Here is a 71287-nt window from a genome sequence, read left to right on the forward strand (position 1 = left end):
TCCAAACAATCTTGTTAATGTAATATCCTAGCCTTCCTGACTCTAAGGTTTCAGTTTTCATTTCACATCCACTGTGTAGCTTTGTGTTTAATTCCAAGCAATCCTATTTATGTAATATCCTAGCCTTCCTGACTCTAAGGTTTCAGTTTTTATTTCACATCCACTGTGTAGCTTTGTGTTTAATTCCAAACAATCCTATTAATGTAATATCCTAGCCTTCCTGACTCTAAGGTTTCAGTTTTATTTCACATCCACTGTGTAGCTTTGTGTTTAATTCCAAACAATCCTATTAATGTAATATCCTAGCCTTCCTGACTCTAAGGTTTCAGTTTTCATTTCACATCCACTGTGTAGCTTTGTGTTTAATTCCAAACAATCCTATTTATGTAATATCCTAGCCTTCCTGACTCTAAGGTTTCAGTTTTATTTCACATCCACTGTGTAGCTTTGTGTTTAATTCCAAACAATCCTATTAATGTAATATCCTAGCCTTCCTGACTCTAAGGTTTCAGTTTTCATTTCACATCCACTGTGTAGCTTTGTGTTTAATTCCAAACAATCCTGTTAATGTAATATCCTAGCCTTCCTGACTCTAAGGTTTCAGTTTTATTTCACATCCACTGTGTAGCTTTGTGTTTAATTCCAAACAATCCTGTTAATGTAATATCCTAGCCTTCCTGACTCTAAGGTTTCAGTTTTCATTTCACATCCACTGTGTAGCTTTGTGTTTAATTCCAAACAATCCTATTTATGTAATATCCTAGCCTTCCTGACTCTAAGGTTTCAGTTTTTATTTCACATCCACTGTGTAGCTTTGTGTTTAATTCCAAACAATCCTATTAATGTAATATCCTAGCCTTCCTGACTCTAAGGTTTCAGTTTTTATTTCACATCCACTGTGTAGCTTTGTGTTTAATTCCAAACAATCCTATTAATGTAATATCCTAGCCTTCCTGACTCTAAGGTTTCAGTTTTATTTCACATCCACTGTGTAGCTTTGTGTTTAATTCCAAACAATCCTGTTAATGTAATATCCTAGCCTTCCTGACTCTAAGGTTTCAGTTTTTATTTCACATCCACTGTGTAGCTTTGTGTTTAATTCCAAACAATCCTATTAATGTAATATCCTAGCCTTCCTGACTCTAAGGTTTCAGTTTTCATTTCACATCCACTGTGTAGCTTTGTGTTTAATTCCAAGCAATCCTATTTATGTAATATCCTAGCCTTCCTGACTCTAAGGTTTCAGTTTTCATTTCACATCCACTGTGTAGCTTTGTGTTTAATTCCAAACAATCCTATTAATGTAATATCCTAGCCTTCCTGACTCTAAGGTTTCAGTTTTTATTTCACATCCACTGTGTAGCTTTGTGTTTAATTCCAAACAATCCTGTTAATGTAATATCCTAGCCTTCCTGACTCTAAGGTTTCAGTTTTATTTCACATCCACTGTGTAGCTTTGTGTTTAATTCCAAACAATCCTATTAATGTAATATCCTAGCCTTCCTGACTCTAAGGTTTCAGTTTTCATTTCACATCCACTGTGTAGCTTTGTGTTTAATTCCAAGCAATCCTATTTATGTAATATCCTAGCCTTCCTGACTCTAAGGTTTCAGTTTTCATTTCACATCCACTGTGTAGCTTTGTGTTTAATTCCAAACAATCCTATTAATGTAATATCCTAGCCTTCCTGACTCTAAGGTTTCAGTTTTTATTTCACATCCACTGTGTAGCTTTGTGTTTAATTCCAAACAATCCTGTTAATGTAATATCCTAGCCTTCCTGACTCTAAGGTTTCAGTTTTTATTTCACATCCACTGTGTAGCTTTGTGTTTAATTCCAAACAATCCTGTTAATGTAATATCCTAGCCTTCCTGACTCTAAGGTTTCAGTTTTCATTTCACATCCACTGTGTAGCTTTGTGTTTAATTCCAAGCAATCCTATTTATGTAATATCCTAGCCTTCCTGACTCTAAGGTTTCAGTTTTTATTTCACATCCACTGTGTAGCTTTGTGTTTAATTCCAAACAATCCTATTAATGTAATATCCTAGCCTTCCTGACTCTAAGGTTTCAGTTTTATTTCACATCCACTGTGTAGCTTTGTGTTTAATTCCAAACAATCCTGTTAATGTAATATCCTAGCCTTCCTGACTCTAAGGTTTCAGTTTTATTTCACATCCACTGTGTAGCTTTGTGTTTAATTCCAAACAATCCTATTAATGTAATATCCTAGCCTTCCTGACTCTAAGGTTTCAGTTTTCATTTCACATCCACTGTGTAGCTTTGTGTTTAATTCCAAACAATCCTATTTATGTAATATCCTAGCCTTCCTGACTCTAAGGTTTCAGTTTTTATTTCACATCCACTGTGTAGCTTTGTGTTTAATTCCAAACAATCCTATTAATGTAATATCCTAGCCTTCCTGACTCTAAGGTTTCAGTTTTCATTTCACATCCACTGTGTAGCTTTGTGTTTAATTCCAAACAATCCTGTTAATGTAATATCCTAGCCTTCCTGACTCTAAGGTTTCAGTTTTTATTTCACATCCACTGTGTAGCTTTGTGTTTAATTCCAAACAATCCTATTAATGTAATATCCTAGCCTTCCTGACTCTAAGGTTTCAGTTTTTATTTCACATCCACTGTGTAGCTTTGTGTTTAATTCCAAACAATCCTATTAATGTAATATCCTAGCCTTCCTGACTCTAAGGTTTCAGTTTTCATTTCACATCCACTGTGTAGCTTTGTGTTTAATTCCAAACAATCCTATTTATGTAATATCCTAGCCTTCCTGACTCTAAGGTTTCAGTTTTTATTTCACATCCACTGTGTAGCTTTGTGTTTAATTCCAAACAATCCTATTAATGTAATATCCTAGCCTTCCTGACTCTAAGGTTTCAGTTTTATTTCACATCCACTGTGTAGCTTTGTGTTTAATTCCAAACAATCCTGTTAATGTAATATCCTAGCCTTCCTGACTCTAAGGTTTCAGTTTTTATTTCACATCCACTGTGTAGCTTTGTGTTTAATTCCAAACAATCCTGTTAATGTAATATCCTAGCCTTCCTGACTCTAAGGTTTCAGTTTTCATTTCACATCCACTGTGTAGCTTTGTGTTTAATTCCAAGCAATCCTATTTATGTAATATCCTAGCCTTCCTGACTCTAAGGTTTCAGTTTTCATTTCACATCCACTGTGTAGCTTTGTGTTTAATTCCAAACAATCCTATTAATGTAATATCCTAGCCTTCCTGACTCTAAGGTTTCAGTTTTTATTTCACATCCACTGTGTAGCTTTGTGTTTAATTCCAAACAATCCTGTTAATGTAATATCCTAGCCTTCCTGACTCTAAGGTTTCAGCTTTTATTTCACATCCACTGTGTAGCTTTGTGTTTAATTCCAAACAATCCTGTTAATGTAATATCCTAGCCTTCCTGACTCTAAGGTTTCAGTTTTCATTTCACATCCACTGTGTAGCTTTGTGTTTAATTCCAAGCAATCCTATTTATGTAATATCCTAGCCTTCCTGACTCTAAGGTTTCAGTTTTCATTTCACATCCACTGTGTAGCTTTGTGTTTAATTCCAAGCAATCCTATTTATGTAATATCCTAGCCTTCCTGACTCTAAGGTTTCAGTTTTTATTTCACATCCACTGTGTAGCTTTGTGTTTAATTCCAAACAATCCTGTTAATGTAATATCCTAGCCTTCCTGACTCTAAGGTTTCAGCTTTTATTTCACATCCACTGTGTAGCTTTGTGTTTAATTCCAAACAATCCTGTTAATGTAATATCCTAGCCTTCCTGACTCTAAGGTTTCAGTTTTCATTTCACATCCACTGTGTAGCTTTGTGTTTAATTCCAAACAATCCTATTTATGTAATATCCTAGCCTTCCTGACTCTAAGGTTTCAGTTTTATTTCACATCCACTGTGTAGCTTTGTGTTTAATTCCAAACAATCCTATTAATGTAATATCCTAGCCTTCCTGACTCTAAGGTTTCAGTTTTTATTTCACATCCACTGTGTAGCTTTGTGTTTAATTCCAAACAATCCTGTTAATGTAATATCCTAGCCTTCCTGACTCTAAGGTTTCAGTTTTTATTTCACATCCATTGTGTAGCTTTGTGTTTAATTCCAAACAATCCTATTAATGTAATATCCTAGCCTTCCTGACTCTAAGGTTTCAGTTTTCATTTCACATCCACTGTGTAGCTTTGTGTTTAATTCCAAACAATCCTATTTATGTAATATCCTAGCCTTCCTGACTCTAAGGTTTCAGTTTTATTTCACATCCACTGTGTAGCTTTGTGTTTAATTCCAAACAATCCTATTAATGTAATATCCTAGCCTTCCTGACTCTAAGGTTTCAGTTTTCATTTCACATCCACTGTGTAGCTTTGTGTTTAATTCCAAACAATCCTGTTAATGTAATATCCTAGCCTTCCTGACTCTAAGGTTTCAGTTTTATTTCACATCCACTGTGTAGCTTTGTGTTTAATTCCAAACAATCCTATTAATGTAATATCCTAGCCTTCCTGACTCTAAGGTTTCAGTTTTCATTTCACATCCACTGTGTAGCTTTGTGTTTAATTCCAAACAATCCTATTTATGTAATATCCTAGCCTTCCTGACTCTAGGTTTCAGTTTTTATTTCACATCCACTGTGTAGCTTTGTGTTTCTATTTCACATCCACTGTGTATGTTTAATTCCAAACAATCCTATTTATGTAATATCCTAGCCTTCCTGACTCTAAGGTTTCAGTTTTATTTCACATCCACTGTGTAGCTTTGTGTTTAATTCCAAACAATCCTATTAATGTAATATCCTAGCCTTCCTGACTCTAAGGTTTCAGTTTTTATTTCACATCCACTGTGTAGCTTTGTGTTTAATTCCAAACAATCCTATTAATGTAATATCCTAGCCTTCCTGACTCTAAGGTTTCAGTTTTCATTTCACATCCACTGTGTAGCTTTGTGTTTAATTCCAAACAATCCTATTTATGTAATATCCTAGCCTTCCTGACTCTAAGGTTTCAGTTTTATTTCACATCCACTGTGTAGCTTTGTGTTTAATTCCAAACAATCCTATTAATGTAATATCCTAGCCTTCCTGACTCTAAGGTTTCAGTTTTCATTTCACATCCACTGTGTAGCTTTGTGTTTAATTCCAAACAATCCTGTTAATGTAATACCCTAGCCTTCCTGACTCTAAGGTTTCAGTTTTTATTTCACATCCACTGTGTAGCTTTGTGTTTAATTCCAAACAATCCTTTTAATGTAATATCCTAGCCTTCCTGACTCTAAGGTTTCAGTTTTCATTTCACATCCACTGTGTAGCTTTGTGTTTAATTCCAAACAATCCTATTTATGTAATATCCTAGCCTTCCTGACTCTATGGTTTCAGTTTTATTTCACATCCACTGTGTAGCTTTGTGTTTAATTCCAAACAATCCTATTAATGTAATATCCTAGCCTTCCTGACTCTAAGGTTTCAGTTTTATTTCACATCCACTGTGTAGCTTTGTGTTTAATTCCAAACAATCCTGTTAATGTAATATCCTAGCCTTCGTGACTCTAAGGTTTCAGTTTTTATTTCACATCCATTGTGTAGCTTTGTGTTTAATTCCAAACAATCCTATTAATGTAATATCCTAGCCTTCCTGATTCTAAGGTTTCAGTTTTCATTTCACATCCACTGTGTAACTTTGTGTTTAATTCCAAGCAATCCTATTTATGTAATATCCTAACCTTCCTGACTCTAAGGTTTCAGTTTTTATTTCACATCCATTGTGTAGCTTTGTGTTTAATTCCAAACAATCCTATTAATGTAATATCCTAACCTTCCTGACTCTAAGGTTTCAGTTTTTATTTCACATCCATTGTGTAGCTTTGTGTTTAATTCCAAACAATCCTATTAATGTAATATCCTAGCCTTCCTGACTCTAAGGTTTCAGTTTTCATTTCTTCCCAGGTACTGATATTATATTTAAATTACTTTTGTTCTTGCTCTTCTTATTGGTCAGATTCCGGAGCCACGCGCTTGAGACGTTATCTCATCATTCAATAAGACTGTTACCTACGGTGCTCTTAGTCTTATAGGGAACTTCAAACAAGTCATCAGTACCATGAGGTTCACCTTAGCAAAATGAGTATTGGAATAAGTGGGATGCGGCCCCTGTATTGTTGGATCATAGTAGTGTTACTAGGGGTTGGGGAAGGATGCTTACACTTACTGATGATATAGTCACAATACGCTTTCTATCATAAAGGAGTCGAGTTTTCAGTGGAATTGTCTAGAAACTTCTCTCTTGTTTTCAAAGTTGGTTTTATTAGGAGTGCATCTGTGTGTGTTTTCTTAGAGCAAAGCTACATTGAGCTATCTGCTAAACCCACCGAGGGGAATCGAACCCCTGATTTTAGCGTTGTAAATCCGTAGACTTACTGCTGTACTAACCCCCTGGTTTTTTCTTAAGAACTAACATCAATATAATTATTTCGATTCCATAACATTTTGCGATTGGACAGAAACATATTTACTGGCATAGAACACGAAATTCTTATGTTCGACTCCTCGCGGTGGACATAGTAGATAGCCTAATATGATTTTGTTCTAATACAAACGTTTTGTTAAAATAAGGTAATAAACCAATTCCTAAGCAGGAATAACTTTTAAAACGCACAGGTTATTGTTTGTGCATGTGTGTGTTTGTCTTTCACTGCGTGTTTGTGATCGTATGTGAGTCCTTGTGTCACGAATTTATGATATAAATTTTCAAGAATTGCGAAAAACAATCTAAAGGCGGTTTCAATTAAAGTTTCATGATAACATTTCCGACATAAAATAAAACACGAAATAAGAAAAAAGTACCTTAGAAAAAATCTCGCAATTTCTGTTCCTTTCCTTTGTATTCTAGTTGACAGATAAGATTTAGGTATCCACCTATATTTGCCTAGGCATTCGATCCAGCACGAATGCTGCGCTTTGATCAGTATTCACTATTACACCACTATTACCTTTTCCTTTTTGGTAGTGTTTTAGCCCCTCAAGGGGTTAATTGTACCTTTATGGACTCAAAACGTTACAATCCGCGGTTTGATACCCCCATGATGAGCAAAGCGTATAGAGTTTATTGTGAAGCTGTGGGCTAAAATAAACATATTTTGATCATGTTATTTGATTTAGCAATAACGGAAAAATGGTAAACGGTTTAATTATAACGCCCCCATGGATGATAAAGCAAGCATGTTTAGTATGACGGGGATTCGAACCCGCGAGACAACCGCCCTAACCACTTGGCCCTATCTGGCCTGTTTGCATCATATATCATTTTGTTTATTTGGTTGAAATAAACTTGTAGAATAAAACTCGAGTTTATTTCATACTCTGCCCCCAATTAGGTCTTAAAGAATGTGTCCTTTCTCTGTATCTTAAAGAAACATTGTCTCGTGATTTACATTTCTAGTTATATACTGTAGAAGTTTTACCTATGAACAAAAAAAATATATTTTTCCAAAAAAACATACCAGTCCCAAGAGGGCGTTATTTTCTACCCACGTCTTTGATAACTTGAACGGTTGGTGTGTTGGATGTTGTCTTTGACTTCGTTTTTTCTTTTTTTTTGTTTAATGAGGTGGAAATAAAGTTGTAGTGTCATAAAAGAACAGTTAAAAAATCTCCAGGGAAATAGTAGCTACGAACATATTTATACCACGAGTCTTAATACTGTACATACAGACAGTTGTCGTAAACTAAAGACATCTCCTTGAACATCTCGCCTTACACTGATTATCTCTCCTTCTGCACCCTTAAATACAACTTGTTAAAGTGCACTGCTATTGCTTTATTTCTTACAGGTGCCCCAAGCAGGACTCTTTGATGTAATACTACTCACAAAGACATAAGTAGAATGTACACCCAAATCTCCCGAACACCTGGTCGCCATTTAGTTGTTCACTTAGTATTTAAGTGGTTTCACTTTGCGATTTATTACATGAGAAAGTGACCCTAGTTTTAAGGGTTACAGCTACCGTTGCACTACCAAAAGTCGAAAACAGTTCTGACATAGCTTTTAACTGAAAACAGCAAAGCTTAAAAAATTCAGTTAAAATCTCCCTATTTTGTATTAGACATAATTTGGTTTATTCACGAGGCAATTTGTATAATCTTTGAAAGCAAAGCTGTAATACAATACAAATTTTTGGATATGCTGTCTTAAAGTTTCGAATAATTCATCGCACGTGCTTCTGTTTCATAGATGAATAATCGATTTAATTTTGCAATAAATCACATACTCTTAATCAGTAGAGTGAAACTCATTGAAGTTTTGTGTTGAGAAAGATATATTGAACTTCGATATTAACAACCTCAGTTTTTCACTTTAGTTGTGTACAGTCCACAATGATAAACAAATATAAAAATATTGTTCTCGGTTAGTTTTATATTATTCATACTATCAACAGTCAGCCAAAGATGAAAACTTGGTCGCAGATCAGTTTTAAATTAATCCGAGGGTCGCGGGTTCAAATCCCCTTCACATTAAACATGCTCATCATTCCAGTCGTGAGGGCGTTATAATGTGATGCTCAATCCAACTATTCGTTGGTAAAAGAGTAGCCCAAGAGTTGGCGGTGGGTGGTGATGACTATCTACCTTCCCTCTAGTCTTACACTGCTAAATTAGGGATGGCTAGCACAGATAGCCCTAGAGTAGCTTTGTGCGAAATTCAAAACAAAAAAACAAAACAAATAGTTTTAAATTGTCCAATAAGCGACGTACAGGCAGGAAAAAGACTTGGTTCTAGATTATGTTTATATTTTCTAATAAGTGGCGGACAGACAGGATAAAACATGGTTTCAGATTATTTTTATATTGTCCAATAAGCGGCAGACAGACAAGAAAAAGGCGTAGTTCCAAAATTAATTTTAAATTGTCCAATAAGCAACGGATAGACAGGAAATAAGAACCAGATTAGTTTAATAACGCACACATAGACAACAAGCAAATAAATAGAAAAATTTTGTCTCAGTTTCATGTGACGGGTCATTTTTTTATTGAAAAGTATCATAAAGAAGCATTTCGGATTTGTTGATTTGAAGTACGAGAGTTCATATTAAAAAACTCAGAAGAATCTACTATCCGAGCAAACTAAGGACATTGGTGACCCCTAGCGGAAGTGACTTCTCCTTGGGAAACTGGTTGGTGAGCTCATTGTGGAAGAATGTATGAACTAAAGAAAAAAACTAGAAAACAGCTCAACAAAGAGATCTTAACTGACCTTGACTCGCTGTGTCCATCAACACTATTTTCTGGACAATGGTTCTTCTAGGTTCTATTCTGGAGATGTATGTAACTTGGTGACAATATCCAACAATGCCACCTATTTATTATATATTTTTTAAATACAGCCACTATGTTTGTTTTGAATTTCGCGCAAAGCTAGCTACACGGGGGCTATCTGCGCTAGTCGTCCCTAATTTAGCGCTGATAGACTTGAGGGAAGGCAGCTAGTCATCACCTCTAACTCTTGGGATACTCTACGAGTAAAGAATAGTGGGATTGACCGTCACATTATAATGCCCACCCGGCCGAAAGGGTAAACATGTTAGGTGGGACGGGGATTTGAACCCGCGACTCTCAGATTATAAGTCGACCACCCTAACCACCTGGCTACAGCAACCGGGAATTTCTGAGCTCCTTCTTTGCATATAATGAGTGAAGAGGTACAAAATGGTTTGTTATAAGGTATGGCAGTTACTTTCATATCATTGGTAAGTGTAATACCATCGTGTAAAGCGTACGTTGGTCAGCGCAGATAGCGACAGGTGAAAAACAACTACTACTCTTACATTATCTAATAAGTAGCGAAAAGACAAAAAAAGCAAAACATAGTTCCAGATTACTTTTATACTACCCAATAAACGACTGAAAGACAGAAAAAAGACATGTTATCTAATATTAAACTATAAAATAAAGAAATTAGGTTTGTTTCATTTGCCAACTTAATGTTTTCTCGGGGGTTGCATCGTATAATATACAAAGGTTGCCGGATGTTGCCTGTTGTCCGGCGCCGCTTATTTGCTTGCTTGCTGTCCATAACCACAATTTGTTTGTTAATGCATGTGTCAGTAATGTGCGTTGGTATTTATATATGTAAATACACGCGCGTTTCTTCTTAGTTTTTGGTTTTCACGTGGCTTAAACTAATATCCAATCACGAGTGTTTTGAAGAGAAAGTAAATGTCTGGGCGCCCGCGGTTGATTCTGACCCAGAGCTCCGGCTTGGTACAGTTAAATCTTAAACCGAAATATCTGCCACGTTTTCTCTCTCTCATATACGAAAGGTCAAGTGATGGTTCACGTCGATGCCTACTTCTTCTCACTTCACATAGAGATGGCTATATGAATATTTCTTAATAGCATCTCGTTTTCCTGGATCAATTATGACACCTAAGTGTTGTTAAGGTGATACTAAGAATATTTTGTAAAGGTAACATGAGAAAACATTAACTTGATTTTCTTACTTTTAGAATTTCGTTTGTTTGTTTTTGAATTTCGCGCAAAGCTACACGAGGGCTATCTGCATTAGCCGTCCCTAATTTAGCAGTGTAAGACTAAAGGGAAGGCAGCTAGTCATCACCACCCACCGCCAACTCTTGGCTTGGGCTACTCTTTTACCAACGAATAGTGGGATTGACCGTCACATTATAACGTCTCGACGGCTGATAAAACGAGCATGTTTGATGCGACGGGGATTCAAACCCGCGACCCTCAGATTACGAGTCGATTGCCCTAACCCACCTGGCCATGCCGGGCTCTTACGTTTTCTAAAACGTAAGAATGTAAACTGATTGTAAAAACTTGTTATACATGTCCTAAGAGTTTTTACATAAACGACAAAGAAATTGAATAAATTCACTAAGTACGGATATTTAATCGTGACAATGATACGGCCGCGTTTACAGTTTATCAATGTACACCATGAATAGTTAGAAACTGGATATCATTGCACATCCTGTAAACGTAGGGTAAACAAACTCATGTATTCTGATTCTGTCTTTTGAAAAGGATATCATTAGAGCATCCTGTAAACGTAGGGTAAATAAACTCATGCATTCTGATTCTATCTTTGGAAAAGATATCATTAGAGCATCCTGTAAACGTAGGGTAAATAAACACTTATGCATTCTGATTCTGTCTTTGGAAAAGGATATCATAAGAGCATCCTGTAAACGTAGGGTAAACAAACTCATGTATTCTGATTCTGTCTTTGGAAAAGGATATCATTAGAGCATCCTGTAAACGTAGGGTAAACAAACTCATGCATTCTGATTCTGTCTGTTAGGGGAAATCTTTGGAAAAGATATCATTAGAGCATACTGTAAACGTAGGGTAAATAAACACTTATGCATTCTGATTCTGTCTTTGGAAAAGGATATCATTAGAGCATCCTGTAAACGTAGGGTAAACAAACTCATGTATTCTGATTCTGTCTTTGGAAAAGGATATCATTAGAGCATCCTGTAAACGTAGGGTAAACAAACTCATGTATTCTGATTCTGTCTGTTGAAAAGGATATCATTAGAGCATCCTGTAAACGTAGGGTAAATAAACTCATGCATTCTGATTCTATCTTTGGAAAAGATATCATTAGAGCATCCTGTAAACGTAGGGTAAATAAACACTTAGATATCATTCTATTCTGTCTTTGGAGATATCATTAGAGCATCCTGTAAACGTAGGGTAAATAAACTCATGTATTCTGATTCTGTCTTTGGAAAAGGATATCATTAGAGTATCCTGTAAACGTAGGGTAAATAAACTCATGCATTCTGATTCTGTCTTTGGAAAAGGATATCATTAGAGCATCCTGTAAACGTAGTGTAAATAAACTCATACGTTTTGTTCCTTAGAAAGGTATCATGGCGGTACACACAAACGTGGTACAAGTAAAGATAGTTTTCTGCTTCTATTACTTGGAATTAAAACAGACTTTCATACTTTGAACGTGGTGTTATGTGTGCTTGTTAAATATCTGAGCCAAGTATCACATCGTAGGTGTCGCTACTTCTGTTCTTTGAACGTGGTGTTATGTGTGCTGTTAAACATCTGAGCCAAATATCACATCGTAGGTGTCGTTACTTCTGTTTTTTTTTATATTGGCAAGTGGTAAAGAACATCAAAAGAAGATGGAGAGATAGAGCGATTGAATTGAAGAATTTTTTTCTTTGTTATCTTTTATTTTCTACTGACGTTGACGAATCTTATCTTAACTTTACGATAGGGTCCTCTGTAGGCTGGCAAATCTTTTGACAGTTTTTCGTAGCAGCTTCTGCTACCCCCAATCTTCCACACCCACACCCCCAGGCTAAATTCACGAAAGCTACAGTACTTCCAGGATCGTGTACTTTCGTATCTAGTGAACACTTATAACTTGTGCCAAGGTTTTTCGCTTACGAATAATAAATAGGCTGCGACATCTGTACTAACATAACAAAACAACATTTGCACAGATTTGCCGTGATATGACGATGTTCTAACTATCCTTAGATCAAAATTTTTTGTGTAAAAAAACAAAACAACAGTTCCGTAAGACTTTTTAGACTTTCAGAAACAAGTACATGTACAGTTAGTAAGTAATACAGTTTTAACCAAAGTAGCTACAGCATCGTTATTGTATACATTTAAACGTGTTTATTTTCCAGTGGCCGCTTTACCGTTTACAATGCTTACTGCGTATTATCCGTCTTCTGAGGATAAAACTTATGAGTTTGGAAAGAATATAATATTTAGACTATAGAACATTTTGGGCTTTTGAAATTAATACGTTTATAGTTTCCAAACTCACAAACGTTTAGTCTATTAAAATTGCTAAATTGTTTGATTAGTTAAAGAGTTTTATCTGAATTTTCTGTCGTGTGTATTTTGTTTAGTTTCATTATTTCTCGATTCGGAGTCCGTCGGTACAAAACCTGGTTTTTATCAACACCGTTCAGTGCTAGTTGGACTTTCAAGTTATCAAATCAGACATTTTCCCTCATTTCTGATTTTACTGTTATCTGTGTTTAACCATCTCTGCAGTTGTTGAAAACTCACGTATCTTCACTTTTTTTTAATATGTTGCGTGACTTAGTATTTTAAAAGTAATTGTGACAAATAGACCGAAACAAACCAGCTGTTTTATACGAGTTTGACCAGCACTAACACGGATGGATATATATATATATTATATCATGTTTCTTTGTTCTTTCTGGTGAAATCTTATTACCTTTAGCTTTGGATTACGTTCTACCATGCGAATAAGCTTACAAATATTTTTATTGGGTATGTCTGCATTATCCTTCAGACCAATTACTGAAATCATTGAACCTGTCAAGTTAGAAACAAAAACGAATTAAAACAGAAACAAAGAAAAGCATTCGTTTGCTTTATCTTAAATATCAGTTTTTTTTTTTGTACTTGAAGGGAAAATAAGTCTTCAACATAAAACGTTGAGTGTCGTAATAAAAAGAATCATAACTGGTATTAACCTTCTGAGTGAGATTAAACAAACCAGTATATTTAATTATAGAGATAGCTTTAAGATAATACGTATATATATTTATGAGCTTAAAAAAATGTTTGTTTTTCAGTGTAACTCGCTTGGTTAAACATGCATTAAAAATGGATGGAAAACGTTTGTTGTTGTTTTCTAAGCTAATGATTCTAATAATATAGGGATTACAGAGTAAACAGTTCTGATATTAATTTATTGAAAAACAGTAAAAATGTTAATTTCCTGACAAAGATAAACTGATCAGTGTTGAAGCCATACGTTAGGTTCGTTTATCATATTCATTACGCAAATGAGTTATTCGCTTCATTTCTGCAGTGTTGTCTTACATTAATGTAACAGGTGTGGCACAAACTCATGTTTAAGCCTAAAAAGAACTCGATATTGCTATTATTAGATGTACTTCCACAGGGTCTACGAAAATGTTTTGTTTCATAAATAAATGAAACCAAAATTAAGAGTAAAAAATATTTTTATTTCTTGGTTTACCAGTTCGTAAGTCGTGCTGTGTTATAGCCTGCACAGTTCATTATTCTCCTCGTGATCTACAACATGCACACGTTCCACTGACGTCATAACAGTACAAGTTGCAACAAATTTGTGATGACGAGAAACCCACTTGAAGTAAAAATGTATCTCATGATGGCCAGTGTGGGTATTAAGAAGTTTATTAAAATACAGTAGAGAACTACGTTTCAACCTTCTTAGGTCATCTTTGTTGACTGGAAGATGATCTAAGAAAGGTCGAAACGTTGTTCTATACTTTATGTTAATAAAAGATTTAATACTCGTACCAGCCGTCTTGAGATACAAATTGTAACTAAAGCGTTCCTTATGTGATGTTACTTTAGTGTCTACTTTATAAATGACAGACAACTTACTACTGCATAGTGGTGCGAGTGATTAAAACAGGTGGCTCCTTCAAGCGGCGTTTGGCCTCCTTTCGAGGAAACTATTAAGTATTATAAATATAATCAATATGAGAAAAGTATTTATTTGCTTGTTCTTCGACACAAAGATACACAGTAGGTTATCTGTACTGTGCCCATGCCCACCACAAATATCTAAACTCTGTTTAGACAATGCTAAGCTTTTCGATCATGAGAAAATGACCTGTACAGTACATGACAATTGGGATAATACTCGTGTAGGTTTTTACAGAGATGTATTGCATAAGGACCGAACATGGCCAGGTGGTTAAGGCGCTCGACTTGTAATCTGAGGTCGCGGGTTCGAACCCCCGTTACACCAGACGTACTCGCAATTTCAGCAGCGTGGGCATCATAACGTGATAGTCAATTCCATTATTCATGAGTAAAAGAGTAGCTCAAAAGTTGGAGGTGGGTAGTGATGACTAGCTGCCTTCCCTCTAGTCTTGGTCCGACATGGCCAAGCATGTTAAGGCGTACGACTCGTCATCTGAGAGTCGCGGGTTCGCATCCCCGTCGCGCCAAACATGCTCGAACTTTCAGCTGTTGGGGGTTATAATGTGACGGTCAATTCCACTATTCGTTGGTACAAGAGTAGCCCAAGAGTTGGCGGTGGGTGGTGATGACTAGCTGCCTTCCCTCTAGTTTTACGCTGCTAAGTTAGGGACGGCTAGCGCAGATAGCCCTCGAGTAGCTTTGCGCGAAATTCAACAAACCAAGCCAAACCCTCTAGTCTTACACTGTTAAATTAGTGACCGCTAGCGCAGATAGCCCTCGTGTAGCTTCGCGCGAAATTCAAAACAAACCAAACACTCTAGTATTATTCTGCTAAATTAGAGCCTATTAGCGCAGATAACTCTAGTGCAACTTTTCGCGAAGTTCAAGAAACAAACATACGTTTCCAGCTCATGACAGTATTGGAAGACTTGTAGTTATCAAAAAAACATATTTCAATTTTTAAACTGTTTACTTTTAGACCAACAAAAACGGTTAAAACGTTTTATTGTAAAATGAAATACTTATATCAAATACCCCATTGCAGCGTGCTTTTATTGAAGACGGTGTTTTCATATCTTTCTTGTTTGTTTGTTTGTTTTTTTGAATTTCGCGCAAAGCTACTCGAGGGCTATCTGTGCTAGCCTTTCCTATTTTAGCAGTGTAAGACTAGAGGGAAGACAGCTAGTCATCACCACCCACCACCAACTTTTGAGCTACTCTTTTACCAAGGGGGATTGACCGTCACATTATAACACCCCCACGGCTGAAAGGGCGAACATGTTTGGTGCGACGGAGATTCGAACCCGCGACCCTGAGATTACGAGTCGCACTCCTTAACCCACTTGGCCATGCCGGTACACAGATCTTTCTTTTTTTCCAGAAAATTCTTATAAAACGTGCAAGTAGAAAATGGAGCTTACAGTATCAAGCCCCAAACCAGCACCAGAATAAAACCAACTGGCTCTCCGTACAAGAAGACATAAGGACGGGGAGGGGGGGGTTGCTTATTTTGAATTTTGCGCAAATGTTACACGAGGATTATCGCGTTAGCGTCCCAGATTTTATCAGTTGGTTCTCATCACCAACCGCCAACTCTTAGGCTACTCTATTATCAACGGATAGTGAGACTGACTGTCTGCTATAAGTCTCTAAGGGCTAGAAAGGGCGAGAATATTCAGTGAGAGTAGTATTCGAACTCGTAAACCGTAGATTCTGAGTCGATCGCCTCTAATTAACAAGCCACACTAGGCTTAGAAACTCAGTTAAAAGTTTAAGTAACAAAAAAACGACAAACTTTTGACATCAAAATATTTTTAATCAATTTCCTGGTTTTGTTTTTTGCTCATTTTAAATTTTTCTTGGTGTTTATTCAGTCTACTATTAAAACCTTTTAACTTGGTTTCATGAAGAAAGAGTCTTCTTGCCTTTTCACAGCTCAACCCAGTTTGTTTATTTTTCAGACTCGGTTCTTACAGGGGAAGGAAGGTCACGAGTGTGTCAACTGTTTGGACAAGTACAATGATTATTTTTTTTTTTTATGGGTGATGTATAGTACACCGTTACAATTTAACGAGAACTGTGTAAACCAGGAGTTGTGTAAACCCCGTACATCTGAAGCTAAGTTCTCCTATTCTTATGTGCCATGAATTATTTTTTGTGATTTTTTTATGTATTGGCCTAAATAGCGCACTCCCCTAACTAAACAAATACAGATCAGGTTCGTATAATGTAGTCCTGATTAAGTGTACTTGTGTTTTTCTTCTCCGATCTTTATTCTATAAATTATTAAACATCATTTAAGGGTTGGTATTTATTGGTGCTTACGGCGTACGACTGGTAATCTCAGGATCCAGGGTTCAAATCCCGGTTACAGAACATAATTATCCTTTAATTTTCTTTTTTTTTTCCTATTGCTATCCGCCCGAGCACAAAAAATTCTTGGTTGATACGAAATATCCTAGCGGCTGATCCTAAAACTAGATTAAATTAAAGTCGAACACAGATGAATTTTAAGCCTAATTTTCACCAGTCCTAAGCTCTGATGAGCTTTGGAAACTCTTCGCTATTTTTATTGTATTTTACTGCTTAACTATCTTTCCATATTAATTCAGAAACAAATAATAAAGTTTCAGATCTGTGATCACGCTGCCAATGTTTTTTGTGTTTTTTTTTTAGTGTGCGTGAGGTTTATCTATATAAAAGTGTACTAACTGTGAGGTGCAGTGTTCATTAATCAACACGTCAACGAAGAAGACACACACTGTTGCGCTCTCCTTATAAATGTGTCTGCGACCATGTCCTAGTTATGCTTATGATTGATTCATCCTGACTAAAGCTTGACAGATTGTTTGTACAAAGATGCTTAAAATATTTGTTTTCTGAAATGCTTAATTAACACATTAAATAATACAAGTATTCCAAATTATTTGTATTCCAAAAGGATTTTTTCTCATCAACGCAACTCTCACTCAGGTCGTATAGCGTTTTTTTTTCGGTTTTTGTTTCGAATTTCGCCCAAAGCTACACGAGAGCTATCTGCGTTAGCCATTCCTAATTTAGCAGTGTAAGACTAGAGAGAAGGCAGCTAGTCATCAGCACCCACCGCAAAATCTTGAGCTACTCTTTTACCAACAAATAGTGGGATTGTCCGTCACATTATAATGTTCCCACGGCTAAAAGAGCGAGCATGTTTGGTGTGACGGGGATTCGAACCCACGATTACGAGGCGAATGCCCTAACCACCTGGCCATACCGGACCTAAAATGTGTCTTAATAACAGTTAACCGAAACTTATAAACAGCGTATCTCAGTACATATACAATGCTAAAATCAGGGATGGACACAGCAGATAGGCCAACGTGACTTTCAAATAACTAAATATTCACCCCCACTCCAACAGTATCTGAACAAAAAAGAGACAACAATGAAACATAAATAAAACTAATGTTAACTGCATTCATGGTGAAACGGAGATAATCTGTGCACGGGAAAAAATTTGTGTTACAGGATGGGCTATCTGTGCTGTGCCCATATCGAGTATGAAAATCTATTTTCTTTAGTGTTATACACCCCCAGACTTGGAGGTGGGATTGGAAGGAAATGGTTGTTGTTGTTGTTTTGAATTAAGCACAAAGCTACACAATGGGCTATCTGTGCTCTGCCCACTATGGGTATCGAAACCCGATTTTTAGCGTTGTAAGTCCGCAGACGTACCGCTGAGCCAGCGGAGGAAATGGTAAATATGAAGAATAATTATAGCGCTAAATATCGGATTTTGATACCCGCAGTAGGCAGAGCATTGTACATCTTTGAGCTTGACAACAAACATAAGCGAAACACCTAAAATAGTTTTGGTTTGAATTTCGCACAAAGCTACACTAGGGTTATCTCTGCTAGCCGTCCCTAATTTAGCAGTGAAAGACTAGAGGGAAGACAGCTATCATCACTATCCATCACCAACTCTGGCAGCTACTCTTTCATCAACGATTAGTAAGATTGACCGTAACGTTATTACGCATCCACGGCTGAAAGGCCGAGCATGTTTGCTGCGACGGGGATTCGAACCCGCGACCCTCGGAGTACGAATCGAGTGATTTAACCACCTGGCCGTGGTGGACCTTAGCTATAATATAAAAAAGACATTTAATTAAAATAGAAATAAATATAACAATATGTAGGTAGTTTCTTGAAGATCCCGAAAGAATCATAGATAGGAATGTTTGCGCTTACAAACAATATCGCAGAGAACGAATAAAAGGATTTTGTAAGTAATTACAATCAAATGTTAATTTTTTAACTCTTTTCTTCATAAAAAAGAAGTATGAAAATAAGAAGTCTTATTACGAATATGATAATATGACAGAATAAATGTTGAAACTAAACACCTTATGATAAGCACTTTGCTTGTCGTTTAGGACTAATTGGATGACTGGTGTTTATTGGCGCAAAGCAACTATGCCTCTCTGCGCCAAACAACCGTTAAAAAAAATAAAAGTAAAATTATTATAACACGTAAAACGAAGTAAAATTAAAGAAAACTATGGATAAAATTCGGATAAAAGATGTTAATAGAATTGGAGAGACCAATTATCATGGATAAAAAAGTCTGAAATGGTGCTGATCACTGTCGTAACGACAGCACGACAGTAAAATGTGGGGTATTGTGAGTCTGATGTTACAATGGACACATACTGGTGGATCAGTTCCAGATAAAAGAAAGCGATGAGTTAAAAACTGTGACCAATGTGTACAACTTCCGACCCTTACGGAAACATGATGGCCAAAGAACAACACAAGATTTGATCTGGAAAATCTTGTTATACCGTTGTTTACTCCAAGTCGACTGTCAATTGACGCAAAGCCGAACCTTGAGTGCAGGACCTTAGTCTAAATATGTGACTGACACGGCAGTTACAGCATCAGCATCTGGTATCCAGATAGATCTGGATAGAACTGGGAGATAAAGAGAAATGGGCCTGTCGGTTTTGAATATCGACGAAAAACGAAAACAAGGCGATTCCGGGGCCAGTATAGAACTAAGAGAGTCAGTGTTAATTGTACAATCTGTATACTGTTTAGCTTCTATGTGATCCAGAGCAAGAGAAATGGCATACAGTTAGGCAGTGAACACAGAAACTGTAAAGGGGATTCTATGAGAAACCACCAAATTATAACAAACCATAGCAGAACCCACAGAGTCACCTGATTTCAAACCATTCATATAAATGTGAATGGAAAGATGGTTTGAAAGATGTCCTACACGTAGAAGATGGTACTTCCAATCAGGAGCATCCACCTTTCTCAGATGACTGAAAGAAAGGTCACAATTGGGGATTGTAATAAGCCATGATAGGATGGGCTGACCAGTGGACACTGCAATGTCATCCAAGGACAGACCCAATTCATCCATGGTAGAGCCAACATGGTCACCTGATTTCTAATCATCTGTATAAATGTGAATGGAAGAATGTTTCGAAAGATGTTTGGCAAATAAAAAACTGTACTCTTATCGTAACGTTGTGCTACAGAGATTCTTACTGTGGTGATTATTGCTTAAAGAAGTCGTCTATAAGTGGTCATTCACCGGTTAGCTCTTTTATTCTTTTTTTGAGGACTGAGGGATCCATAATAAATAGAGCCCGACTAGGTGACATATTTCAAAGCCAAACTAGGACACTGCAGCAATGCCAAAGCCTCACTATACCCAAACACCAACATCAGTCACGATGTCCTGGAACTCAGTTGACCCTGAATTTTAAACCAAAATGGTGTGTTGCGGTGCCACAGACACCATTCAACGACCAGGATTCTTTCCTTCCCTTCAAGGGTGCTACGCACGGCAAACACGTGGTGGATGTTCAGATCCCAGGGGAGGTAAACTTAAGATACAGGACCTTCTTTGGAAGGTCCCCTCACCACGTACAGGAATCTACTTCTAGGGTTTCGTAACTTTTTTGCATATTGTTTATTCCTAGCATAAATTATCTTAAGCAATAAGTATTTGCTAAACAAATGGGTCTGATAATGTAATATACTATGTATATCATCCTTTCTCAATACCATGGTCCACAGGTCCTCTTTCGGTTGTCCATGGAAAGGTTGGAAAATAAACGATAACTTAGCTCCACCAAGATAAGCCTGTGTCCCATCACAGAGAACTTTTCGGGTACCCTGATGGAACAACAGTAAGTCCTCAGATTTACAACACTAAAATCGAGGCCTCAAATTCTCTAAGACGGACACAGCAGATAAACCAAATAGGCTTTTCTCTAAAAAATTCGATAAACAAAGCACATTTTATCTATCTATATCACGATGATTTTGTGTGTGTTTCGTTTTGTTTTCACGAAAGCGGCTCTAATTATTTTATTTAGCGCTTGAAACGGCCTAAAATTGTACTTTAATAGTTCCAAAATAGAACTTTGAAAATCTACCACCCGTACTCGTTCATCTATCTGTAGTATGAAGCTCACAGAAAATCATAGTTTGTTGTTCTCGAACTACCAAGCTAAAAATGTGTCCACCAGAAAACAATACTGACATTAATGAAACATTATCTGCCTCTAAGAATAAAACATAATAAGACTGTATGTGGAAAATAAACATTATATATGTTATTGACTATCTCTGGTTCAATTGGCTTCACTCATTAATCATCTCAGCAATCATCTCTGGCTTCACATGACTTCAATAGTAAATATTTCAGCTACCACCTTTGCGTCACCTGGCTTCAATCGTAACTATTTTAATAATTATTAAAATAATTATAATTATATTAATCGCACCGTTATTTTACAATAACAAGTACGTCTTTAGCGTTTTTAGATACTGTTTTTTATAAATCATTGATACGTTTTAACAACTTATTTAAGCTATAAAGAAAAACCTTCTGTAAGCTCTTCAAATAATATTCATCACGATAAGTGTTAGTTCACGAGTTTACACGGTAGCTGTGATAAGTATTATCCTAAATTAACTAATTGGCCTGGCATGGCCAGGTGGTTAGGGCGTTCGACTCGTACTCTGAGAGTCGCGGGTTCGAATCCCCATCACATTAAACATGCTCGCCCTTTCAGCTGTCGGAGCGTTATAACGTTGCCGTCAATCCCACTATTCATTGGTAAAATAGTAGTTCAAGAGTTGGCAGTGGGTAGTAGTGACTAGCTGCCTTCCCTCTAGTCTTGTTCCTCGCTGGTACAGCGGTACGTCTACGGATTTACAACGCTAAAATCAGGGGTTAGATTCCTCTCTGTGGACTCATCAGAGAGCCTGATGTGGCTTTGCTATAAGGAAAACACACACACACACACACCTTCCAGTCTAACACTGCTAAATTAGGGATGGCTAGCGCAGATAGCCCTCGAGTAGCTTTGCGCGAAATCCAAAACAAACAAACAAACAATAACTCTAAAAATTGGGTTTCCATACTCTTGGTAGGCAGAGCACAGATAACCCATTGTGTAGTTTCTGTGCTTAACAACGAACAATGTTGTTGTTTTTAAGAAATGTAAAATATCTTTCAACAATATAATTCACTGCAGGAAATAAAGTACCTCAGTGATCACGTCAAGAGAGAGAAATATAAAAAAGAACGCCCTTAATTAAAATTGTACTTCAACGGATATCAGTACTTATGCAACTGACATCGTGAAAAAAAGAAAATATTCCTTATAGCGACAATTAAGAGCCTAAAATGGACTCTGGTTAGCTGTTCAACTGAGCGTAGAAAGATGTACTTGTTAACTACCACCCCTAGGTGTATAAATAATCCAACGTTCTTATCACTTGTAACACTGTCAAAAGGTGAGGTTCCCCCTGGTAACACTAATCACAGCTTTGTTTCTTTTGCTGACTGAAGATTTCTATCCACAACGCACTAATAACGACTTTTCTACGCTATCTACTCGTCACGGTTGAAATACGGTTATGGTTTATTTGTTCCCTGTTTGTGCGTGAGTGTTCACTATTTTGAGCTGACCGTATTTTTAAGAGTGATATTTTTGTGGGGACTTAATTAAGAGATTGAGGTCTATATATATTTATAATGACTCATTATAAGTGAGTATAAAATATCATCTGTCATTTAAAAGAAAATTCGTTACGCAGAGGTCGCACCTGCGCTACATCTCTTTGCATGTTTTGATTTGATGTTCGTTAATCACGTGACTCACACTTCGGCCGAAAATATGTAATGATTATTGAAAGTTTTATTGGTATCTGTTTGGTTTCATACATTGGAAACGTTTCACGAGGAACTTCTAAAAATTAATACTTGGTTGTTTAGTAGGATACGGATTAGGGCAGCAACTTTGCGTTAATAAGCGTTAATTAACATTGGATTCGACGACACGGTTAGATATAAGGGAACAGTTCAATTAGAATTATTTCTTAACGTGTCATATCAATGCTCGAATTTCAGAGGAAAGCTTATTTTAAATATCAGTTTTGTCTCCATGGTAACTACACCATACGCGCGGAAGAAACATTTCAAGAGTGAGACGTCACTGTCGTCATGGAGACACACCTGTACTTGTTCCGATTCTCTCCGAGCTGAGTATTAATACAGTCAACCGTCGATACTATTTAAATTCATTTTACTATTTATGAGTGTTTTACGCTTAATTGTCGTTAGCTTTCAATTTTAACCTAGTTGGCACTTGATTGATGTTGTAATAAGATTCGTGTACCGGTACAGTGTACACTTCTTTAACATTTGTAAAGAGAACTTATTAATCGAACAAAATACATGGTTGGTCTGTTACGGGAAACAATATTTTGAATATAGCTGTTGGCTAAGTTGAAATTTGGGGTAAAGAAAAACGTCACCCAAGTTTAGCATTCCATACTCGTCCAAACTTTGGTTCGAGTTTCACTTCTCTCCCATAAAGGCAAGACTGATATAAAACCAGAATAAAATTCATTTTGTTACATATAAAGTTTTGTGAGACAATTGTGAAATAAACAAGGTTAGGATAGCTTCTACCACCTAAATGTTTTGTTTGTTTCTTCTTAAACGCAAAGCTGCCCAATAGGCTATTTGCAGTTTACCAACCGCAGGAATTGAACCCGAATTTTAGCCTTTTAAGCCATCAACTTATCAGCTATGAAAATATTTTCAATGTGTATTTACAAAACATTACACGAGCCATCAATTTCACTCTAAGTAGTACACACGTTATGTTTTTACGTCGACACCAACACAATGGACTTTCACACTCGATTTTTTATACACGTTTGTTTACACACTTACTAGTACGTAAGCCATCTTTTTTTTTTATTCTCAGCTGTACATGTGTTGTTCCTTGCATTCGTATTAGCATATAAACGCAATAATGTTCTCTACATATTTTATTATAATCACTAGATTATGAGTTGTCTTTCTCACTTTACTTGTACCATTTTCTTAGACTTTCTTTAGCACGTGAACCACTTTTATTACACCCACACTAGAAATGAATCTCAGGGTAACGTGTAGGTGTTAACGTTCTTTACGTGCAGCGCGAGCGACATGAGACAGATTGAAAGCTTTATCTGAATTAGCCCCACCTTTATAGAAAAACATACACGCGCGCACGCGGATATTTACATAAAAATCCAACATGCTTATGCACGAGACACCTTTTCTCTTTTTGCCACGCCCTGATATTAAAAGTAAAGACTGTTTTCATTGCAAACAAACAGAAAGTACACTATAAAGAACAATACTTTTGACAGTTGTTTTTGGTGTATCAAAAGCCAGAGCAGTTAAACAAAGGGAACTTAAAACATCATAAGATAAATTAACCAAGATGTCAAGACTTGACAAACGTCGTATGCATTCTAATTACTGCATTTAGGGCGTAATGAAATAAATCAAGTTTAGGGAATGTTGTCGAAAGAAATAAAAACAAAGCGACAAGGTATTAACATTAAACGTTAAAGTAATTATTTTCTAAACATATCACTTTTCGGAAATATTTTGCTAAGTTTCAACATCATCACGTCGCATATCACATCCTCGTTTAGAACATTTACAGAATTAATCACCAAAATTATTGATCTAAAATGGTTTTCCAAATACAACTTTTTTCTTCCCTTAGATTTTTCATGGTAATCTAAGTAAAGTAACACAATCAGCAAAAACAAAGAATCGGGTGAGAATGCATGTTTGAAATTAAAATAAATTGTTTGTTTTTTGGAATTTCGCACAAAGCTACTCGAGGGCTATCTGTGCTAGCCGTCCCTAATTTAGCAATGTAAGACAGTCATCACTGCCAAATCTTGGGATACTCTTTTACCAACGTATAGTGGAATTGACCGTCACATTATAATGCCCACATGGCTGAAAGGGCGAGCATGTTTGATGCGACGGGGATTTGAACCTGCGGCCCTCGGATTACGAGTCGAACGCCTTAACCCACCTGACCATGCCGGGTCCAAAAATAATTAGACTTACAAAGGTTATTTTGAATTGAGCACAAAGCTACACAATGGGCTATATGTGCTCTGCCCACCGCGAGTATCGAAACGCTGTTTTTAGCATTGTAGATCCGCAGACATACCGCTGAGCCACTGGAGGCCTTACAAAGGTATTAAACCCTAAGTGTTGAGTTTTGACCTCCTGACTCTTAATTCGTTTTATTAATTAATTAAAAAACTGACTGATGTATGAAAGATATTTTTGAAGAAATATGATTTTTTTTGAGACTTTTGTTTCTCCAGGCTACTGAGAAAATCTACAAATTATTTTTGTAATTAAATTAAACTATGCAGATTTAGAACAAAAATAAGCCTGTAATTATCGTGTTGGTAAAAATTAATGAAAACTCGGTAACACGTGAGTGAATAACTTTACTTACTTACTAATAACACGGTAACACGTGAGCGAATATAACTCGGTAACAAATAAGTGAATAACTTTACTTACTTACTAATAACTCGGTAACACGTGAGTGAATAACTTTACTTACTTACTAATAACTCGGTAACACGTGAGTGAATATAACTCGGTAACACATAAGTGAATAACTTTACTTACTTACTAATAACTCGGTAACACGTGAGTGAATAACTTTACTTACTTACTAATAACTCGGTAACACGTGAGTGAATAACTTTACTTACTTACTAATAACTCGGTAACACGTGAGTGAATAACTTTACTTACTTACTAATAACTCAGTAACACGTGAGTGAATAACTTTACTTACTTACTAATAACTCGGTAACACGTGAGTGAATAACTTTACTTACTTACTAATAACTCGGTAACACGTGAGTGAATAACTTTACTTACTTACTAATAACTCAGTAACACGTGAGTGAATAACTTTACTTACTTACTAATAACTCGGTAACACGTGAGTGAATAACTTTACTTACTTACTAATAACTCGGTAACACGTGAGTGAATAACTTTACTTACTTACTAATAACTCGGTAACACGTGAGTGAATAACTTTACTTACTTACTAATAACTCGGTAACACGTGAGTGAATAACTTTACTTACTTACTAATAACTCAGATCAAATCTCCATTAATTAACAACTGCTGTTTATTTACAATAATCAAATTTCTGCCATAATTTAAAAATCTAGTTGTGAAGTTTGTCGGGTTCGTACTTGTATAGACACCAAGTAGAGTTTTTTTTGTTTTTTTTTGGAATTTCGCACAAAGCTACACGAGGGCTATCTGTGCTAGCCGTCCCTAATTTAGCAGTGTAAGACTAGAGGGAAGGCAGCTAGTCATCACCACCCACCGCCAACTCTTGGGCTACTCTTTTACCAACGAATAGTGGAATTGACCGTCACATTATACGCCCCCACGGCTGGGAGGGCGAGCATGTTTAGCGCGACGCGGGCGCGAACCCGAGACCCTCGGATTATGAGTCGCACGCCTTACGCGCTTGGCCATGCCAGGCCACCAAGTAGAGAGCTGAACGTTTGTTTACCGGTAAATTGTCTCCATCTGCATATATTTTTCAACCATAAACAGAAAAACGTGACATGAATTTATGTTAAAAAAATATTTTTAAACGTAAAATCAGAGAGGCTCTGTTATCTAGAGTTTATATCTCTCAGTTAATGAATGTTCACGATTGTTTTTTTACGTTTTTCAAAATGGCTCGTGAGCTTTTCCTTTTTCAGAATCTGTTCATGGATGAACTTCGTGTATTACTCTTGTTTCGCTTGATAATATTTTAACTTGTTAAAACGTTGTGTGATAAATTTCCGGCTATTACTAAACGTTTTTCAGCATGTATTTTATTGGTGAATTTATTAAAATTACTTAGAGATACACCTCAGTTCATAGAGTCGATTTCTTAATAGAAAGATACACAATGGGATGTATGCAATTTATCCATCAAAAGGAACTGATTTCCGTATTTATTTGCGTTGTAAATCCGTAGAAGTATCGTTGCTCCGCCGACAAGAAATCCAATTACAAAACATACAGTTATATACAGGAATATATTTATTGGATAGCCCCCTACTAGTACAGCGGTATGTCTCCGGATTTACAACGCTAAAATCAGGGATTCGATTCCCCTCGGTGGGCTGAGCAGATAGCCCTATGTGGCTTTGCTATAAGAAAAACACACAAACACACACATTTATTGGATATACATTGGTTTTAGGGCAAAGTCTCCTTTTCAACTCGTAATATATATGGGCTGGCATATAGCTCCAACATGCACATATTAACGGAAAAATATGACATATGACAAGAATACATATGCATTTATAACATTTCGCATAAACACTTCAGAAGTGTCAGAGGTAAAGATATTTCTAGTGCAACTGAAGCTTCGATGCATTATAGTTGCACCTCAGTATTGAAACAAAATGTCGCTCATTATTTCGCTTGAAATTCAGCGCAATTTGTTATACATAAAGTACGTATAAAACACGATAGTTTCGTTGTATATCACATAATTTAAACACGGATCAACTTGCCTCAAATTGGTACAATACACGGACAATTCTTCTGTTGTCATTTATTCGACCACAAGAATAACTTCTTACTAAACTTAAGTTACGTTATACAATGTTTTATATTGTAATGGTTCAGTCCATTCTAAGATATTCTAACTTCAGCTCTTTCCCGAATTTCACAGCAAATTTTTATCCAACGGCTACAATTGACACATTAAAGAGTGTTTTCGTAATAAATCTAACACCTTAGGCATTATAAAGGGCTTAGGGCACTTTGTGACATCCGAGATATTCACCCGAACAATATGCTTTAATAAAATGGTAGAAGCAGGTAACGTTGTTTTAAATATCTTTAGACGTTTGATTTACCATTAAAAAGAAAATTTCAAACGCAACAAATCAGCTCGTTCTCTGCGCGTATGTTCCATCCCATAATCGTATAAGGAACAGTCAGCATCTGAACATTTACGTCTAAACCTCTATACATGAATGTTCAAATGTTATCAAAGTTGTTCATCATTTCTTAATCCTATATCAGTTTCCAAAGTCCACCAATCCACGAGGAAATAACTAAAGTGAAATGCAACTTTATGTTATGCATCTAATCTATTGTAAGGTGCTACAGATATATGTAACTTTATTGCACACGACTACACTGTTGTAAGGTGCTACAGATATATGCAGCTTTATTACACACGACTACACTGTTGTAAGGTGCTACAGATATATGTAGCTTTATCACACACGACTACACTGTTGTAAGGTGCTACAGATATATGTAGCTTTATCACACACGACTACACTGTTGTAAGGTGCTACAGATATATGTAGCTTTATCACACACGACTACACTGTTGTAAGGTGCTACAGATATATGTAGCTTTATTACACACGACTACACTGTTGTAAAGTGCTACAGATATATGTAGCTTTATTACACACGACTACACTGTTGTAAGGTGCTACAGATATATGTAGCTTTATTACACACGACTACACTGTTGTAAGGTGCTACAGATATATGCAGCTTTATCACACACGACTACACTGTTGTAAGGTGCTACAGATATATGTAGCTTTATTACACACGACTACACTGTTGTAAGGTGTTACAGATATATGTAGCTTTATCACACACGACTACACTGTTGTAAGGTGCTACAGATATATGTAGCTTTATCACACACGACTACACTGTTGTAAGGGGTCCGGCATGGCGAGGTGGTTAAGGAACTCGACTCGGAATCTGAGGGTCGCGTGTTCGAATCCCCGTCGCATCAAACATGCTTGTCATTTCAGCCATGGAGGTGTCTTAATGTGACGATTAGTTCCACTATTCGTTGGTAAAAGAGTAGTCCAAGAATTGGCGGTGGGTGGTGATGACTAGTTGCCTTCCCTCTAGTCTTACACTACTAAATTAGGAACAGCTAACGCAGATAGCCCTCGTGTAGCTTTGCGCGAAATTCAAAACACACCAAACTGTTGTAAGGTGCTTCACATAAATGCAACTTTGTCTCACGCGGCTGAGCTGTTTCATGTAAGACGGTTCGTATAGAAAGGGAATGAGCTAGTAAGAACAGCCAATAAAATTAAAATACATCGGTATTCGTCAGGAGAACGTGTACGTAACAAAATACATCGGTATTCGTCAGGAGAACGTGTACGTAACAAAATACTTCGGTATTCGTCAGGAGAACGTGTACGTAACAAAATACTTCGGTATTCGTCAGGAGAACGTGTACGTAACAAAATACTTCGGTATGCGTCAGGAGAACGTGTACGTAACAAAACACATCGGTGTTCGTCAGGAGGACGTGTACGTGACACTAGTTATTTGTGTCTGTTCCGGTGGTGTTTCGTTTTTCACACAGAAAAACATGACAAAAACAGTGATAATGTCTTTTGAACAATAAATATGTTGTAAGATTCTATGCTCCTTTATTCAATGTAATATATATATATATATATTTCACTGAAAAACACCGAGTTCATGGGTCTTGGAAATCTGTACACAAAGGAATTCGGAGTTTCTTTTGTCTTTTTTATTTCACCAAGGGCGCCAGACATTATCCGTAAAGGGAGATTGATCACCAGGAGAAACTAAGAAACTGTGATCCACTGGATGCACGGGATGAGCTCGTGGTTCGCGAGGTCTCCCAACTGATTCGTCAGAGCTGACATCGGAAGCTTCGCTCGACATGGGACTCGGTGTTTCTGAGCTGAAGTGCTTGTGGGTGGGGCCAATCACGGTGGAATCGGCTTCGTTGCAAGAAGAAGTAACTGCAGAAGGCACTTCCTGATGAAGCGTTGATGATTCTGAGTCCGAATGGGTAAGTCCAAGAGCACTAACACTGCATAGCTTCTTACCCAAGCAACCGACAGCACCAGAACTTACTTTTTGGGGTAACACCAAGGCCAGTTCTCCGTTCGACAAGCGTTTTGGAACAAGATGAAATTCGGCAACTCCAACGGAACAACACCCACAGCCACTGGAGTTATTGGAACGTCGCTCACCGTAACCGTTAGTCGTATCTGGACTTTTATTAACGTGGCAACAGCATTCTGTTGAGCCGCAACGAGAAGACACGCAGTGCTGAGTAGTGGCGCTGTAGGTACGGATTAGAGAAACGGACTCCTCGTTCTCCGTCTCTGTAATGTTTTGTACTCGTTTTGTCAGGTGTTGCAGAAGGCGCTGCCGAGTGTCCTCCTTCACGCCATCTTGCTTCTTTAGATAGAGCCCTACCTCGCGAACGCACTCCTCAAACCCGAGGAGAAACTTGTTCCTCAGCTGAGAATCGTTAACCAGAGTCGCTACATAAAAATGATAGCATAAGTCATCACTGAATGGTATTAATTATTTACTTAAAAAGAGCAAAATTAGCAAAAACGTGATATTTTTAAGTGTAATATTACTCGCCCTTAATTACGTTAAGGCTTTTTTGTTCATTTAAGCTTAATATTTTATTATGCAACTATGATTTGGAAATGTCGAATTCTAACTACGAGTGTTACTTACCTGTTCGTCTCTGTCGATGGAATTCTTGTAGATGGCGCACTGTCATTTCCAAAATGTCTGCTTTTTCTAACTTGGAATGCCTTGGGTTCTGTGGAAGTGGTATAAAATAACCAGATAAGCAAATGAAGTAATCATTACGAACTATTGCTGAAACACATTCAATGCTTGAAACGATAAATAAAAGGTTTTAAGGATAAGACTAAACTATTATGAATGTTGAACTGGAATCATTAGTAAGACATGCAAGAGGTTATCATCTGATGGCTGTTATTAACTCATCCATAGTCCTCTAACATACGTCCCTCAATATACATGCAAAAACGGCTCTTTTGGGTCGAGAAAATATTTTCTCGACATCACTGATACGTCCCTCAAGTTATTTTTTCCGTTCCAGAAAAGTATTACCCAGCAAAATGATTTCAATATTATTTCTCTCATTCGCCTAAGGCTTGGCGTGGCCAGATGGTTAAGCTACTCATGGTTAAGTATCACCCAGGAAAATGATTTTAATATTATTTTTCTCATTCGTCTGAGGCTTGACATGACCAGATGGTTAAGCTACTCCTGGCTAGGTATCACCCAGCAAAATAATTTTGATATTATTTTTCTCATTCGTCTGAGGCTTGGCATGGCCAGATGGTTAAGCTACTGATGGTTAAGTATCACCCAGCAAAATGATTTTAATATTATTTTTCTCATTCGTATGAGGCTTGACATGACCAGATGGTTAAGCTACTCCTGGCTAAGTATCACCCAGGAAAATAATTTTAATATTATTTTTCTCATTCGTATGAGGCTTGGCGTGGCCAGATGGTTAAGCTACTCATGGTTAAGTATCACCCAGGAAAATGATTTTAATATTATTTTTCTCATTCGTATGAGGCTTGGCGTGGCCAGATGGTTAAGCTACTCCTGGTTAAGTATCATCCAGCAAAATGATTTTAATATTATTTTTCTCATTCGTATGAGGCTTGGCGTGGCCAGATGGTTAAGCTACTCCTGGTTAAGTATCATCCAGCAAAATGATTTTAATATTATTTTTCTCATTCGTCTGAGGCTTGGCATGGCCAGATGGTTAAGCTACTCCTGGTTAAGTATCACCCAGCAAAATGATTTTAATATTATTTTTCTCATTCGTCTGAGGCTTGGCATGGCCAGATGGTTAAGCTACTCATGGTTAAGTATCACCCAGCAAAATGATTTTAATATTATTTTTCTCATTCGTCTGAGGCTTGGCATGGCCAGATGGTTAAGCTACTCCTGGTTAAGTATCACCCAGCAAAATGATTTTAATATTATTTTTCTCATTCGTCTGAGGCTTGGCATGGCCAGATGGTTAAGCTACTCCTGGTTAAGTATCACCCAGCAAAATGATTTTAATATTATTTTTCTCATTCGTCTGAGGCTTGGCATGGCCAGATGGTTAAGCTACTCATGGTTAAGTATCACCCAGCAAAATGATTTTAATATTATTTTTCTCATTCGTCTGAGGCTTGGCATGGCCAGATGGTTAAGCTACTCCTGGTTAAGTATCACCCAGCAAAATGATTTTAATATTATTTTTCTCATTCGTCTGAGGCTTGACATGACCAGATGGTTAAGCTACTCATGGTTAAGTATCACCCAGCAAAATAATTTTGATATTATTTTTCTCATTCGTCTGAGGCTTGGCGTGGCCAGATGGTTAAGCTACTCCTGGTTAAGTATCACCCAGCAAAATAATTTTGATATTATTTTTCTCATTCGTCTGAGGCTTGGCATGGCCAGATGGTTAAGCTACTCATGGTTAAGTATCACCCAGCAAAATAATTTTGATATTATTTTTCTCATTCGTCTGAGGCTTGGCGTGGCCAGATGGTTAAGCTACTCATGGTTAAGTATCACCCAGCAAAATGATTTTAATATTATTTTTCTCATTCGTATGAGGCTTGGCATGGCCAGATGGTTAAGCTACTCCTGGTTAAGTATCATCCAGCAAAATGATTTTGATATCAGAATTCACATTTCAGTGCTACGTAGCTGATCGCTAATATTTTTTTTCGGTTTATTCTAATACAACCAAACCTGTTGATTATAATCGAGTTTTACTCCACCTCAGTCCGCTATACTGATTAAACAACTCAAGCCAACTGATTACAGAACTAAAACATTGGATCCAGTCCTAGCAACCTATGGCCCGGCACGGCCAGGTGGGTTAAAGCGTTCGACGCCTAATCTGAGGGTCGCAGGTTTGAGTCACCGTCGCACCAAACATGCTCGCCATTTCAGTCGTGTGAGCGTTATAATATGACGGTCAATCCCACTATTCATTAGTAAAAAAGTAGCCCAAGAGCCTGCAGTGGGTAGTGATGACTAACTTCCTTCCCTTTAGTTTTACAATGCTAAATTGGGAAAGGCTAACGTAGATAGCCCTCGCGTAGCTTTGCGCGAAATTCAAAACAAACAAACCTAACAACCTACTGACTACACAACTAAAACATTGGATCCAATCCCAGCAACTTACTAATTATAAAAGTTTAAAGTGTAATCCAACATTAGCAACCTACTTATTACACAAATCTACGTTTTACTCAACTAGTAACAACAACAATAAAACAACTCTAAATTCTAGTTATCCAACATTAGCAACCTACTTATTACACAAATCTACCTTTTACTCAACTAGTAACAACTTAACAATAAAACAACTCTAAATTCTAGTTATCCAACATTAGCAACCTACTTATTACACAAATCTACCTTTTACTCAATTGGTAACAACAACAATAAAACAACTCTAAATTCTGGTTATCCAACATTAGCAACCTACATATTACACAAATCTACCTTTTACTCAACTAGTAACAACAACAATAAAACAACTCTAAATTCTGGTTATCCAACATTAGCAACCTACTTATTATACAAATCTACGTTTTACTCAACTAGTAACAACTTAACAATAAAACAACTCTAAATTCTAGTTATCCAACATTAGCAACCTACTTATTATACAAATCTACGTTTTACTCAACTAGTAACAACTTAACAATAAAACAACTCTAAATTCTAGTTATCCAACATTAGCAACCTACTTATTACACAAATCTACGTTTTGCTCAACTAGTAACAACTTAACAATAAAACAACTCTAAATTCTGGTTATCCAACATTAGCAACCTACTTATTATACAAATCTACGTTTTACTCAACTAGTAACAACAACAATAAAACAACTCTAAATTCTGGTTATCCAACATTAGCAACCTACTTATTATACAAATCTACGTTTTACTCAACTAGTAACAACTTAACAATAAAACAACTCTAAATTCTAGTTATCCAACATTAGCAACCTACTTATTACACAAATCTACGTTTTACTCAACTAGTAACAACAACAATAAAACAACTCTAAATTCTGGTTATCCAGCATTAGCAACCTACTTATTACACAAATCTACCTTTTACTCAACTAGTAACAACTTAACAATAAAACAACTCTAAATTCTGGTTATCCAACATTAGCAACCTGCTTATTACACAAATCTGCGTTTTACTCAACTGGTAACAACTTAACAATAAAACAACTCTAAATTCTGGTTATCCAACATTAACAACCTACTTATTACACAAATCTACCTTTTACTCAACTAGTGACAACTTAACAATAAAACAACTCTAAATTCTGGTTATCCAACATTAACAACCTACTTATTACACAAATCTACCTTTTACTCAACTAGTAACAACAACAATAAAACAACTCTAAATTCTGGTTATCCAACATTAGCAACCTACTTATTACACAAATCTACCTTTTACTCAACTAGTAACAACTTAACAATAAAACAACTCTAAATTCTGGTTATCCAACATTAGCAACCTGCTTATTACACAAATCTACCTTTTGCTCAACTAGTAACAACAACAATAAAACAACTCTAAATTTTGGTTATCCAACATTAGCAACCAACTTATTACACAAATCTACGTTTTACTCAACTAGCAACAACTTAACAATAAAACAACTCTAAATTCTGGTTATCCAACATTAGCAACCTACTTATTACACAAATCTACCTTTTACTCAACTAGTGACAACAACAATAAAACAACTCTAAATTCTGGTTATCCAGCATTGGCAACCAACTTATTACACAAATCTACGTTTTACTCAACTAGTAACAACTTAACAATAAAACAACTCTAAATTCTGGTTATCCAACATTAACAACCTACTTGTTACACAAATCTACCTTTTACTCAACTGGTGACAACTTAACAGTAAAACAACTCTAAATTCTGGTTATCCAGCATTAACAACCTACTTATTACACAAATCTGCCTTTTACTCAACTAGTAACAACAACAATAAAACAACTCTAAATTCTGGTTATCCAGCATTAGCAACCTACTTATTACACAAATCTACCTTTTACTCAACTGGTAACAACTTAACAATAAAACAACTCTAAATTCTGGTTATCCAACATTAGCAACCTACTTATTACACAAATCTACCTTTTACTCAACTAGTAACAACAACAATAAAACAACTCTAAATTCTGGTTATCCAACATTAGCAACCAACTTATTACACAAATCTACGTTTTACTCAACTAGCAACAACTTAACAATAAAACAACTCTAAATTCTAGTTATCCAACATTAGCAACCTACTTATTACACAAATCTACCTTTTACTCAACTAGTGACAACTTAACAATAAAACAACTCTAAATTCTAGTTATCCAACATTAGCAACCAACTTATTACACAAATCTACGTTTTACTCAACTAGCAACAACTTAACAATAAAACAACTTTAAATTCTAGTTATCCAACATTAGCAACCTACTTATTACACAAATCTACGTTTTACTCAACTAGTAACAACTTAACAATAAAACAACTCTAAATTCTAGTTCGTTGCTATCAACTTACTGGTTATAAAACTTCTAGTTTTATTCAAGTACTATCAAAACTATTGATTATATAACAGCAATTTATATTCACTATTATCAAACCTATTGATTAAACAAATACATGCTCTATTTCGGTACTATCAAACGAAATGATGGATTTGTAGGTGAATTCTGAATTGTACCAGGTGACAGAAATCAAACTATATGAACTATTACACCGATATAACAAGTTGTCTAATTAGTATTTCGAAACGATAATGCGTAAAACTTTTAATTTCATAGAGAGAACATTCATGAACAAAATATAACTTACAGTTTCGTTGCTTAGAAACTAGAACTTTTGATAACTTGTTTTTTTATTTTTTAATCAGCTAAAGAAAATTTATATTTTTGGCAAAGCTGGTAAGACTTTCTACCATGGTCCCTAATCATGAAATACTGATTAAACGAAAGGCAGCCACTCAACACCATACTACCCTCTTCTACCCATTTCTTGCTAATGGATTGACTGTCACTCTTTTAACGCATCCACAGCTTAAAGTGCAGATAATATTTTGCGGTATCTCATGGATTCAAAGTCGACTCGCAAACGTAGAGATCCAATGCCCTATCGTATGACCAATAATTACATACATTTACAAATCAAGTTATTAAGCTTACGTCAGATCTGATAGCGTCCAATAGCAAGTTCTTCATCTCCGATAAACTTTGGTTTATTCTTGCTCGGCGTCGCTTTTCCATCAACGGTTTCGAAACCTGTAATCCATGAAACACAGTCTTTCGTCAACGAGAATCATTAGCTCGTTGTATACACACATTTAAAACTATGTTTTAACTGTTTTTAGTTCGATTTCATTTAGTTCGTAAGTGAATCAAATTTGTTGATAAAAACATTTGGCATAAAAACATTAATAGTAAAAACCACATTAAAGACTCCTTTAATATTCGTTTGTTAAGAGAGACAAATTACTTCTAAAATCAACTGACTCAGAGGGCGAGTATACAGCTTTATAACGTTAAAATATTGGATTTAAATCCACGCGGTGGGCAGAGCGCGGATAGACCATTGTCTAACTTATCGCTAATAAAACAACTCTTTGTAATATTAGAAATCTCTTCTGATTTTTGATAACTACAAAAATGTTATTAATATTAAACTAGTCTTAGCAACAGACTAGGCTCTGTATAGCAATGACCTTTTAAACTTTCCAGAGAACTGAGAAATGAAACAGTTGAAAACAGCAGTGGTTTTAACTAGCATCACTCCAAACAGAGCAACCGGGTTAAGCATTTCATATACCAGTAGTGGCCACTGAGCATGCTCAGTGAGAGTTAACTTCTTTACATTCGTAGTGTATGACGTAAGTACCAGACTGGAAAGATGAGATGAAACTGAATATGTTACACATAATTCAATGGCTAGCAACTTTAATTGGCGCTCAATAGGGGGCACTGATTCTCCACTTGTTCACAGCCACAGATAAGTTTGAATGTTCCCCTCCGCTTGTTTACAGCCACAGATAAGTTTGAACGTTCCCCTCCACTTGTTCATAGCCACAGATAAGTTTGAATGTTCCCCTCCACTTGATTGTTTAGTACGTAAATACTGCTAAAACTGCCCAGTACTGAGTTCATTTTCTCTTGAATGAGACAAAGCACCGTATCACATCAAACCAGAACGTACGTAGGATTTAGATTTGTTTCATTGAAAGCTACCGATAAATATTTTAGAAAAAAAAAACCTACATAACAAGCTTAATCTGTCTATTTCGTATCATGCGCATTATTTCATAATTTAGAAATTTCCAATAATTAACAGGGCAAAGTTTGTCTTTTTTCTGAATTAAGAATATAATATTAATTTTGTCTTTTAATATGATATTTAACAATGATATGTTATTCTAATTCAATGTTAGCTCCTTTCCTCCAACTGCTGATTCACGAGTAAGCAGGAGGGCTCATAACGCTAGTGTTCGATGTTTGATCACTGTCGTGGACAGAGCGCTCTGTTTTTAAAAATAGGAACTGCGTAGCGTTTCGTACATTTCCTCGGCACGTTACTTTCGTTATGGAAGCAGTTAGACAAGAAGTATTTACGAAGAATAAGTTATTGCTTAAGCATGGGTCACGCCCATTTTCTCTTGTCAGACGAGGGCACGAGTGAATTTGTGTGCCTCCACATAAACGCAAATGGCATCTGAATATTTGCCAAATCGATCTTTTCTTTGAATGGCTTTAACTCCTGACACAAGGTCATTCTTTTGTTCACGATAATAAATAGTTCGTTTTCTTTCATGTTATGAACACCAAGCCACGTCTCAATTCGCATACCTATGTGTTGCTGGTTGTATTTTTTAATCACTTGTTTCCCTGGTCTTTTCGTTCCGTTTCTCCCATTGTCATATGCTCTGCCTAATGAACAGTAGTTAAGACTTGTTTTGTAAGAGAATGATAGAGCAATTGTTTCCAAACAAAACAATGGGTAAATGATTTCAACAAAGCAGGGCGATTTTAACAACAACTGACATCTGGCGGTGTTGAATTACATGAACAATATAACAAAAATAAGAAATTACACACTGACAGATACATTTGTCCAGTTAAAAAAAACAAGAACAAAATATATGAACAAATATGTAGACCAGTCACGAAACAAAACCTCAGCCCTCCCCTCTTCCCTCGATGACTCAGCGAGAAGTCTGCGTACTTATAAAGCTAAAAATTCGGTTTTCGATACCAGTGCGAGTACAGCATAGAAAAGCCAATTACGTAACTTTCTGCCTAATAATAAATAAATAACAGACGCCTCAATATAATAAAAATGTAAAAGACGTAACCCACTACACTCTTGTTCATTGTGATCATAACGTTCAAAACCTGGTTTAAATACCGGTGGTGGGAAAAGCACAGATAAACTATCGTGTTGCTTTGTGTCTAATAAGAAAAGCAAAGTTAGAAACATAAATGAGTTTAGAAACATAAATATGTTTTAAGTAACACTAGAAGGCATTTATATCCTGTGTTTCTTATGTCGTGGTTTTTCATACACAGATTGGTTTGAATTTCGAACAAAACTACACGAGGGCTATCTGCGCTGGCCGCCCCTAATTTTGCCGAGTAAGACTAGAGGGAAGGCAGCTATTCATCACCACTTACTGTCAATTCTTGGAGTACTCTTTTACCAACGAATAGGGGGAGTGACCGTCACATTATAATGATCCCACGGCAGAAAGAGTGAGCATGTTTGGTGTGACGGGAATTCGAACCCGCGACCCTTGGATTACGAATCGAACGCCTTAACCACCTGGCCATGTCGGGCCACACGGGTTACTTAAATAATTATTTATACTTAAAATTAGTTTCATCTAATTCTGGAAAACAAACTCTTATTAGTTATGAATAAGCCTACCTGGTTAAGTATAAATAGCATGCATACTATGTTATACCAGGTTAAGTATAAATAGCATGCATACTATGTTATACCAGGTTAAGTATAAATAGCATGCATACTATGTTATACCAGGTTAAGTATAAATAGCATGCATACTATGTTATACCAGGTTAAGTATAAATAGCATGCATACTATGTTATACCAGGTTAAGTATAAATAACATGCATACTACGTTATACCAGGTTAAGTATAAATAGCATGCATACTACGTTATACCAGGTTAAGTATAAATAGCATGCATACTATGTTATACCAGGTTAAGTATAAATAGCATGCATACTATGTTATTAGAATACAGTTTTTAAGTTCACATATCAACATATACTTTTGCCTTATTTCTTCAAAAAAGTGCGTGCGTGCGTGTGTGTTCTTATAGCAAAGCTACATCGGGATATCTGCTGTGTCGACCGAGGGGAATCGAACCCCTGACTTTAGCTTTGTAAATCCAAAGACTTACTGCTGTTCCAGCGGGAGACCGTTAAAAAAAAAGTAAACGTAGACCAAACTAATATTAGTTATTAAAAATCCCACCAGGTTGAGTAACCGACATAGTAGGACACACTTTTTAGTATTCGTATTAAAACATATTACAGTTTTATTTTGTTAAAAAAAAAGACACAAACTAAACTATTATTAGTTACTAATAAATCCTCCAGGTTGAGTATACACACAGTTTCTTATTGGAATATAATACTAAATGTACATATTAATGTATACCTTGTTCCTCCCTTTAAGCTACTTTGCCCCTGTAAGCTCCCACTGCTTGATTTCAGAAACAAAACAAAAAATATATAAATAAAACAAACGTCGTTTTATTATCTTTCAGTGTCAGGACAACGATTCATTGTTATACTTAAAATAAGGTTTTTTAAACCTTTATATAACTCTATCCTGCATCGAAAAACTTTATCCGACCTGGAATTTATAATCTGCCCACGAGATAAGTTTGTTTGTTTTTGGAATTTCGCACAAAGCTACACGAGGGCTATCTGCGCTAGCCGTCCCTAATTTAGCAGTGTAAGACTAGAGGGAAGGCAGCTAGTTATCACCACCCACCGCCAACTCTCAGGCTACTATTTTTCCAACGAATAGTGGGATTCACCGTCACATTAAATCGCTTCCACGGCTGAAATGGCGAGCGTGTTTGGTACGACGGGAATTCGAACCTCCGACCCTCAGATTACGAGGGCCTACCACGAGATAAGAATGACAGTATTGTAAAATTAAAGGCTATGTTTAATGACTAGTAGTAACGACTATAGCGAAACACAGGTAAGAATATTTCTTTATTAGCCACCCTTCCCCTTCGTTTAGAATTATTTAACACCAGGGGGTTTAAAGAGGACTATAAATTACTTGAAAGAACTGTAATGGCTTTTTTTTATATTTATTTCTACGTAAACGTTGACAGAATGAACGTTTATTTTACACCATCGTTGTTTAGAATTTCTTTATCTCTACCCATAAATTAAATAATATAAAGACAGTATGATGTGTACTAAGCTATTTTGATTTTTTCCTCTTAAAGTTAGAACTGGTTTTAAAGTCTTTTCCCGCTATTGTTTTGTCAGTTCGTGGAAACTGATAATGAAATAAAACGAAAAACTAACACGACTAAAATTTCTTTAAGGTAATAAATTTATAATTTCAGTAAATAGCTGCAAAAGTTTATTCAGTAAATAAACAAAACAATCGTAAGCTAAACAAGAGCGGAACATAATTTAAAACACAACAACCAAAACCCATGAACTCTATCCACGTCCGAGTTCATCTATTCACTTATTATCGAATTGGCCTCCCTATTCTGGCTGCTATTTTATAAAAAATGAATTGCGTATACGGATCTGCAGGTGGTTAAAATCATTTTATAAACTTAAAAAAATTCATCTCAAATGAAGGCGTACTAATGAGTTCCATTAGATCACGTCGAAGAAGTCGCGTTGCTGTGTAATGCGTTAATAACGCGGTTTTCGCGTTTCGGATAATTAAGACATTCTTGGGGTAAAATATCTCACACTCATCTTTATTCTAGACCAATATTTCTTCTAGCATACAATACAGTGACAGTTTTAAAGACCTCATCTAAATAAACTGACCCGCTAAGCCGAAAAGATGCGAAAGACCCTTTATTTATTTCATTTGAAAGGAATAAAACAATGGAACAACTGATTCTACCACATAAATAAGCCTGCAAGATTAACACAAAATAACACAAAACAGAGGCATTGCCGTCACAGTATACGTGCATATAGGTAATAAGAGACAAGATAGTTTAAAAATGTCTAGGTCTTTAATGCGAGCGTCAAAATTGTGAAATTTGGTTTCATTTCTCCCCCTACATTTTGTCATATATACCTTATAACCAATACTGATCCGCTCAGCTTTCATAAGAATGCAGTTGATGAAATGTTGTTACGGATCCTGAAAGGCCAGTGACACTGACAAGAAATCAGTAACAGTGTATGAAAAACAACTCCTTTTTATTGTATTCTATAGAGCTAATGAACCCCCACCCTTGTTAAAAATTAATATTGTATACTTACACGTTTGTTCTCCTGCCTTCTTGTATCCACGTTCAGATCTTCGCTTTCCATTTTAGAAAAATAAAGTTTGCAGAACTTAAGAGAACGTGTTAAATCTTACAGTTATTTTCCAATTTTGTAGCATTTGAATGATACTGCAGTGACGTAATTGATATAAGCTAGCTTATAGGGCCGATCAGATGGTGGCAAGATATTTCTGACATCAGTTACGAGGCACGAGCCTGGCCCTGCGAGCTAGAGTCGCGTGCTAGAATTTACGCAGAGCTGGAATGCCAAAGATTGGATTTACACTGGTCTAACGTGCATGCGCCTTTTAGTTTGTTCCAAACTGTGAACTATAATCTAGCAAACCAAAGCTAGCACGTATTGCACGTGCCATTGGAATCCAGCCAATCTGCTGCCAGACGAAGAAAATTGTGATTGGTCTCAGTTTAAGCGAGCCAAGACGAACCAACGAGGAAGGTCTGACTGCTGGAGTGTGGCGTGCACAATCATGCCACGTGCACTTGGTCTAAACACACGTTTCTCAGAGAGAGACTCCCGCATCGACTAGGGGGAGAGAGATGCCCCCTAGAGGGAGTTTTCGTAGTTTTGTTTTAATACATGCCGCCTCCCAAATGTCACGTGTCATTTCTGTCTAAATAATTAATGTGAAAGCAACTTATGTGGCCCCATAAAATTTCAAACTGATTAAAAACTACTCAGTAACAAAACTAAGCGCCTATATGTTAGAAGCAAGCTATGCTTGATAGAGAGGCTTAAGTTTATCCTCACAATTTCCTCTGCAGTTACATGGGGGCGAGCTAAGAGGGGAACCAAAGGGTCTGACAAACTGAATAATTGCCAACAAGTTTGAACTGAAGGGTGGTTACACTATTCTGCTACGCTAATGATTATAAACCAGCTAGAATCATAATTACAATTATCGGGAAATAAACGTAGGAGGCCTAATTACTTTTTTTATGTGTGTGTGGGAGGGAATCTGTCTTTTGTAATTACGCGACTGGCTTGGTTGATAATTCTGTGATCAAAACCATTATCTGTTTTAAATGTTCTGTTCGACACATTACGGATGAGGCCCGGCATGGTCAGGTGGGTTAAGGCGTTCAACTCGTAATCTGAGGGTTGCGGGTTCGGATTCCCAACGCGCCAAACATGCTCGCCCTTTCAGCTGTGAGGGCGTTATGATGTTTCAGTCAATCTCACTATTCGTTGGTAAAGAAGTAGCCCAAGAGTTAGCGATGGGTGGTGATGACTAGCTATCTTTCCTCTAGTCTTACACTGCTAAATTACGTACGGCTAGCGCAGATAGCCCTCGTGTAGCTTTGCGCGAAATTCCAAACAAACATCACCGTTGGGATAGAATTGGAAATATTCTTTAGTAAAATAATATATTCCATCACTTAGCAAAACGATTTCTTTGTATGCCTGTAAACTATGAAATCAATCATATTGATAAACATTTTGTTTTGTATTTTTAATGCATGTGTATAGTATAGATTTTCAGTGTTATTAACTTTATTCCATGTTTTCAGTGTGTATTGACTTAAAGAAAATCGAAACCTGTTGTGCACGAAATTGATGATGTTAAGTTTTTTGTTTGTTTTTTTATTTCGCGCAAAGCTACACGAGGGCTATCTGCGCTAGCCGTCCTTAATTTAGCGGTGTAAGACTAGATGGAAGGCATCACCACTCACCTCCAACTCTTGGGCTACTCTTTTATCAACGAATAGTGGAATTGACCTTTACAATATAACGCCCCTACGGCTGAAAAGACGAGCATGTTTGGTGCGACGGGGATTCGAATCTGCGACCCTCAGATTGCGAGTCGATCGCCCTACCCACCTGGCCATGCCGGGTCCTCTACCCGTGTGAGTTCGCATACCTAGTAATATAGTATCCTGATCCCGTAGAATCCCGAAAAATACTTGGTTGACTTTCCTTTACAGTTTTTGTTTTCTATGCCGGGCTGTAAATGATATTAAGTAGTTTCTTATATCTGTCGTGTGTGTTTGTGTGTGTATGTTTTCTTATACCAAAGCTACATCGGGCTATCTGATGAGCCCACCGAAAGGACTCGAACTCCTGATTTTAGGGTTGAAACTCCGTAGACTTACTGCTATACTAGCAGGGAACGTATATTTGTCGTGTCCCAGCCGATTCAATGAGCCATGGTATTAAACTGAAGGCCTCGTCAGCACTGGATATAGCAGATACAGTAAGGTCGACATGTTGATTCATACGTATTAAACTGAAGGCCTCGTCAGCACTGGATATAGCAGATACAGTAAGGTCGACATGTTGATTCATACTTCTCTACTATCGCTCATAAGATATTACAACTTCCATTCATCAAAAATGAACCAAAAAAAACATTTTTTTTTAAGATCATAATTTAGTTGTAGAATTTGTTTGTTTCAGAGTTTTGAAGTACAAAGTATAAGTCAATTTCGCTATAAGGGGGACAGTAAGAGATGTGTCTCGGGGTGTGTGTATACGTGTTACTTATAAAAAAGGATTTGCAAATTAGTCACGGCAGTTAATTTTGGTCAAAACGAAAACCAACAACTAAACTTATACTTGTAAAAAAAAATTACAGTATTATTCCCAAAGTTAGAAAGATACATGAAATCAAAATTACTTTGCACGAAACAGCCATTTTGATATTTTTACGCGTTGAGAGATCTACTGTTGTAGCGCCATCTTCCCTTCACATTTGTAAGTAGCTAATTTTGCAAAAAAATCAAAAAAAAATCTATAGCTCTCTTTGGCTTTACTGAAATACAAATCATTTACGGTGGCATCAACAGTGATACTTAATAAAATATTTTCACATGTTGCTTAAAATTTATTTTTATCGACACGTAAAGAGTAAGAATTGTTGTAAATTAGTTAGATAAAAAAACATTAATTTTAATTTTATTCACTCGTGCTGATAATTAAGAACCCAAAATTACTTTTTATTCATTAACGATAGATATGTTTAAAATTTCTAAAGCCCTAACGTTCATTTGCTTACAGACGATACATTTTCTCTTCTTTTTATAAATGTAAAATATTCACTTTTCATGGATAAAAGTTTTACAAAAAGAAATTAAAAAATTGAAATTGTCAAACATTAGTTCAGATAAAGAAATCCAGTAATATATTTATTGAACATTTCAGTAAATGTTTCATAAAAAGTAATAAACAGTTGATCGAACGAGTAAGTCAAAGTTGCCTTTATCAACATTATCGTTGCTTGGATCTTCTGTCACGAGGAGCGGTGTTTAAAGTCGATAAGCGTTGTTAACTTTCCTTAATACCGAGTTAAATCTAATTATAACCTTTTTGTTAATTAAAATATGAAAATTTACTACTAATAAACTCAGTAAATTTATGTTTTATTTGTATGAAAGCGCTTGTCATTTCACATTTTCAGGGGGGACACTCCCCCGTACCTCTGAACAGCGACGTCATCTATAAGTGACGTAGTACTTGCTTACGTTATTACATAATATTATATCGAATACAGTATTTATTAACCGTGCTGTTTTTATAAGTTGAAAATGAGTAATTACTACAATAGCAAATATGAGTTGTATTGCGTTATCCATTAGCGTCTAAAAAGCACAATAGGAATATATATATGTGTGCGTGTATGTGAAGTACAAAAGTAATTCAGTGAAACCACCTCTAAGTAGTAGATAACACATCACTCTACTCCCACTGTATAATGTGTTTTACGTCAGAAAAATTTCCAACCAATCATAAGTCGGGAACATTAGTGTTTTTTTTTTTTTTTAAAGAACTTTTATCATGTTTCGGTCGTTTTTACTTACCACTAATTTCGGATGTTTTCAGTTTATACCGAACGCGTCTCATTGTATTTAAAACTGTCCCATTCTTATATATTTAGTGAAAATCAAAGATTTCAGAGTGGGTTGATTTTCAGTTAAACTTCAGATTTACCTGCCAAAAACACTCTGAAAGTTGAGGGTTTGAATTCCCATCACACTAAATATGCTCGCCCTTTTAGCCGTGGGGTCGTTATAATGTTCGCTCAATCCCACTATTTTTTGGCAAAAGAGTAGCCCAAGTGTTAGCGGTGGGTGGTGATGACTACTGCCTTCTCTCTAGTCTTACACTGCAAAATTAGAGACGGCTAGCTCAGATAGCTCTCGTGTAGCTTTGCGCGAAATTCAAAATCAAACAAACAAGCCTACCAAAAGCCTACGTGGAGTCAGGTATGTTATTTAGTTTTATTTTACTGATATATTCTGATGCAATTTCGAAATTATAGCGCAAATGAAATTTTCAATCTGAAATAAGAACCATCTCAGAGACTCCTGGGATTCAGGTATAGCACTAGTTAAATTATTTATCAGAGGAAAGGAAGCCAGCCAATCGCTTCTGAGCATTATATTACCCTTTGACCCAACTAACACGTTTGTCACTTCGTTATGCGATGCGCTTAAAACTAAAAGTACGGTATATATTCAGTTTCATTGTCTCGAACCTCGGACCCGCGTATCGATACGCCAGCTACTAAGTCACACCAAACAAGAAATATAATTTATATGAAATCAAGAGGTAATTATAAAAACGACTAATATCGAGACTGGTTGTGCAATAAACACTACAAAGAAACAAGCAGTAATAATCCATATCTGAACAATGAATAATTATCAAAATATAAGTAAACAGTACTTATAAAAAAGTGATTGAACAATAAATATAATCAATATATGACCAACAATAATTCACTACAATCAATTACTAACTTTATTCTACCTGTAGTTGTCGATTTTTTAAATCAAAATCAAGCAATACAAAATTTTAGATTACAAGTAGAAAAAACGGAAACATACATAATAATAAACAGAGAAAAATATATTTGACCAAGTTAATGAACTACTTCCGTAATACAAATACAAATGTCGCCGGTAGCTAACCAGTAGTGGTTACCATGAGCTTTCTGTTACAAAAAAAATACAGAACAACAAATGTATACTATGAATTCACCACCTCAACGAAAAACACCAGAGAATATGCTAACAAATACAGCAGTAAGAGTTACCCAACTAAACAACATATTAGTTAAGAAAGTAATAATAATTACAGAAGTAAGAGTTACCCAACTAAACAACATATTAGCTAAGGAAGTAATAATAAACACAGCAGTAAGAGTTACCCAACTAAACAACATATTAGCTAAGGAAGTAATAATAAATACAACAGAAAGAGTTACCCAACTAAACAACATATTAGCTAAGGAAGTAATAATAAATACAGCAGTAAGAGTTACCCAATTAACAACAAATTAGCTATGGAAGTAATAACAAACACAGCAGTAAGAAATAACCAAATAAACAATATATTAGCTAAAAAAGTAATAATAAATACAGCAGTAACAGTTATCCAACCACACAATATATTAGCAAATAAAGTAGTAACAAATACAGCAGTAATTGTTACCCAGGTAAACAACATATTAGCTAAGGAAGTAATAATAAATACAACAGAAAGAGTTATCCACCTACACAACATATTAGCTAAGGAAGTAATAACAAATACAGCAGTAATAGTTACCCAACTAAACTACATATTGGCTAAGGAAGTAATAAAAAATAAAGCAGGAAGAATTACACACCTAAACAACATATTAGCTAAAAAAGTAATAATAAATACAGCAGTAAGAATTACACAACCAAACAACATATTTCCAAGTAAGTAATAATAAATACATCAGTAAGAGATACCCACCTACACAACATATTAGCTATGGAAGTAATTATAAATATACAGCAGTAAGAGTTACCCAACTGAACAACATATAAGCTAAAAACGTAATAATAAATACAACAGTAACAGTTATCCAACTACACAATATATTAGCAAATAAAGTAGTAACAAATACAGCGGTAATTGTTACCCAGGTAAACAACATATTAGCTAAGGAGATAATAACAAATACAGCAGTAAGAATTACACAACCAAATAACATATTTGTCAAGTAAGTAATAATAAATACATCAGTAAGAGATACCCATCTACACAACATATTAGCTATGGAAGTAATTATAAATATACAGCAGTAAGAGTTACCCAACTAAACAACATATTAGCTAAAAACGTAATAATAAATACAACAGTAACAGTTATCCAACCACACAATATATTAGAAAATAATGTAGTAACAAATACAGCAGTAATTGTTACCCAGGTAAACAACATATTAGCTAAGGAGATAATAACAAATAAAGCAGTAAGAGTTACCTAACTAAACAACATATTGGCTAAGGAAGAATAATAAATAAAGCAGTAAGAATTACACACTTAAACAACATATTAGCTAAAAAAAGTAATAACAAATACAGCAGTAAGAGTTACCCAACTAAAAAACATATTAGCTAAGGATAATAATAAATACAACAGTAAGAGTTATCCAACTACACAATATATTAGCTAAGGAAGTAGTAACAAATACAGCAGTAATAGTTACCCAGATAAACATCATATTAACTAAGGAGATAATAACAAATAAAGAAGTAATAGTTATCCACCTACACAACATATTAGCTAAGGAAGTAATAATAAATACAGCAGTAAGAGTTACACAACTAAACAACATATTGGCTAAGGAAGTAATAATAAATAAAGCAGTAAGAATTACCCAACTAAACAGCGTATTACCTAAGGAAGTAATAATAAATACAGCAGTAAAAGCTACCCAACAAAACAACATATTAGCGAAAAAAGTCATAATAAATACAGCAGTAAGAATTACCCAACTAAACAACATATTTGCTAAGGAAGTAATAACAAAAACAGCAGTAAGAGTTACCCATGTAAACAACATATTAGTTTAGGAAGTAATAACAAATACAGAAGTAAGAGTTACCCAACTAAACAACATATTAGCTAAGAAAAAAAAAACAAATAAAGAAGTTTGAGGTATTCAACTAAACATAATATTAGCTAAGTAAGTAATAACAAATACAGCAGTAAGAATTACTTAACTAAACAACATATCTCCCAAAGAAATAATAATAAATACATCAGTAAGAGTTACCCAACTTCAAAACATATTAGCTATGGAAGTAATTATAAATATACAGCAGTATGAGTTACCCAAATAAACACCATTTTAGCTAAGAACGTAATAATAAATACAACATTAAGAGTTATCCAACTACACAATATATTAGCTAAGGAAGTAGAAACAAATACAGCAGCAATTGTTTTCCAGGTAAACAACATATTAGCAAAGGAAGTAACAATAAATAAAGCAGTAAGAATTACACACCTAAACAACATATTAGCTAAAAAAGTAATAATAAATACAGCAGTAAGTATAACCAAACTAAAGAACGTATTAGCTGAGGAAGTAATAATAAATAAAGGGGTAAGAATTACACACCTAAACAACATATTAGATAAAGAAGTAATAACAAATACAGCAGTAAGAGTTATCGAACTAAACAAAATATTAGTTGGGGATGTAACAACAAATATAGCAGTAAGAATTAACCTACTAAACAACATATTAGCTATGGAAATAATAATAAATACAGCAGTAAGAGTTTCCCACCTAAATAACTTATTAACTAAGGAAGTAATAATAAATACAGCAGTAAGAGTTACCAATTAAACAACATATTTCCCAAGGAAGAAATAATAAATACATCAGTAAGAGTTACCCAGCTAAACAACATGTTAGCTAAGGAAGTAATAATAAATACAACAGAAAGAGTTACCCAACTAAACAACATATTAGCTTAGGAAGTAATAATATATACAGCAGTTAAAGTTTCCCAACTTAAACACGTATTACCTAAAAAAGTAATAATAAATACAGCAGTAAAGCTACCCAACTAAACAACATATTAGCTAAAAAAGTCATAATAATTACAGCAGTAAGAATTACCCAACTAAACAACATATTTGCTAAGGAAGTAATAAGAAAAACAGCAGTAAGAGTTTCCCATATAAACAACATATTAGCTAAGAACGTAATAATAAATACAACAGTAAGAGTTATCCAAGTACACAATATATTAGCTAAGAAAGTAGAAACAAATACAGCAGTAATTGTTACCAAAGTAAACAATATATTAGCTAAGGAAGTAACAATAAATTAAGCAGTAAGAATTACACACCTAAACAACATATTAGCTAAAAACGTAATAATAAATACAGCAGAAAGTATAACCCAACTAAAGAACGTATTAGCTAATGAAGTAATAATAAATAAAGGGGTAAGAATTACACACCTAAAAACATATTATATAAAGAAGTAATAAGAAATACAGCAGTAAAAGTTATAGAACTAAACAACATATTAACAAAGAAAGTAATAATAAATACAGCAGTAAGAATTACCCAACTAAATAACATATTAGCCATGGAAGTAATAAGAAATACAGCAGTAAGAATTTCCCACCTAAATAACTTATTAACTGAGGAAGTAATAATAATTACACCAGTAAGAGTTACCAACTAAACAACATATTTCCCAAGGAAGAAATGATAAATACATCAGTAAGAGTTACCCACCTACACAACATATTAGCTAAGGAAGTAATAACAAATACAGCAGTTAGAGTTACCGAACTAAACAACATATTAGGTAAGGAAGTAATAACAAATACAGCAGTTAGAGTTACCGAACTAAACAACATAATAGCTAACGAAGTAATAAAAAATACATCAGTAAGAATTAACCTACAAAACAAGTTATTGGGTAAGGAAGTAATAACAAATACAGCAGTAAGAATTACCCTACTAAACAAGATATTAGCTAAAGAAGTAATAATAAATAGAGCAGTAAAACTTACCCAATTATACAAAATATTAGGTAAGTAAGTAATAATAAATACAGCAGTAAGATTACACAACTAAACAACATATGAGCTAAGGAAGTAATAAGAAATACAGCAGTAAGAGTTACCTCCGTAAACAACATATTTCCCAAAAAAGAAATGATAAATACATCAGTAAGAGTTACCCAGCTAAACAACATATTAGCTAAGGAAGTAATAATAAATACAACAGAAAGAGTTATCCACCTACACAACATATTAACTAAGGAAGTAATAACAAATACAGCAGTTAGAGTTACCGAACTAAACAACATATTAGCTAACAAAGTAATAATAAATACAGTAGTAAGAGTTACCCAACTACAGAATATATTAGACAAAATATTAATAATAAATACAAGAGTAAGAGTTACCCAACTACATAATATATTAGCTAAGGAAGTAATAACAAATACAACAGTAAGAATTACCCAACTAAACAACATATTAACTTAGGAAGTAATAATATATACAGCAGTTAAAGTTTCCCAACTTAAACACGTATTACCTAAGGAAATAATAATAAATACAGCAGTTAAAGCTACCCAACAAAACAACATATTAGCTAAAAAAGACATAATAAATACAGCAGTAAGAATTACCCAACTAAACAACATATTTGCTAAGGAAGTAATAACAAAAACAGCAGTAAGAGTAACCCAGATAAACAACATATTAGCTTAGGAAGTAGTGACCAATATACAGCAGTATGAGTTACCCAAATAAACAACATATTAGCTAAGAACGTAATAATAAATACAACAGTAAGAGTTATCCAACTACACAATATATTAGCTAAGGAAGTAGAAACAAATACAGCAGTAATTGTTACCCAGGTAAACAACATATTAGATAAGGAAGTAACAATAAATAAAGCAGTAAGAATTACACACCTAAACAACATATTAGCTAAAAACGTAATAATAAATACAGCAGTAAGTATAACCCAACTAAAGAACGTATTAGCTAAGGAAGTAATAATAAATAAAGGGGTAAGAATTACACACCTAAAAACATATTATATAAAGAAGTAATAACAAATACAGCATTAAGAGTTATCGAACTAAAGAACATATAAGCTGGGGAAGTAACAACAAATATAGCAGTAAGAATTACCCTACTAAACAACATATTAACAAAGAAAGTAATAATAAATACAGTAGTAAGAATTACCCAACTAAATAACATATTAGCCATGGAAGTACTAAGAAATACAGCAGTAAGAGTTTCCCACCTAAATAACTTATTAACTAAGGAAGTAATAATAAATACAGCAGTAAGAGTTACCAACTAAACAAAATATTTCCCAAGGAAGAAATGATAAATACATCAGTAAGAGTTACCGAGCTAAACAACATATTAGCTAAAGAAGTAATAATAAATACAACAGAAAGAGTTATCCACCTACACAACATATTAGCTAAGGAAGTAATAAAAAATACATCAGTAAGAATTTTCCAACAAAACAAGGTATTAGGTAAGGAAGTAATAATAAATAGAGCAATAAAAATTTCTCAGGTAAACAACATATTAGTTATGGAGTAATAATAAATACATAAGTAAGGTTTCCAAACTAAATAAGATATTAGCAAAGGAAGTAATAATAAATACAGCAGTAAGAGTTACACAACTAAACAACATATTGGCTAATAAGTAATAATAAATAAAGCAGAAACAATTACACACCTAAACAAGATATTAGCCAAAAAAGTAATAACAATTACAGCAGCAAGAGTAACCGAACTAAACAACATATTAGCTAAGAAAGTAATAACAAATACAGCAGTAAGAATTACCCTACTAAACAAGATATTAGCTAAGGAAGTAATAACAAATACAGCAGTAAGAATTACCCTACTAAACAAGATAATAGCTAAGGAAGTAATAATAAATCCAGCAGTAAAAGTTACCCAATTATACAAAATATTAGGTAAGTAAGTAATAATAAATACAGCAGTAAGATTACACAACTAAACAACATATGAGCTAGGGAAGTAATAAGAAATACAGCAGTAAGAGTTACCTGCGTAAACAACATATTAACTAAGGAAGTAATAACAAATACAGCAGTAAGAACTACCCAACTAAACAACATATTAGCTAAGGAAGTAATAATAAATACAGCAGTAAGAATTACCCAACTAAAAACATATTAGATAATGAAATAATAATAAATACAGCAGTAAGGGTTACCCAACTAAACAACATATTAGCTTAAAAAGTAATAATATATACAGCAGTAAAAGTTACTTAACGTAACAACGTATTACCTAAGGAAGAATTAATAAATACAGCAGTAAAACCTACCCAACAAAACAACATATTAGCTAAAAAAGTCGTAATAAATACAGCAGTAAGAATTACCCAACTAAACAACATATTTGCTAAGGAAGTAATAACAAAATTAGCAGTAAGAGTTACCCAGATAAAAAACATATTAGCTTAGGAAGTAATGACAAATACAGCAGTAAGAATTACCCAACTAAACAACATATTAGCTAATGAAATAATAATAAATACAGCAGTAAGAATTTTCCAACTAAACAATATATTAGCTAAGGAAGTAATAATAAATACAGTAGTACGAGTTACCCAACAACAGAATATATTACACAAAAAATTAATAATAAATACAAGAGTAAGAGTTACCCAACTACACAATATATTAACTAAGGAAGTAATAACAAATACAGCAGTAAGAATTTCCCAACTAAACAACATATTAGCTTAGGAAGTAATAATATATACAGCAGTTAAAGTTTCCCAACTTAAACACGTATTACCTAAAAAAGTAATAATAAATACAGCAGTAAAAGCTACCCAACTAAACAACATATTAGCTAAAAAAATCATAATAATTACAGCAGTAAGAATTACCCAACTAAACAACATATTTGCTAAGAAAGTAATAAGAAAAACAGCAGTAAGAGTTTCCCATATAAACAACATATTAGCTTAGGAAGTAATGACCAATATACAGCAGTATGAGTTACCCAAATAAAAACCATATTAGCTAAGAACGTAATAATAAATACAACAGTAAGAGTTATCCAAGTACACAATATATTAGCTAAGAAAGTAGAAACAAATACAGCAGTAATTGTTACCAAGGTAAACAATATATTAGCTAAGGAAGTAACAATAAATAAAGCAGTAAGAATTACACACCTAAACAACATATTAGCTAAAAACGTAATAATAAATACAGCAGAAAGTATAACCCAACTAAAGAACGTATTAGCTAATGAAGTAATAATAAATAAAGGGGTAAGAATTACACACCTAAAAACATATTATATAAAGAAGTAATAAGAAATACAGCAGTAAAAGTTATAGAACTAAACAACATATTAACAAAGAAAGTAATAATAAATACAGCAGTAAGAATTACCCAACTAAATAACATATTAGCCATGGAAGTAATAAGAAATACAGCAGTAAGAATTTCCCACCTAAATAACTTATTAACTGAGGAAGTAATAATAATTACACCAGTAAGAGTTACCGAACTAAACAACATATTAGCTAAGGAAGTAATAACAAATACAGCAGTTAGAGTTACCGAACTAAACAACATATTAGCTAACGAAGTAATAAAAAATACATCAGTAAGAATTACCCTACAAAACAAGTTAATAGGTAAGGAAGTAATAACAAATACAGCAGTAAGAATTACCCTACTAAACAAGATATTAGCTAAGGAAGTAATAATAAATAGAGCAGTAAAACTTACCCAATTATACAAAATATTAGGTAAGTAAGTAATAATAAATACAGCAGTAAGATTACACAACTAAACAACATATGAGCTAGGGAAGTAATAAGAAATACAGCAGTAAGAGTTACCTGCGTAAACAACATATTTCCCAAGGAAGAAATGATAAATACATCAGTAAGAGTTACCCAGCTAAACAACATATTAGCTAAGGAAGTAATAATAAATACAACAGAAAGAGTTATCCATCTACACAACATATTAACTAAAAAAGTAATAACAAATACAGCAGTTAGAGTTACCGAACTAAACAACATATTAGCTAACGAAGTAATAATAAATAGAGTAGTAAGAGTTACCCAACTACAGAATATATTAGACAAAATATTAATAATAAATACAAGAGTAAGAGTTACCCAACTACATAATATATTAGCTAAGGAAGTAATAACAAATACAGCAGTAAGAATTACCCAACTAAACAACATATTAGCTTAGGAAGTAATAATATATACAGCAGTTGAAGTTTCCCAACTTAAACACGTATTACCTAAGAAAATAATAATAAATACAGCAGTTAAAGCTACCCAACAAAACAACATATTAGCTAAAAAAGACATAATAAATACAGCAGTAAGAATTACACACCTAAACAACATTATAGCTATAAAAGTAATAATGAATACAGCAGTAAGTATAACCCAACTAAAGAACGTATTAGCTGAGGAAGTAATAATAAATAAAGGGGTAAGAATTACACACTTAAACAACATATCAGCTAAAAAGTAATAACAAATACAGCAGTAAGAGTTACCGAACTAAACAACATATTAGCCAAGGAAGTAATACTAAATATAAGAGTCACAGTTAACCAACTACACAAGATATTAGCTATGGAAGTAATTATAAATATACAGCAGTAAGAGTTCCCCAACTAAACAACATATTAGCTCAGGACGTAATAATAAATACAAGAGTAAGAGTTATCCAACTACACAATATATTAGCTAAGGAAGTAGTAGCAAATACAGGAGTAATAGTTACCCAGATAAATATCATATTAACTAAGGAGATAATAACAAATAAAGCAGTAATAGTTATCCACCTTCACAACATATTAGCTAAGGAAGTAATAATAAATACAGCAGTAAGAGTTACACACCTATACAAGATATTAGCTAAAAAAATAATAAAAAATACAGCAGCAAGAGTACCCGAACTAAACAAGATATTAGCTAAGAAAGTAATAATGAATACAGCAGTAAGATTACACAACTAAACAACATATGAGCTAGGGAAGTAATAAGAAATACAGCAGTAAGATTACACAACTAAACAACATATGAGCTAGGGAAGTAATAAGAAATACAGCAGTAAGAGTTACCTGCGTAAACAACAAATTAACTAAGAAAGTAATAACAAATACAGCAGTAAGAATTACCCAACTAAACAACATATTAGTTAAGGAAGTAAAAATAAATACAGCAGTAAGAATTACCCAACTAAACAACATATTAGCTAATGAAATAATAATAAATACAGCAGTAAGAATTACCCAACTAAACAATATATTAGCTAAGGAAGTAATAATAAATACAGTAGTAAGAGTTACCCAACAACAGAACATATTAGACAAAAAATTAATAATAAATACAGGAGTAAGAGTTACCCAACTACAAAATATATTAGCTAAAGAAATAATAACAAATACAGCAGTAAGAATTACCAAACAAAACAACATATTAGCTAATGAAATAATAATAAATACAGCAGTAAGAATTACCCAACTAAACTATATATTAGCTAAGGAAGTAATAATAAATACAGTAGTAAGAGTTACCCAACTACAGAATATATTAGACAAAAAATTATTAATAAATACAAGAGTAAAAGTTACCCAACTACACAATATATTAGCTAAGGAAGTAATAACAAATACAGCAGTAAGAATTACCCAACTAAACAACATGTTAGTTAGGAAGTAATAATATATACAGCTGTAAAGTTATAACTTAAACACGTATTACCTAAGGAAGTAATAATAAATACAGCAGTTAAAGCTACCCAACAAAACAACATATTAGCTAAAAAAGTCATAATAAATACAGCAGTAAGAATTATCCAACTAAACAACATATTTGCTAAGGAAGTAATAACAAAAACAGCAGTAAGAGTTACCCTGATAAACAACATATTAGCTTAGGAAGTAATGACCAATATACAGCAGTATGAGTTACTCAAATAAACATCATATTAGCTAAGAACGTAATAATAAATTCAACAGTAAGAGTTATCCAACTACACAATATATTAGGTAAGGAAGTAACAATAAATAAAGCGGTAAGAATTACACACCTAAACAACATATTAGCTAATAAAGTAATAATAAATACAGCAGTAAGTATAACCAAACTAAAGAACGTATTAGCTAAGGAAGTAATAACAAATAAACCAGTAAGAATTACTGCTTCAAAAACAGATTAACTAAGGAAGTAATAACAAATACAGCAGTAAGAAATAACCAAATAAACAATATATTAGCTAAGAAAGTAATAATAAATACAAGAGTAAGAGTTACCCAACTACACAATATATTAGATAAAGAAGTAATAACAAATACAGCACTAAGAGTTATCGAACTAAACAACATATTAGCTGGGGAAGTAACAACAAATATAGCAGTAAGAATTACCCTACTAAACAACATATTAACAAAGAAAGTAATAATAAATACAGCAGTAAGAATTACCCAACTAAATAACATATTAGCCATGGAAGTAATAAGAAATACAGCAGTTAGAGTTTCCCACCTAAACAACATATGAGCTAGGGAAGTAATAAGAAATACAGCAGTAAGAGTTACCTGCGTAAACTAGATATTAACTAAGGAATTAATAACAAATACAGCAGTTAGAATTACCCAACTAAACAATATATTAGCTAAGGAAGTAATAACAAATACAGGAGTAAGAGTTACCGAACTAAACAACATATTAGCCAAGGAAGTAATACTCAATACATGAGTCACAGTCAACAAACTACACAAGATATTAGCTATGGAAGTAATTATAAATATACAGCAGTAAGAGTTTTCCAACTAAACAACATATTAGCACAAAACGTAATAATAAATACAACAGTAATAGTTATCCAACTACACAATATATTAGCTACGGAAGTAGTAGCAAATACAGGAGTAATAGTTACCCAGATAAATATCATATTAACTAAAAAGATAATAACAAATAAAGCAGTAATAGTTATCCAACTAAATAACATATTAGCAAAGGAAGTAATAATAAATACAGCAGTAAGAGGTTCCCAACTAAATAACATATTAACTAAGGAATTAATAATAAATACAGCAGTAAGAGTTAACAATTCAAAAACATTTTACCTAAAGAATTTATAATAAATACAGCATCAAGAGTTACCGAACTAAATAACATATTAGTTATGGAAGTAATAATAAATACAGTAGTAAGAGTTACCCAACTAAACAACATATTAGATAAGGATGTAATAATAAATACAGCAGTATGAGTAACCCAGCAAAAACATATTAGATATGGAAGTAATAATAACAAATACAGCAGTAAGAGTTATTCAACTAATCAACATATTAGCAAAGGAAGTAATAACAAATACAGCAGTAACAGTTACCCAGATAAACAACATATTATCTAAGGAAAACACAACAAATATATCAGTAAGAATTCCCCAACTAAACAACATATTAGCTAAGGAAGTAATAATAAATACAGCTATAAGAGTTATCCAACTACACAGCATATTAGCTAAGGAAGTAACATCAAATACAGCACGAAGAGTTACTCACCTAACAACATATTAGCTTAGGAAGTAATAATAAATAAAGCAGTAAGAATTACACACCTAAACAACATATTAGATAAAGAACTAATAACAAATACAGCAGTAAGTGTTATCAAACTAAATAACATATTAGCTGGGGAAGTAACAACAAATATAGCAGTATTAATTACCCTACTAAAGAACATATTAACTAAAAAAGTAATAATAATTACAGCAGTAAAAGTTACCCAACTAAACAACATATCAGCTGAGGAAGTAATAACAAATAGAGCAGTAAGAGTTACCCAACTTATCAACATATTAGCTAAGGAAGCAATAATAAATACAGCAGTAAGAATTACACACCTAAACAACATATTAGCAAAGAAAGTAATAATAAATACAGCAATAACAGATACCCAACTAAACAACATATTATCTAAGGAACTAATAACAAATACAGCAGTAAGAGTTACCCAACAAACAACATATTAGCTAAGGAAGTAATAATAAATACAGCAGTAAAATACCTAACTAAACAACATATTAGCTAAGGAAGTAAAAATAAATATACAGCAGTAAGAGTTACCAAACTAAAGAACATATTAGCTGAGGAAGTAATAATAAATACAGTAGTAAAAGTTACCCAACTAAACAACATATTAGCTAAGGAAGTAATAATAAACAAAGCAGTAAGAGTTACTCAACAAAACAACATATTAGCTAAGGAAGTAATAATAAATACAGCAGTAAGAGTTATTCAAGTAAATTACATATTAGCTAAGGAAGTATTAACAAATACATCAGTAATAGTTTCCCAGGTAAACAATATATTAGCTAAGGAAGTAATAATAAATACAGCAGTAAGAGTTACCCAAATAAACACCTCATTAGCAAAGGAATTAATAACAAATACAGCAGTAATAGTTACCCAACTAAACAACATATTAGCTAAGGAAGTAATAATAAATATAGCAGTGAGAACTACCCAACGGAACAACATATTAGCTAAGGCAGTAATAGTAAATACAGCAGTAAGAATTACCCAACTAAACAACATAAATAGCTAAGAAAGTAATAATAAATGCAGGAGTAACAGATACCCAAATAAACAACATATTAGCAAAGGAAGAAATAACAAAAACAGCAGTAACAGTTACCCAGGTAAACAACATATTATCTAAGAACGTAATAACAAATTCAGCAGTAAGTGTTACCCAACTAAACAACATATTATCTAAGGAAGTAATAACAAATACAGCAGTAAGAGTTACCCAACGATACAACGTATTAGCAAAGGAAGTAATAATAAATACAGCAGTAAGAAATACCCAGCTAAACAACATATTAGCTAAGGAAGTAAAAATTAATACAGCAGTGAGAGTTACCCAACTAAACAACATGTTCGCTAAGGCAGTAATAACAAATACAGGGGTAAGAGTTACCCAACTAAATATCATATTAGCTAAGGAAGTAATAATAAATACAGCAGTAAGAGTTTCCCAAAAAAACAACATATTAGGTAAGAAAGTAATAACAAATTCAGCAGTAAGAGTTACCCAACTAAACAACATATTAGCTAAGGTTATAATAATAAATAGAGAAGTAAGAGTTATTCAGCTAAACAACATATTAGTTATGGAAATAATTATAACAAATACAGCAGTAAGAGTTACCCAACTAAACAGCATATTAGCTAAAAACGTAATAATAAATACAGCAGTAAAAGTTATCGAACTAAACAACATATTAGCTGAAAAAGTAACAACAAATACAGCAGTACGAATTACCCAACTAATCAACATATTATCTCAGGAAGTAATAATAAATACAACAGTACGAGTTACGCAGCTAAACAACATATTAGCTAAGGAAGTAAAAAAAAATATACAGCAGTAAGAGTTACCCATCTAAACAACATATAAGCGAAGGAAGTAAAAATTAATACAGCAGTAAGAGTTACCCAACTAAACAACATATTAGCTCTCGAAGTAATAATAAATACATCAGTAAGAGTTACCCAACTAAACAACATGTTGGCTAAGGCAGTAATAACAAATACAGAGGTAAGAGTTACCCAACAAAACAACATATTAGGTAAGGAAGTAATAACAAACACAGCAGTAATAGCTACCCAGGTAAACAACATATTAACTAAAGAAGTAATAACAATTAAAAAAGTCAGAGTTATCCAACTACACATCATATTAGTTAAGGAAGTAATAACAAATACAGGAGTATAAGTTACCCAGGTAAACAACATATTAGCTTAGGATGTAATAACAGATACAGCAGTAATAGTTACCCAACTGAAGAACATATTAGCTACGGAAGTAATAATAAATACAGCAGTAAGAATTACCCAACTAAACAACATAAATAGCCAAGGAAGTAATAATAAATACAGGAGTAAGTGTTACCCAACTAAACAACATATTATCTAAGAAAGTAATAACAAATTCAGCAGTAAGAGTTACCCAACGAAACAATGTATTAGCTAAGGAAGTAATAATAAATACAGCCGTAAGAAATACCCAGCTAAACAACATATTAGCTAAGGAAGTAAAAATAAATACAGCAGTAAGAGTTACCCAACTAAACAACATATTAGCTAAGGATGTAATAATAAATACAGCAGTAAGTAAGACCCAACTAAATAACATATTATCTATAGAAGTAATAATAAATACAGCAGTAAGAGTTACCCAACTAAATAACATATTAGCAAAGGAAGTAATAATAAATACAGCAGTAAGAGGTTCCCAACTAAATAACATATTAGCTAAGGAAGTAATAATAAATACAGCCGTAAGAAATACCCAGTTAAACAACATATTAGCTAAGGAAGTTAAAATAAATACAGCAGTAAGAGTTACCCAACTAAACAACATATTAGCTAAGGATGTAATAATAAATACAGCAGTAAGAGTTACCCAGCTAAACAATATATTAATTATGGAAGTAATAATAACAAATACAGCAGTAAGAGTTACCCAACTAAACAACATATTAGCAAACAAAGTAATAATAAATACAGCAGTATGAATTACCCAACTAAACAACATATTAGCTAATGAAGTAATAATAAATACAGCAGTAAGAATTACCCAAATAAACAACATATTAGCTAAAGCAGTAATAGTAAATACAGCAGTAAAAATTACCCAACTAAATAACATATTAGAGAAGGAAGTAATAATAAATACAGCAGTTAGAGATGCCCAACTAAACAACATGTTTGCAAAGGAAGAAATAACAAATACAGCAGTAACATTACTCAGGTAAACAACATATTATCTAAGAACGTAATAACAGATATATCATTAAGAATTACCCAACTAATCAACATATTAGCTAAGGACGTAATAATAAATACAACAGAAAGAGTTACCCAACAAAACAACATATGAGCTAAGGAAGTAATAATAAATACAGCAGTAGGATTCACCCAACAACATAATATAATAGCTAAGGAAGTAGTAAGAAATACAACAGTAATAGTTACCCAGGTAAACAACATATTATCTAAGTAAGTAATAACAAATAAAGCAGAAAGAGTTACCCAGGTAAACAACATATTAGCTATGGATGTGATAACAAATACATCCTTAAGAATTATCCAACTAAACAACATATTAGCTAAAGAAGTAATAATGATTAAATCAGTAATAATTACACATCTAAACAACATATTAGCTAAAAAAGTAATAAAAATACAGCAGTAAGAATTATCCAACTAAATATCATATTAATTAGGAAGTAATAATGATTAAATCAGTAATAATTACACATCTAAACAACATATTAGCTAAAAAAGTAATAAAAATACAGCAGTAAGAATTGTCCAACTAAATATCATATTAACTAAGGAAGTAATAATAAATAAAGCAGTAATAGCTACCCAGGTAAACAACATATTAGCTTATGATGTAATAACAGATACAGCAGTAATAGTTACCCACCTGAAGAACACATTAGCTACGGAAGTAATAACAAATACAGCAGTAAAAGTTATCCAACTGAACAACATATTAGCGAAGTAAGTAGTAACAAACAAAACAGCAATAGCTACCGAGGTAAACAACATATTAACTAAGGATGTTATAATAAATAGAGCAGTAAGAGTTATTCAGCTAAACAGCATATTAGTTATGGAAATAATAATAACAAATACAGCAGTAAGAGTTACCCAACTAAACAAGATATTAGCTAAAAACGTAATAATAAATACAGCAGTAAGAGCTACCGAACTAAATAATATATTAGCTAAGGCAGTAAGAGTAAATACAGCAGTAAGAATTACCCAACTAAACAATATATTAGCAAAGGAAGTAGTAACAAATATACCAGTGAGAATTACCCAACTATACAACATATTAGCAAAGGAAGTAGTAATAAATACAGCAGTAAGGGTTACCCAACTAAACAACATATTAGCTAAGGAAGTAATAATAATTCCAGCAGTGAGAATTACCCAACTAAAGAATATATTAGCTAAGGAAGTAATAATAAATACAGCAGTAAGAATTACCCAATTAAACAACATATTAGCCAAAGAAGTAATAATAAATACAGCAGTAAGAGTTACCCAACTAAACAACATTTTAGCTGAGGAAGTAATAATTAATACAGCACAAAGAGTAACCCAACTAAATATCATATTAGCTAAGGAAGTAAGAGTAAATACAGCAGTAATAGTTACCCAACTGAAGAACATATTAGCTACGGAAGTAATAATAAATACAGCAGTAAGAGTTACCCTACTGCACAATATATTAGCTAAGGCAGAAAAATTAATACAGGAGTAAGAATTACGCAACTAATTAACATATTAGCCAAGGAAGTAATAAGAAATACAGCAGTATGAGTTACCCAACTACACAACATATTAGCTAAGGAAGTAGTAACAAATACAGCAGTAATAGTTACCAAAATAAACAACATATTAGCTAAGGAAGTAATAATAAATACAGCAGTGAAAGTTATCTAACTATACTACATATTAGCTAAGGAAGTAATAATAAATACAGCAGTAAGAGTTACCCAACTAAACAACATATTATCTAAGGAAGTAATAACAAATACAGCAGTAGGAGTTTCCCAACTAAACAACATATTAGCGAAGGAAGTAGTAACAAACACAGCAGTAATAGCTACCGAGGTAAACAACATATTAACTAAGGAAGTAATAACAATTAAAGAAGTAAGAGTGATCCAACTACACATCATATTAGTTTAGGAAGTAATAACAAATACTGGAGTAAAAGTTACCCAGGTAAACAACATATTAGCTTTGGATGTAATAACAGATACAGCAGTAATAGTTACCCAGGTGTGGAACATATTAGCTACGGAAGTAATAATAAATACAGCAGTAAAGGTTACCCTACTAATACCATATTAGCTAAGGAAGTAATAATATATACAGCAGTAAGAGTTACCCAATTAAACAACATATTAGCTAAGGAAATAATAATAAATATACAGCAGTAATAGTTACCCAATTAAACAACATATTAGCTAAGGAAATAATAATAAAAATACCAGTAAGAATTACACACCTAAACAATACATTATCTGAGGACGTAATAACAAATACTGGAGTAAAAGTTACCCAACTAAACAACATATTAGCTAAGGATGTAATAATAAATACAGCAGTAAGTAAGACCCAACTATACAACATATTAGCAAAGGAAGTAGTAATAAATACAGCAGAAAGAGTTACCCAACTAAACAACATATTAGCTAAGGATGTAATAATAAATACAGCAGTCAGAGTTTCTCAACTAAATAACATATTAACTAAGGAAGTAATAATAAATACAGCAGTAAGAGTTATCCAACTAAACAACATATTAGCTAAGGAAGTAATAACAAATACAGCAGTAAGAGTTACCCAGGTAAATAACATATTAGCTTATTAAGTAATAACAAATACAGAACTAAGTGTTATCCAACTAAACACCATATTAGCTAAGGAAGTAATAATAAATACAGCAGTAAGAGTTACCCAACTAAACAACATATTAGCTAAGGAAATAATAGTAAATACAGCAGTAAGAATTACACACCTAAACAACATATTAGCTAAAGAAGTAATAACAAATACAGCAGAAAGAGTTACCCAGATAAACAACATATTAACTAAGGAAGTAATAATAATTCCAGCAGTGAGAATTACCCAACTAATGAATATATTAGCTAAGGAAGTAATAATAAATACAGCAGTAAGAATTACCCAATTAAACAACATATTAGGGAAAGAAGTAATAATAAATACAGCAGTAAGAGTTACCCAACTAAACAACATTTTAGCTGAGGAAGTAATAATTAATACAGCACTAATAGTAACCCAACTAAATATCATATTAGCTAAGGAAGTAATAATAAATACAGCAGTAAGAGTTTCCCAACAAAACAACATATTAGGTAAGGAAGTAATAACAAACACAGCAGTAATAGCTACCCAGGTAAATAACATATTAACTAAGTAAGTAATAACAATTAAAGTAGTAAAAGTTATCCAACTACACAACATATTAGCTAAGGAAGTAATAACAAATACAGGAGTAAACGTTACCCATGTAAACAACATATTAGCTTAGGATGTAATAACAGATACAGCAGTAATAGTTACCCAACTGAAGAACATATTAGCTACGGAAGTAATAATAAATACAGCAGTAAGAGTTACCCTACTACACAACATATTAGCTAAGGCAGAAAAATTAATACAGGAGTAAGAATTACGCAACTAATTAACATATTAGCCAAGAAAGTAATAAGAAATACAGCAGTATGAGTTACCCAACTACACAACATATTAGCTAAGGAAGTAGTAACAAATACAGCAGTAATAGTTACCAAAATAAACAACATATTAGCTAAGGAAGTAATAATAAATACGGCAGTGAAAGTTACCCAACTATACTACATATTAGCTAAGGAAGTAATAATAAATACAGCAGTAAGAGTTTCCCAACAAAACAACATATTAGGTAAGGAAGTAATAACAAACACAGCAGTAATAGCTACCCAGGTAAATAATATATTAAGTAAGGAAGTAATAACAATTAAAGGAGTAAAAGTTATCCAACTACACAACATATTAGCTTATTAAGTAATAACAAATACAGCACTAAGGGTTACCCAACTAATACCATATTAGCTAAGGAAGTAATAATATATACAGCAGTAAGAGTTACCCAACTAAACAACATATTAGCTAAGGAAATAATAATAAAAATACCAGTAAGAATTACACACCTAAACAATACATTATCTGAGGACGTAATAACAAATACAGCAGAAAGAGTTACCCAACTAAACAACATATTAGCTGAGGAATTAATAACAAATACAGCAGTGAGAATTACCTAACTAAACAACATATTAGCCAAGGAAGTAATAATAAATACCGCAGTAAGAATTACCCAACTAAACACATAAATAGTTAAGGAAGTAATAATAAATACAGGAGTAACAGATACCCAACTAAACAACATCTTAGCAAAGGAAGAAATAACAAATACAGCAGTAACAGTAACCCAGGTAAACAACATATTATCTAAGGACGTAATAACAAATTCAGCAGTATGAGTTACCCAACGAAACAACGTATTAGCTAAGGAAGTAATAATAAATACAGCCGTAAGAAATACCCAGCTAAACATCATATTAGCTTAGGAAGTTAAAATAAATATAGCAGTTAGAATTACCCAACTAAACAGCATATTAGCTAAAGAAGGAATAATAAATACAGCAGTAAAATTTACCCAACTATACAACATATTAGCTAAGGAAGTAATAATAAATACAGCAGTTAGAGTTACCCAACTAAACAACATATTAGATAAGGAAGTATTAATAAATACAGCAGTCAGAGTTTCTCAACTAAATAACATATTAACTAAGGAAGTAATAATAAATACAGCAGTAAGAGTTATCCAACTAAACAACATATTAGCTAAGGAAGTAATAACAAATACAGCAGTAATAGTTACCCAGGTAATTAACATATTAGCTTATTAATTAATAACAAATACAGTACTAAGGGTTATCGAACTAAACATCATATTAGCTAAGGAAGTAATAATAAATACAGCAGTATGAGTTACCCAACTAAACAACATATTAGCTGAGGCAGAAAAAATTAATACAGGTGTAAGAATTACGCAATTAATTAACATATTAGCCAAGGAAGTAATAAAAATACAGCAGTATGAGTTACCCAACTACACAAAATATTAGCTAAGGAAGTAATAAGAAATACAGCAGTAATAGTTACCAAAATAAACAACATATTAGCGAAGGAAGTAGTAACAAACACAGCAGTAATAGCTACCGAGGTAAACAACATATTAACTAAGGAAGTAATAACAATTAAAAAGTAAGAGTTATCCAACTACACATCATATTAGTTAAAGAAGTAATAACAAATACTGAAGTACAAGTTACCCAGTTAAACAACATATTAGCTTTGGATGTAATAACAGATACAGCAGTAATAGTTACCCAGGTGTAGAACATATTAGCTGCAGAAGTAATAATAAATACAGCAGTAAGAGTTACCCAACTAAACAACATATTAGCTAAGTATGTAATAATAAATAGAGCAGTAAGAGTTACCCAACTAAACAACATATTAGATAAGGAAGTATTAATAAATACAGCAGTCAGAGTTTCTCAACTAAATAACATATTAACTAAGGAAGTAATAATAAATACAGCAGTAAGAGTTATCCAACTAAACAACATATTAGCTAAAAGTAATAACAAATACAGCAGTAATAGTTACCCAGGTAATTAACATATTAGCTTATTAATTAATAACAAATACAGTACTAAGGGTTATCGAACTAAACATCATATTAGCTAAGGAAGTAATAATAAATACAGCAGTATGAGTTACCCAACTAAACAACAAATTAGCTAAGGAAATAATAATAAATACAGCAGTAAGAATTACACACCTAAACAACATATTAGCTGAGGCAGAAAAATTAATACAGGTGTAAGAATTACGCAATTAATTAACATATTAGCCAAGGAAGTAATAAGAAATACAGCAGTATGAGTTACCCAACTACACAAAATATTAGCTAAGGAGTAATAAAAATACAGCAGTAATAGTTACCAAAATAAACAACATATTAGCGAAGGAAGTAGTAACAAACACAGCAGTAATAGCTACCGAGGGTAAACAACATATTAACTAAGGAAGTAATAACAATTAAAGAAGTAAGAGTTATCCAACTACACATCATATTAGTTAAAGAAGTAATAACAAATACTGGAGTACAAGTTACCCAGTTAAACAACATATTAGCTTTGGATGTAATAACAGATACAGCAGTAATAGTTACCCAGGTGTAGAACATATTAGCTGCAGAAGTAATAATAAATACAGCAGTAAGAGTTACCCAACTAAACAACATATTAGCTAAGTATGTAATAATAAATAGAGCAGTAAGAGTTACCCAACTAAACAACATATTAGATAAGGAAGTATTAATAAATACAGCAGTCAGAGTTTCTCAACTAAATAACATATTAACTAAGGAAGTAATAATAAATACAGCAGTAAGAGTTATCCAACTAAACAACATATTAGCTAAAGAAGTAATAACAAATACAGCAGTAATAGTTACCCAGGTAATTAACATATTAGCTTATTAATTAATAACAAATACAGTACTAAGGGTTATCGAACTAAACATCATATTAGCTAAGGAGTAATAATAAATACAGCAGTATGAGTTACCCAACTAAACAACAATTTAGCTAAGGAAATAATAATAAATACAGCAGTAAGAATTACACACCTAAACAACATATTAGCTGAGGCAGAAAAAATTAATACAGGTGTAAGAATTACGCAATTAATTAACATATTAGCCAAGGAAGTAATAAAATACAACAGAAAGAGTTACCCAACAAAACAACATATGAGCTAAGGAAGTAATAATAAATACAGCAGTAATAGCTACCGAGGTAAACAACATATTAACTAAGGAAGTAATAACAATTAAAGAAGTAAGAGTTATCCAACTACACATCATATTAGTTAAAGAAGTAATAACAAATACTGGAGTACAAGTTACCCAGTTAAACAACATATTAGCTTTGAATGTAATAACAGATACAGCAGTAATAGTTACCCAGGTGTAGAACATATTAGCTGCAGAAGTAATAATAAATACAGCAGTAAGAGTTACCCAACTAAACAACATATTAGCTAAGTATGTAATAATAAATAGAGCAGTAAGAGTTACCCAACTAAACAACATATTAGCGAAGGAAGTAATAACAAATACAGCAGTAAGAGTTACCCAACTAAACAACATATTAGCTAAGTATGTAATAATAAATAGAGCAGTAAGAGTTATTCAGCTGAACAACATATTAGTTATGGAAATAATAATAACAAATACAGCAGTAAGAGTTACCCAACTAAACAACATATTAGCTAAAAACGTAATAATAAATACAGCAGTAAGAGCTACCTAACTAAATAACATATTAGCTAAGGCAGTAATAGTAAATACAGGACTAAGAATTACCCAACTAAACAATATATTAGCTAAGGAAGTAATAATAAATTCAGCAGTAAGAATTACCCAACTAAACACATAAATAGTTAAGGAAGTAATAATAAATACAGGAGTAACAGATACCCAACTAAACAACATCTTAGCAAAGGAAGAAATAACAAATACAGCAGTAACAGTAACCCAGGTAAACAACATATTATCTAAGGACGTAATAACAAATTCAGCAGTATGAGTTACCCAACGAAACAACGTATTAGCTAAGGAAGTAATAATAAATACAGCCGTAAGAAATACCCAGCTAAACAACATATTAGCTTAGGAAGTTAAAATAAATATAGCAGTTAGAATTACCCAACTAAACAGCATATTAGCTAAAGAAGGAATAATAAATACAGCAGTAAAATTTACCCAACTATACAACATATTAGCTAAGGAAGTAATAATAAATACAGCAGTTAGAGTTACCCAACTAAACAACATATTAGATAAGGAAGTATTAATAAATACAGCAGTCAGAGTTTCTCAACTAAATAACATATTAACTAAGGAAGTAATAATAAATACAGCAGTAAGAGTTATCCAACTAAACAACATATTAGCTAAGGAAGTAATAACAAATACAGCAGTAATAGTTACCCAGGTAATTAACATATTAGCTTATTAATTAATAACAAATACAGTACTAAGGGTTATCGAACTAAACATCATATTAGCTAAGGAAGTAATAATAAATACAGCAGTATGAGTTACCCAACTAAACAACATATTAGCTGAGGCAGAAAAATTAATACAGGTGTAAGAATTACGCAATTAATTAACATATTAGCCAAGGAAGTAATAAGAAATACAGCAGTATGAGTTACCCAACTACACAAAATATTAGCTAAGGAAGTAATAAGAAATACAGCAGTAATAGTTACCAAAATAAACAACATATTAGCGAAGGAAGTAGTAACAAACACAGCAGTAATAGCTACCGAGGTAAACAACATATTAACTAAGGAAGTAATAACAATTAAAGAAGTAAGAGTTATCCAACTACACATCATATTAGTTAAAGAAGTAATAACAAATACTGGAGTACAAGTTACCCAGTTAAACAACATATTAGCTTTGGATGTAATAACAGATACAGCAGTAATAGTTACCCAGGTGTAGAACATATTAGCTGCAGAAGTAATAATAAATACAGCAGTAAGAGTTACCCAACTAAACAACATATTAGCTAAGTATGTAATAATAAATAGAGCAGTAAGAGTTACCCAACTAAACAACATATTAGATAAGGAAGTATTAATAAATACAGCAGTCAGAGTTTCTCAACTAAATAACATATTAACTAAGGAAGTAATAATAAATACAGCAGTAAGAGTTATCCAACTAAACAACATATTAGCTAAAGAAGTAATAACAAATACAGCAGTAATAGTTACCCAGGTAATTAACATATTAGCTTATTAATTAATAACAAATACAGTACTAAGGGTTATCGAACTAAACATCATATTAGCTAAGGAAGTAATAATAAATACAGCAGTATGAGTTACCCAACTAAACAACAAATTAGCTAAGGAAATAATAATAAATACAGCAGTAAGAATTACACACCTAAACAACATATTAGCTGAGGCAGAAAAATTAATACAGGTGTAAGAATTACGCAATTAATTAACATATTAGCCAAGGAAGTAATAAGAAATACAGCAGTATGAGTTACCCAACTACACAAAATATTAGCTAAGGAAGTAATAAGAAATACAGCAGTAATAGTTACCAAAATAAACAACATATTAGCGAAGGAAGTAGTAACAAACACAGCAGTAATAGCTACCGAGGTAAACAACATATTAACTAAGGAAGTAATAACAATTAAAGAAGTAAGAGTGATCCAACTACACATCATATTAGTTAAAGAAGTAATAACAAATACTGGAGTACAAGTTACCCAGTTAAACAACATATTAGCTTTGGATGTAATAACAGATACAGCAGTAATAGTTACCCAGGTGTAGAACATATTAGCTGCAGAAGTAATAATAAATACAGCAGTAAGAGTTACCCAACTAAACAACATATTAGCTAAGTATGTAATAATAAATAGAGCAGTAAGAGTTACCCAACTAAACAACATATTAGATAAGGAAGTATTAATAAATACAGCAGTCAGAGTTTCTCAACTAAATAACATATTAACTAAGGAAGTAATAATAAATACAGCAGTAAGAGTTATCCAACTAAACAACATATTAGCTAAAGAAGTAATAACAAATACAGCAGTAATAGTTACCCAGGTAATTAACATATTAGCTTATTAATTAATAACAAATACAGTACTAAGGGTTATCGAACTAAACATCATATTAGCTAAGGAAGTAATAATAAATACAACAGTATGAGTTACCCAACTAAACAACAATTTAGCTAAGGAAATAATAATAAATACAGCAGTAAGAATTACACACCTAAACAACATATTAGCTGAGGCAGAAAAATTAATACAGGTGTAAGAATTACGCAATTAATTAACATATTAGCCAAGGAAGTAATAAGAAATACAACAGAAAGAGTTACCCAACAAAACAACATATGAGCTAAGGAAGTAATAATAAATACAGCAGTAATAGCTACCGAGGTAAACAACATATTAACTAAGGAAGTAATAACAATTAAAGAAGTAAGAGTTATCCAACTACACATCATATTAGTTAAAGAAGTAATAACAAATACTGGAGTACAAGTTACCCAGTTAAACAACATATTAGCTTTGAATGTAATAACAGATACAGCAGTAATAGTTACCCAGGTGTAGAACATATTAGCTGCAGAAGTAATAATAAATACAGCAGTAAGAGTTACCCAACTAAACAACATATTAGCTAAGTATGTAATAATAAATAGAGCAGTAAGAGTTACCCAACTAAACAACATATTAGCGAAGGAAGTAATAACAAATACAGCAGTAAGAGTTACCCAACTAAACAACATATTAGCTAAGTATGTAATAATAAATAGAGCAGTAAGAGTTATTCAGCTGAACAACATATTAGTTATG

At 33.7% G+C, this 71287-nt stretch overlaps 1 protein-coding gene across 2 annotated transcripts; it reads right to left on the bottom strand.

Annotated features, from left to right (window-relative positions):
* Positions 1-29314: 29314 nt before the first annotated feature.
* On the bottom strand, positions 29315-41815 carry LOC143227862 (uncharacterized). Of its 2 annotated transcripts, XM_076459208.1 has the most exons (4): positions 41309-41809; positions 35974-36069; positions 30407-30494; positions 29315-30201 (listed from the first exon to the last, which is right to left on the bottom strand). In XM_076459208.1, exons 1-4 carry the CDS (start codon positions 41357-41359, stop codon positions 29438-29440), a joined length of 999 nt encoding a protein of 332 aa, XP_076315323.1. In that variant the 5' UTR covers positions 41360-41809; the 3' UTR covers positions 29315-29437. The 2 variants fall into 2 exon arrangements, with proteins under 2 accessions (XP_076315323.1, XP_076315324.1); XM_076459209.1 differs by lacking the exon at positions 35974-36069 and having other exon boundaries at positions 41309-41815.
* Between the last annotated feature and the right edge of the window lie 29472 nt (positions 41816-71287).

Source organism: Tachypleus tridentatus, chromosome 10 (assembly GCF_004210375.1).
Source record: "Tachypleus tridentatus isolate NWPU-2018 chromosome 10, ASM421037v1, whole genome shotgun sequence".
NCBI lineage: Eukaryota > Metazoa > Arthropoda > Merostomata > Xiphosura > Limulidae > Tachypleus > Tachypleus tridentatus.

Excerpts from the sequence above, each read along its gene's own strand:
- LOC143227862 (XM_076459208.1), bottom strand. The coding sequence starts at position 41,359 with ATGGAAAGCGAAGATCTGAACGTGGATACAAGAAGGCAGGAGAACAAA. Across the intron at positions 36,070-41,308 it reads GAAGGCAGGAGAACAAACGT|GTTTCGAAACCGTTGATGGA; the intron begins GTAAGTATACAA and ends CATGGATTACAG. Across the intron at positions 30,202-30,406 it reads CCATCGACAGAGACGAACAG|CGACTCTGGTTAACGATTCT; the intron begins GTAAGTAACACT and ends ATTTTTATGTAG.